At 35.1% G+C, this 72,089-nt stretch overlaps 1 protein-coding gene across 1 annotated transcript; it reads left to right on the top strand.

Moving 5' to 3' along the window:
- The first annotated feature begins 26,726 nt into the window (after positions 1-26,726).
- Positions 26,727-63,607, top strand: LOC131144634 (probable ADP-ribosylation factor GTPase-activating protein AGD14). The gene is made up of 12 exons (XM_058093381.1): positions 26,727-27,315; positions 27,657-27,718; positions 41,325-41,412; positions 41,495-41,556; positions 41,641-41,737; positions 41,894-42,343; positions 52,656-53,357; positions 53,543-53,671; positions 54,606-54,689; positions 59,128-59,257; positions 59,338-59,383; positions 63,291-63,607. Exons 1-12 carry the CDS (start codon positions 27,220-27,222, stop codon positions 63,343-63,345), a joined length of 2,001 nt encoding a protein of 666 aa, XP_057949364.1. The 5' UTR covers positions 26,727-27,219; the 3' UTR covers positions 63,346-63,607.
- Positions 63,608-72,089: the final 8,482 nt, after the last annotated feature.

The raw sequence follows: 72,089 nt of genomic DNA, 5'->3' as shown, positions 1-72,089 counted from the left end.
ATGAACTCAAAAAGGAAATTGAGGATAAAGAAAAGATTATCTATGATTTTACCAAAGGAAAAGAAAACTTTGAAAAGATGATCGGACAACAACGACTTCATGGAAACAAAGAAGGAATAGGCTACAATGGTAAAACAAATAAAAAGAATAAAAAGCTATATATGGGATATTTTGTTAAGGAAGCCAAGTTTTATGCCAGTACCTCATCAAATAACAAATATGAACACATCACTTGTTATATGTGTAAAACTAAAGGATATGTGATGTTCAATTGCCCATTAAAAAGAAAATATGTTAAAATCCAAGGAGAATGGAAAGCAAATAATGGAACTAATAAAAAAATAAAGAAAGTTAAAAGAATTTGGGTACCAAAAACTAACATATAGTGTCCCTCATTGTAGGTTTGCCTTAGGACAACAATGACAACGGACAAATGGTACTTGGACAGCGGATGCTCAAGGCATATGACCGGTGACAAGACCAAGTTTTCTACTCTTAAACAAAAGGATGGGGGATACGTAACCTTCGGCGACAATGCCAAAGGTAAAATTATTGGTATTGGAAAAATTAGTAAAGAATCTTCACTTACTATAGTTAATGTGTTATTAGTGGAATGACTAAAACATAACCTTTTAAGTATTAGTCAATTAAGTGATAAAGGTTTTGAAGTAATTTTCATGAAGGAAAAATGTGTTATTCAAAATCTCAAAAACAAAGAAATCCTGTTTATGGCTTATAGAATAAATAATGTATATTGTATAAATCTTGAGAAAATAACAAATCAAAACATTACTTGTTTAACAGCTATGAATAAAGTAAGTTAGTTATGGCATAGGAAACTAGGTTATGCTAGCATGGATTTACTATCAAAATTATCTAAGAAAGATCTTGTAAAAGGACTATCAAATACTAAATTCATAAAAGACAAGTGTGATGCATGTTAAAAGGGAAAACAAGTAAAAACTAGTTTTAAAAAGAAAAAATACATATCTACTAAAAGACCTCTAGAACTCTTACATCTAGACTTATTTGGTCCAACTAGAACCTTAAGCTTAGACGGCAAGCAATATGCTTTTGTTATAGTAGAAGATTATTCAAGATACACTTGGGTAATATTTCTAGCAAACAAAGATGAAGCATGTAACCATTTAATAAACTTATGTAAGAAATTACAAAATGAGAAAGGTTACAATACAACAAGTTTTAGAAGTGACCAAGGAAGAGAGTTTAAAAATAAGGAAATTGAAAATTTTTGTAATGAATATGGAATAACTCATAATTTTTCAGCACCGAGAACTCCACAACAAAATGGAGTTGTCGAATGAAAAAACAGAACTTTATAAGAAATGGCAAGAACAATACTAAATGAAAATAATTTGCCTAAATACTTTTGGGCAGAAGCTGTAAATACAGCATACTATATTGTAAATAGGGTTTCAATAAGATCAAAAATAGATAAAACACCTTATGAACTTTGGAAAGTTAGAAAACCTAATATTTCCTATTTTCATGTTTTTGGTTGTAAGTGCTTTATATTAAATACTAAAGATAATTTAGGAAAATTTAATGCAAAATCAGATGAAGGTATCTTCTTAGGTTATTCTACAAGTAGTAAAGCTTATAGAATTTTCAACAAAAGAACTTCTACGATCATGGAATCAATTCATATAACTTTTGATGAAACAAATAGTTTAAACATCAAAGACATGAATGATGAAAAAGAAGTTATACTTCAAAAAGAAAAAGATATTGATATAAAGGAAGAAAAGGATAATGTTGCCTCAAATGAAAACTTTACAGAAAATTTGAATCTTCCTAAAGAATGGAAATATAACAAAAATCATCCAAAAGAGCAAATACTTGGTGAAACATCAAAAGGGATAACAACGAGGGCCTCACCAAAGAATATTTGTAATCATTATGCATTTTTGTCCCAAGATGAACTTAAAAATATTGAAGATGATTCTTGGATTATAGCTATGCAAGAGGAATTAAATCAGTTTGAAAGAAGTCAAGTATGGGAACTTATACCAAAACCTAAAAATAAATCAATAATAGGAACTAAATGGGTGTTTAGAAACAAGAAGGATGAAAATGGAATTGTTATAAGAAATAAAGCTAGGCTTGTGGCTCAAGGGTATAATCAAGAAGAAGGAATTGATTATGATGAAACATTTGCACCAGTGGCTAGGATGGAAGCTATTAGGATGTTTTTAGCTTATGCAGCTCATAAGGATTTTAAGCTATATCAAATGGATGTAAAAAGTGCTTTTTTAAATGGATACATAAATGAAGAAGTATATGTCGAACAACCTCCAGGTTTTGAAAAAAGTTTTAAAAGTCCAAATCATGTATTCAAATTGACAAAAGCTCTCTATGGTTTGAAACAAGCTCCACGAGCTTGGTATGAAAGGTTAAGAAAATTTTTACTTAAAAATGAATTTATAAGAGGAAAAGTTGATAGTACTTTATTCATCAAATCCAAAAACAATGATATGCTAATAGTTCAAATATATGTAGATGATATTATATTTGGAGCAACAAATGAAGATTTATGTCAAGACTTTGCTTTATGTATGCAAAAAGAATTTGAAATGAGTATGATGGGAGAGTTAAATTATTTTTTAGGACTACAAATAAAGCAAGCTAAAAATGGAACTTTCATAACTCAAACTAAGTACATCAAGGATATGCTTAAAAAGTTTGATATGGAACAAAGTAAACCAATAGGAACTCCTATGAGTACAACTACAAGTCTTGATAGAGATGAAAAAGGAAAGAAAGTAGACATTACCAACTATAGAGGAATTATTGGTAGCCTACTATATTTAACTGCTAGTAGACCGGATATTATGTTTAGTGTATATATGTGTGCTAGATTTCAATCAGACCCCAAGGAATCACACTTAACAGTTGTAAAAAGAATTCTTCTGTACTTGGTAGGATCACTCGATAAAGGGTTATGGTATCCAAAGGACAGATTTTAATATGATCAGTTATTCTGATGCTGATTATGCTGGATGTAAGATTGATAGAAAAAGTACAAGTGGCACATGTCATTTTTTAGGACAATCATTGGTGTCATGGTTTTCAAAAAAGCAAAATTCTATAGCTTTATCTACCGCTGAAGCTGAATATGTAGCCGCAGGAAGTTGTTGTGCACAAATCCTATATATGAAACAACAATTAAAGGATTTTAATTTAGAATATAAAACAATCCCGATAAAGTGTGATAATACAAGTTCTATAAATATATCTAAGAACCCAATTTCACACTCAAGAACTAAGCATATAGACATAAGACATCATTTTTTGAGAGACCATGTTCAAAAGGAAGATATAATTCTTGAATTTATAAGTATAAGTGATCAATGGGCTGATATTTTTACAAAACCTTTATGTGAAGAAAGATTCATACATATAAGGAGGGAACTTGGGTTAATTCACTGCAGAGAAGTGTTTTAAAAAGTAAAATTTCAGAATTTCTATACACTTCAGACGACTGATGATTCATACCTCAGACGTCTGAACGCAGTAGAAGAAGAGTTCAGATGACTGAACCATGGGCTTTAGACGACTGAACTTATACTGATTTTTAAACTTTCAGATTCTTCAGACTTCAGTCATCTGAACTTAATCTCAGTCATCTGAAGTCGTGGGATTTATATATTTTCAAGTGGACTAAACCCTAACTTCAGCTTTCTGAAGTTCTTTGCTTCATTCATCCGAACTCCAAACTCTTCATTTTTCCCTTACTTTCACTTCACTTCATCATTCCAACCCTACTCAGATTCCTCACAGATATCTCGAGTGTCTGCAAATCTGTATCTCCATGCCTCGAACCAAGCAGACTGCGAACAAAGGTTCTTCTTCAAGCAGAGAAATCCAAAATATTGATAAGTGGTTAGTTGCTCCTAGAGCTTGAATCCATTATAAAAATTCCTTGAGTTCTATAGAACCTATCTTAGGTAAAATTCTAGATGTATCATTTTTTGTCACTGAATTTCCTGATATTCTAAAATTGTTTCATGCTATTGGATGGTATGACTTTATCATTCAACAACCTAAGGGTTGTTTTCCTCATTTAGTTAAAATCTTCTATGCAAATATGCAATATGAGCATGGGATTTCTACTTCCGAAGTTAAAGGAAAGAAAATTTTGTTGAATTCTGAAATATTATCTCCTATTTTCAAAATTGCTCCAAGAGATTTTAATTGTCCTGTGTTTACTCAGTCTTGGATCCTAGAACAAGGCTTCACCCCTGCAAAATTTCTTCCTATGATTATGGAGCATGAGCCTGTTTATTTTGCACATCCTCCACTTTACAAGCAATTGAATTTAAAAGGTCAAATTCTTCATAAGATCATTTCCACTAATATCTTACCAAAGCAAGGTTCTTTTGATCACCTCTCTTATATCGAATGCTTTGTTCTTTGGTGTCTTCTTAAAGGTAAGAAATTAGATTTGGCTAGTTTGATTGTCCGTTGGATGTGGACTAAGTTGGAATCAAATCGCGTTATACTTCCTTATGGAGGACTTCTTACACTCCTTTTTACTCAACTTAATGTTACCACTGGTTCTGAGTTTTTCATAAAAAGTACTCGATATGATTTCTTTAATGAGACTTCTCTTAAACAAATGGGATATGATAAGGGTAGTACCGGCTGGTATTTGAAAGCTGCTAAATCTACAAAAGCCCCAACTGCATCTGCAGTAGCTTCAGCCTCAGCTTCTGCTCCAGTCTCAACAGCAGCTCAATCCTCTTCCACACACGACCTTGGTTCATCTTCAGAAGCACCTTCTTGGTTTTTATCCTTTCAACAAGACTTTTCTAGTTTCTCTTCTGAAGTACGAACTGGTCTTCAGAATATCAAGGCAAAGGTCACATCACTTGATAAACGAGTGACCCTTATAGAGCACTATCAAGCCAAATCTTCTAAAGGCAGTGATCCCATGGACATCAGCTCTGCTCATCAGAGTGCTGAAGATGATGATAATGATGCAAATGATGATAGTGATGATGATGATGATGCAAATGACGATGATGAAGGACATTCTGAAAATCAAGATGATGAATTTCAGACATCTGAAGAATTACTTCAGTCAACCGAAGAATAAGTTCAGCTGACTGAGGAATTTCCAGAACAAGCAGAGAGTTGCAGCAGTGAGTTCAGTCGACTGAACTTGTGACTTCAGTCAACTGAACCTACGACATCAGACATCTGAACCCTGACTTCAGATGTCTGACCTCGTATCCTGTTCTATTTATTTATTTATTTATTTTTTAAAGTATAAGAAACTTCAGTCGACTGAACCTGTGACTTCAGACAATTGAACTTGCAACTTCAGTCAACTGAACCCTGACTTCAGTTGACTGACCCTGTATCCAGTTCAAATTTTTAAGGGTTTAAGGAACTTCAGTTGACTGACCACAATAGTTCAGTCAACTGAACACTGTTCAATGGGCAAAAGTTTAAATTTTTTATTTTTAAATTATAGCCGTTAGAAACCAAAATTTTCTAAACAAATTAGGAAACTTTTTATGGAAACTCTTATGACAAGGGAACCTCTTGAAAGTCTATAAATATATGGTTCTTGTGAATTAAAATGATCATCCAAGTATTGAAAACTCTCTCAAAGCTCTCTTGTTCTAATATCTCTTACTCAATCTCTTGCAAAGCTGAACGTATTGTTGTTCTGATATTTTGTTCAACAAATCTTGAAGAATTACTGATTTCTCATCTGGAGAAAAGGATTTTGGTGAATTCTTTGAAAAGCTTCAAAAGTTTATTTCATTGTTGATATTTTATCTTTTGGAGTACATAGTTCTTATCTGTACTAATCTGCTTTTTGAGTGAGCTTCTGTTGTACATCAGGTTTTGATATTTCTCTTGTAGATTTTGAGCGTTTCCAGGCTGTTGGAACATTGACCAAACAAGGACATATTGTTTGGAAAAGGTGGGCTCTAGCCTTGACCAAAGGAGTGATTGTAAACAGGCTTTGTTCCACCCGGTAACGGAACTACTATAGTGGAAACCTTTGGTATTTTGCCAAGGGCGAGGACGTAGGCTGTGTTGAAGCCGAACCTCGTAAAAATTTTGTGTCTTTCTCTCTATTTTATATTTTATATACGTTATTTTCTGTGTTGTATGATTTCAAAGTGCAGGTAATAAGTTTCAAAGAGAAAGAAATAAAGATCCTTGGTATTTTAGAAAGTACGTTTTTGATTAACCGTTTGCAGAAAAGGGAGTACGTTGGTTAATCTGCGGAAATCTTAATCAAGAAAGATACATACCTGAAGTTAATTTAAAGCAGGTGATACATATTCACAGGGAAATCAACAAAATAAATATTATCCTTGATTAAGTGATTGCATTATTTAAGCTTTATTGATTATCTTGTTTGTTTAAATTACAAGTATTCTAAGGTGTGTCTATATATTATCTGTTGTACTCTATATAGTATCTAAAGAAAAAGATTAAAAAGTATTAAAATTTAAAAAGATTCCAATTCACCCCCCCTTCTTGGGAAGCTATTCCTAATTTCAATGTGATACCCCGTGGAAGAAAGGCTTAAAAGGATTAGATGTTACTACCCATATCAACAAGGTGCACCTTTCTTTTCAAGAGTCTTCCCATAAGAACTCCATAGTTAAGAGTGTTTGGCTTGGATTAATCTTGGGATGGGTGACCTCTTAGGAACTTTTCTCAAGAAGCGTGTGAGTGAGGACAAAACACACTAAAAAGGATACGTGTTGGTCTTTGGGGTCATTCATTAATCCAATAAGGCCTGCCCCCTGTTGTTTGGTCCAGGTGGAGGAGGAAAGACACAGTGGTCCCTAGCAGACCCAGGTTGGGGCATTACAAAATGATATTAGAGCAATTACCCACACGGAAGTGTGATGAGATTCACATCGTCTGAGTTTGGAAATGTGGGTTCACAACGAGGACGTTGCATTCTACAAGTGGGGGAGAATATGATACCCCGTGGAAGAAAGACTTAAAAGGATTAGATGTTATTACCCATATCAATAAGGTGCACCTTTCTTTTTGGGAGTCTTCCCATAAGAACTCACAATTAAGTGTGCTTGGTTTCGAGTAATCTTAGGATGGGTGATCTCCTGGAAAGTTTTCTCAAGAAGTATGTGAGTGAGACAAAATACACTAAAAATGACACATGTTGGTCTGTGGGGTCAGTTATTCATCCGATAAGGCCCGCCCCCTATTGTCTGGTCCAGGTGGAGGAGAAGAGACGCAGTGCTGCCTGGCAAACCCAAGTTGAGGCGTTACACATTCGTTAACTGTTCATCACTGTTTTCATAGCTCTTTCTTCTACGAAACGTTGTTCTTCTTGCAGCTTTACCTAGTAATTTTTGTTGATGATTCAGCCCAATATGCGGGAACTTTTTGGATTCCTTTAACCTGGGGATTCATTCTGTTGGCCAGTCATACATTGTAACTTTCCTGAATCTTCATGACCTGATTGCCCGAGTCTACTAGATATACATGTCTCTATGCTATCATAAACTCTTTGACTTGCTTTTGGGTCCCATTTCGTTCATACGCAAATTCAGTGTCTGCCGAACCACGAGTCATGGGTACAAATTGGGATGTTCCTGTTTGTCTTCTGAACTTAAGAGGTGCATAAGCTATCCCTTACCCATGGGCCTAATAATGGCACCCACGAGAAATCTCCACACATGTATATCATGCTGGAGTAGCCCATCAATGGTGTTTGCCATACAAGTCCCCTATTGACCAAGTTACATAGTCTTGCATCCCATTCGAACTTGTTAGGTTGCTCTTCCCACTGGATTTCTTCAAATTTAGCCAAGGGGATTTGAAGTGCTGATAATATAATAGGAAATGACTCCTGGCCACAAGGCAAGTGGCTCACGATCCAAACATAAAGCAACAGTACGTAGCTCCTTAATCTTTCTCGCCTCTGGATCCTACAGACATTGAGAGATCGAAATGTCTCTGCTAGAATACTAGGTACTAGGTTAAATCCATTTTGCACTTGTGCCACGAAGGAAACTGTGGCTTTTTCAATGACTCCTAGCTCCTTAGGAAACACAACTAGGCTATAAATAATAAGGGCTAGTATATGTAAATAGGCCTTTTCCCTTTCCTCTTTTTCCATCAACTCCTTTAAACATTTCTAGGTGATTTTTTTTGTTTTCTTCCCCATCCTTCGAAGTTGTTTTCTGAATCTTGACCTTGATAACCTTGTACAATTCCTTCACAAAGGATGCCCTAGAATCATACACATATGTCTTGTAAGGTGTTTGCAACTTCACTAGATGTAGTAGTGACGTATATTCTTCAATGGTTGGGGCCATGTCCACTTTGTCCATGGTAAAACAACAATATGGGGTTTTCCTAAATTCCACCAGTACTTCAATTATGTGGAGATTCACTGATACATGTAGCACGAAACCGATGTGCCTATATAATTGGAAGAACTTTAAGCAATTTGGGTGACCATCTCTTCCAAAATGACTTTCAACTCATCTAAGGAATTTGATCGAGTGTTCATGTTGACCTGAGCTAGTAATTCAATCATAGATTCCATGCTCTGGCTATCTCCCCAATGACTATTGATTCTTGGAGTATAACTGTACCACAGATTCCTTTTCCTTGTAGACTACTGTATCCTCCATGAATGAATCATGTCTTTTCTGGAATCTTGGTAAAGTAATATGTATGCCTATGTTAATGCAACATGTCAGACATAACATCATACATTTCAAAGAAGTTTGCACAAAGTTTAAATCACATGGAAAAGGATGAGGCTTCTGTCCCAACCCAAGGGAGATCCATTTATTTACAAGGTTCTTCAAGGCTCTATCATGGGGAAAGAGATCCTACAGACAAGTACATGTGATTAAGCTCTAATCACTTATTGACAACAGGTTCTCAGCATGCCCCCTATCTTCACCTAAAAGGTTTGAATAAAGTTCAAACTGAGCGGGGTCGTTTACCGGTCCCCATGAACCCTACCACATGGGGAAAAATGGTATTACACTCCTTTCTAATCCAAATGAGTGAAGCCTAGGTAGAAGGCTAGTGAAAATGTGTGTGAATATATATGTTTGGCCTATTCCCACTATTGTCACTAACCTTTTTTCTTGGTGTAGTTGGAACACCTGATTGCTACTCAATTAAGAATAGTATCGGTCTGCGTATACCAAGATTGGGATCGGGAGTTCGATTATGCGAGGGGAAGGTACTAGCACCCCTTATGCACCCGCTCTACAGACAGTACCTAATTAACTAAGAATTATCCTAAATTATATTTTTAATAACCTTTTATTTTACTCCTCTTAAATAAATAAAATTACCTAAGTATATATAATTAAGCAAGCATACAAATATGCACATTTTATAGGGTATATTTAAAACAGGGTGTTATTTAGGAATTATCTAATAAGACCTCTCGAAGTGGAGATCTCATTAGAAACCCTCCCTCAAAGTTAACATAGGTGAGACTTGAAAAGCCCATTGCCTTTTTAAAATCATAGGGACACACTCCTTTTAGAAATTTAGAAAATATTTTAAGAAATAGCTCCCAAAATTCTTTTAAAATTTTTTTTGAGGATTTTTTCAAGTGTTTCTAATATTTTCAAAATTTTTGGAAGGTTTTGAAGCTTTTTTTTTTTTTTTTCCATTTTCCCAAGCAAAAAATGAGCTAAAATATTTTCCTAACCTTAAAATCCGTTTCCAAAATTTTTTATAATTTTCCCTGATTTTTTAATGATTTTTCTACTATTTTTACCCATTTTTAAAATCAAATAAATAATTTAATAACAAAATAATTAAGAAAATGAGGTAACCGGTTTAGACTAGTTCAATCAGTTCAGGATGAAGGGGGCGGGGTCAACGAAACAGGCCACGTGTCGTTATTGGGTGAAGACACATGGTCTGTCCTAATTATTAATATCATTATTTATGCAATAGGAGTGGTGACATCACAACGACATCACCTGGCCACGTGTTGGCGCATGGGTGGAGGGGAGTTGGAGTACTTGGATCAGTGTTGTGGTACAATCCGAACCGTCCTGAAGAAACACAAATCGAATGACTGTGAATTGGCCATGCTTCATCAACATATGCGGCTGATGTTTTACCGTGTGTCACCCATCAGTGGTGACGCGTGGCCTTTGAGGCAGATTATATTTTTTTGTTTTTCATCCTTTTTTCCCATTCTCTCCTATCTCTCCCTTCGATGTCCTCTCTCCTTCTCTGTCCTCTCTTTTTGCGAAGACACCTGAAAACCCTAGTTCTTCCTTATTTTCTCTTTACAGTTATGAACCCCCTGAAACCCTAACTGTGATACCCCATGGATGAAAGACTTAAAAATGATTAGATGTTACTACCCATATCAACAAGATGCACCTTTCTTTTCGGGAAGGCATAAGGCCCCCCTGTTGTCTGGTCTAGGTGGAGGAGGAGAGACGCAATGCTCCCTGACAGACCCAGGTTAAGGTGTTACAAATGGTATCAGAGCCAACACCCAGCTGGAAGTGTGATGAGATTCACATCGCCTGGGTTTGGAAATGTGTGGGTTCGCAACGAGAACGTTGCGTTCTATAAGTGGGGGAGAATGTGATACCCCATGGATGAAAGACTTAAAAAGGATTAGATGGTACTATCTATATCAACAAGGTGCACCTTTCTTTTCGGGAGCTTTCCCATAAGAACTCCATAGTTAAGCGTGCTTGACTTGGAGCAATCTTGGAATGGGTGATCACTTGGGAAAGTTTTCTCAGGAAGTGTGTAAATGAGGACAAAACACACTGAAAAGGACACGTGTTGATCTGTGGGGCCAGCCATTAGTCCGATAAGGCCCGCCCCCCTGTTGTCTGGTTCAGGTGGAGGAGGAGAGATGCAGTGCTCCATGGCAGACCCAGGTTGGGGCGTTACAAATGGTATCAGAGCCAACACCCAGCCGAAAGTGTGATGAGATTCACATCGCCTGCGTTTGGAAATGTGGGTTCGCAACAAGGACATTGCGTTCTATAAATGGGGGAGAATGTGATACCCCATGGATGAAAGACTTAAAAGGATTACATGTTACTACCCATATCAACAAGGTGCACCTTTCTTTTCGGGAGCTTTCCCATAAGAACTCCATGGTTAAGCGTGCTTGGCTTGGAGCAATATTGGGATGGATGACTTCCTGGGAAGTTTTCTCAGGAGGTGTGTGAGTGAGGACAAAACACATTGAAAAGGACACGTGTTGATCTGTGGGGTCAGTCATTAGTCTGATAAGGCCCGTCCCTGTTGTCTGGTCCACGTGGAGAAGGAGAGACGCAGTGCTCCCTCGCAGATTCAGGTTGGGGCGCTACACTAGCTCTCACTTTCTCTCTACTGTTGCAAACCCTTGGAAACCCTATGCTCCTCTACTTCTCTCTCGCAACCTGTGATGATACTTGAAAACCTAAGCTCTCACTCTCCAAATCTATCTCAGTAAACCCTAGTTCAGCCTCTGCGAAGTCCTATGAGGCCTGACTCACTCGAAAAAAGAGTAGCTCGAAAGTTATCCCAAGTATAGGAGTTACATCATGTAATACTCAGCCCAAGGGCTAGATCGTCTCCTCAAGGAATGCGTTTTAATCTCAAACTCGTGTAATTCCAAAAGAAATTAAGAAAATAAAAATTTATTGAATATAATTCAGATTCAGTTTTCTCAGATTTTTGAGATTTTGTGATGAAATTAAAACAATATGAAATTTAATTTATGAACCTAACACACACTAAAGAAATAGGAAACAAGCACATTAAAATAGGTGATAGCAAAATTAACTGCGAAAAAATAATCCTACATCTAACCATTTAGATGGGGAATAAAACCTACATTTGAAATTTCAGACAAAAGCCTAAAAGCAAAAACTTTATTACGCAAGTGAAACATTCAACCATAAATTTATTAATTAACCACTAACTTAAATTTAAACTTAACACAATCAAGAAACCAAAATTATTTCCAACAATGATATTGAGAACTGACTTCAAAAATAACCCAAATAGAATTTAAGATTCAATAATGAAAAAAAGAATAATAAAAATTCTAATCGAAACTTTAAACAAAACTAAAAGTATTAATAATCCCAAATTTAAATTAAAGAAAAATAAAAGCTTGACAATGAAAATAAATCTAACATTAAACTAAGAAAAGAGAGAAGAAGAGAGATATAAGAAAGAAAGAAAAAGAGAGAGAGAGAGAGAGAGAGAGAGAGAGAGAGAGAGAGAGAGAGAGAGAGAGAGAGAGAGAGATAGCCGAAAATCTAAAAGAGGCCGAGAGTCTTCTACTGTCTTGCGCACCGCCGCCTCCCGCTGCTCCTATTTCCTCCATAAACCCTTCTCCCCCATAAAATATCCTATTTCCCCTCTAATATTTTTCCCTAGCCATGTCTCCTCTTGAGATAGGCGCATGGGCCATTTTTTGGTGGCCCAAGACTCCTTTTTTTCCTTAAGCATTGTACACGGCCCAGCGCAGTAACTTTACTTTCAAGCCCAATTTTGACCTAGTAAACGTTTGAATTAGAAAAAGACTATTTCACAATGAATTGTAGATATATTAGTAATATTGCCAACGCCACTTGAATCACACCAATCCGGTGTCATATGAAAGAGTTATTATTAAAATACAAAAATACATTCAGGTTGTCTCCTATCAAATTTCAGACTTGGATTGTTGCCCACTTTTCATTGCATGACATGGATTCATGTGCATGAAGCCCCACATAGTATTCTCACATGACACCCGGTTCTCTTTTATGTCTCCTTTAATTTAAAAAATTATCACGTTGCATAGCACGGATTCTTCAATTTTTACACACGCACACGGCTTCAAACAACTGCGTGCATGACTTGTCATTTGCAGGCATGTGGCTCACAGTCCGGTCTTTGATATTTGGCTTCATACACATGAACTTGATTTGAACTCTAGCTCATGTACACGCACGTAAATTTTTAATCTCGACTTTAATGTCCAAAAATTATCTTGCAATAATAAGTTACCAAAAATTCGTAAATTATCAAATAATGATCAAAATATTGTAATTCGAGCTCAATGTTAAATTATTGAACATAATTAAGCATTTAATTAAAAATATAATCTTTAATGCATGATTTTAAACACCCTAATTACGCAATTTAGACTTATAATCAAGGCCTTCTAATCTCAATGAGTGGTTCGATTTGAAGACTCAAGAGGGATCCGACCAGGGTTTGGTGAAAAAGGTTATGCTTAGAGCTAACCCTAACATGCAAATGAGTATCCCCTCCCCTTTTTTCTATTTTGCTTATTTAACTATGTTTGTGTGATTCGAGTGCCGTTGTTGTAACGACCTGCTAATTCTCTATATTTTTTTTTACAATAATAATAAATACTATGAAATTCCACTGCTCTGATACCTTATAATTAAATAAAATCATCAACCTAAGTAGCGAGAAGCTGAATCCATATATCCATAACCATATATATACAATACCAGAGTGCCAAAACATTCCCAAAATATACATATACAACTAAACTAGGACTACACAAAATATTTCCTTCCCCAAAAATACTCACCCTACTGACAAGGCGGCACCATAGCCCCCTCTATCTGCGAGCCTGATCTGCTCGCCTATCTGGATCACCTGAAAAAAAATATATATTAATTTACTAGGATGAGACGATGCTCAGTAAGATGAAATATGTTATTACTAGTGTGTGGCAAATGAGTTACATTTTTGTAAAAATCTGATTTAAAAATATCATGAATAACTGAATCTGAGAATACAAGTATAAATAACATATAACACAGCTTCTATCTATGTTGCTTAACATATTTGTCATTATAAGTTTTGTATTCATAATACTTCTAGAATACATAGGTACATGACAGGGTTGTGCGGCCCGTAGGCAGGACCTATCCTGGCTGGTCGACCAGGGTAAGTCAACTGAACTCTGACAGTTAGATCGGCCCCCTTAACCCTTATCTGAAGGGAAGACTGTCCACAACATAGGCACGATCAACTTCTAAATACCACATACTATCTGAGTATGGTTACACTCTGAACTGAATATAGCTACGGTATCATGCTCTATAAATTGATCCTTAATGGTCCATCAGGGTCTGATACTATATAATACGTTTCTATATACAATCTATCTATTTTTTCCATGATTCTGTATTAACTATATTAACCATGACGCTGTAATAAACTGTTTCTATATCAACTGTATTTCTGAAATAAACTGTAAATCTATATGTCAAGGTACTGTAAAACTATATAATCATGGTATTATGAAAACTATAAAAACATTTCCCTGTCTGTATATTTTGAAAACATGATCCTAAAATTACTATAAAACATGTTTCTGTATACATACTGTAAAACATGATTTTATACTATATCCATATTCTCATGCCATGCAATAACTAAAACATATTAAGCATAATTTATAAATTGTATAAATTCCTACTCTGAATAATAATCTACTAAAAACATATAATTTATATTGAATTCGTACTAAGTTTTTCTAGCATAGCATATTTCCCTTACCTGATTCCTGCTAAAGTCCCCTACTGTGACTGGTCCTACACCCGCAGGGTTCCCCACTCAACACCTTGAAAACAACATCTCTCAGAATAAAATATCATTATTTCTTCGACTAGTACATTTTCTACAACTGCTAGAAAGTCAAACATTGAATAAAAGGTCTTACCTTGAATTTGGGATGAAATCCAAGTTGACTCCGCCAACGATCAACTCTAGCAGATTTGAAAAGAAACTTCCTAGGAGTGATGTGGCAGCTTCGGATTGTCAATCCGATGAAGAACGGAGCCGAATTCCTAGAGAGTAGGGGAGAGGGATGAAAATCTAGAGAGAGAAAAGGGTTGTGTGTGATTTTTCTCCTGAAAATTCGTTTTTAAGAGTACTTATAGCCCCAGATTCGTCGATAAGACACGTCATCTCGTCGACGAGTCCTTGAAGAATTTTGTCGATGAACCTGAACTCCTCGTCGACGAAATTCAGACTGCAAAAAAACCCCTCTCTCGGTATCTTCTCGTTGACGAGACGTGACTTCGTCTACGAGATCCTCATGTACCCTTGTCAACGAATCCCCTATGTTCGTCGACGAGGCCCTGATTAATTTTCTTGGGTTATTACATTCTCCCCTCATTATAAAAATTTCATCCTCAAAATTTACTATTCATATTATTCTTCATCCTTTAAAATAAACGATCTACTTATTTTATTACTTGCCCTCACTTATGGTGGAGGAATACCGTGGTTACATGGGTAGTTATGGGAGATTACAACTATAAAAGAAAAATCCCCCAAAACCAAAATACTACCTATCATATACTCTACATTACAAGTACACTGTACTAAACAAAATAAAATTATTATTACTTTAACTTAGACATCACTGCTATAACTTACTAAACAAATGGGGGTATTTCTGTCTGATTTCATCTTCAAGCTCCCAAGAAGCTTCTTCTATCACATTATTCCTCCACAGGACTTTTACTAGTGGTATCTTTTTACTGCATAATTTCTGTTCTTTTCTATCTAAAATCTGTACTGGAAATTCTTCATATGCTAAAACATGAGTTCCAATTCTATGTAGCTGATAATATGGGAAGGATCTGGGACGTATTTCCTTAACATAGAAACATGAAATACGTCATGAGTCCTGAATAGAGATGGTGGTAAAGCTAGCCGATAGGCATTTGACCCAATCTTCTCGAGTATCTCAAATGGGCCAATAAACTTAGGGCTCAACTTACCCTTCTTCTCAAACCTCATGATTCCCTTCGGTGATGCATTTTCAGAAATATATGGTCTCCCACTTCAAATTTCAATTCCCGGCGGCAAGTATCCGAGTAGCTTTTTTGCCGACTCTGTGCTGCACTGATTTTATCTCAAATAAGTCTTTATCGTATGCCTACTGTACTATTTTTGGCCCCAAAACTTGTCTCTCACCTAGCTCACTCCAGTATAAAGGAGAATGACATCTCTTACCATAAAACGCTTCATAAGGTGCCATGCCTATGCTAGCCTGATAGCTGTTGTTGTAGACAAACTCCACCAGTGGCAAATACTGGGTCCAGCTACCCCCAAAATTCTATACACACGCTCGCAGCATATCCTTAAGTACCTGGATTGTGCTCTCTGTCTGACCGTCTGTCTGAGGATAGAAAGCGGTGCTGAATGCTAAATGAGTCCCCAAAGCCTCCTGCAAACTCTTCCAAAATCGTGATGTAAAGCGTGGATCACTATCCATGGTCTGAGACTCTAGATACCGACACACCATGGGGTCGAACAATCTCCTGAATGTAAATCTCTTCTAATTTGTTCATAGGGTAGCTAACTTTAATGGGCAGAAAATGGGCTGTTTTTGTCAGCCTATCAACAACTACCCAAGTGACATTTTGACCATGCAGCACTAGTGGTAGCCTAGTAACAAAATCCATGGATATGTGGTCTCACTTCCACTTGGGAATGAAAAGTGGTTGCAACTGTCCTGCCGGCCTCTGGTGCTCAACCGTAACCTGCTAGCTAGGGGTGAGCAAACAGTTGATTCGGTGGAATTTGGTTAATTAACCGAATTAATCAAAAATTTCGGTTAACCATTTCCATTAAACAAACCGACTGAATAAGAGATATTAACCAAATCTCACCTGAACGAATTAACTGTTTGGGTAATTTGGTTAACCAAATTTATTTAAAATCAATTATTAAAACAGAATTTTTTTTTAAAGCAATGTCTCAAGCGACCGCATATATTTTTCTATAATATGAGTACACCATATCCATAAATGAAAACAACAGTTGTCTTTCAGAAGATTACATATCAAGCATATGAATTACGAATAAGACATTTACATCAAGGAATAGCAGGCTTTCTATCATACGCCTCCTTTGCTTCTAATAATTTAGGGCAATATCGGTTTGAGAACTTCTACTTGTTCAGCAAATGTCCTATGCACGTCTATGTGATTGATCATTTGGCTCCAACATTTTCAAAACCTATTTTCAAGAAGGCTACCCTATCCACATCCTCAATGCAACAAGCATCCAACATATCAAGTGCATTCAGCACCCGTATACCTTCAGCTACCATTGGTGAAGACACTTGATAGAACATTTGGTGCAGCAATTATAATTGAATCGAGTGGCCAACTTGTCACTAATTGCCCCCAACAGATATTATCTTGCAGCATAACATGCTTAGATTTCTTTACCTTAGAAGTCTTCATTGGCAGATCCATATGCACATAGTCAAATAATGACTGGTGTTTGGGCAATTTTATTCTAAGCCATTGATCCTTCACATGGAACTGGTGTTTGCCAAGCACATTAGCCAACATTTTCCAATTTGATCCATTCATGGTGATTTTTTATAATTTCAAATCCTTCATGAGTCCCTACACAACTATCATCCCTTTTAAACAAAATATAGGCTCAATATATGCTTAGACAAGGCCTCCAATGTAAGGCAACCACTATTCCTTCCAAAATGAATTGATTTTAGGATGAGACTTACAATGCATAACCATGTCTAGACCTCCTTCGCCCAAGCAATGTTCCTCTATATACCTTAAAAAGCCTTTGAATATAATTATAATTTTTTTTTTACCAATTCTGCAGCTCATTTAAATCGATTAAATCCCAAAATCCATTTTCATTATTTTTCCTCCATTCTCTCAGCAATTGAGGCTTCGAAGTGAAATACTTCTATTCAATTGTCGAGAAAAGATTTTGCGATGAATTCCACAGATTCAAAGCAAGAAATACTGCCGTTTGAAGTGAGAGAAAACATGAATTGAGGCTTCAAAGTGAAATACCTCTATTTGGCTACCGGGAAAGGATTTCCCTATGGATTCCAAGAATTAAAAGCAAGAACTACTGCTACTTGAAGTCAGACACAAAACACCACAATGTGTAACGAAAAGCAAATCGAAGATGAAGAGAAAATATAACAGTGTAGTTTGGGAAGCTGGACTTGTACAAATGGTACTAAAAGCTTTGGAAGAAACAATGGGGACGCAGAAGAAGGGAAAAAAGTGAGCGGGGCACTTACAGATCGAAAGGCAGGGAAGCAAAGAAGTTACATTCTTCTACGATGAAGTAGAGAGGGGAAAAAAACCCTAGGGGCTTCCGCGCCTATGACTATCATTAGCTCGTTGAAGAGATTGTAGGGGAGAACGAATATGATTATTAAATCAATTAATCGGTTAATCGAATTTATTTTTATTGTTCACCGAACCGAAAATCGATTCACCAAAATTTGGTAAACCCCAATCGAATCGACTGAACCAGTTTTTTTACCCGAACCGAATCAACCAATTTTGGTCTGTTAAATCAGTTAATTTGAGTTTCCCCGAATTATGCTCACCCCTACTGCTGGCACGTCAAGCACTGCTCAACAAATTCCGCAATCTCTCTCTTCATGTCGCTTCACCAAAAAATACTCTCGCAGATCCCTATACATTTTTGTATTTCTAGGATGAACAGTGTATAGAGACCTGTGAGCCTCATCTAGAATTGTTCTCCTAATGCTATCATTCGCAAGCACTCACAATCTGGTGCGAAATCTCAAAGTCCTATCATCTGAAATACTGAATTCCTCTAATTGACCATCCTGTATTATGGCTATCACTTCTGCTAATTCTAGATCATCCCCTTGAGCAGCTTTAATCCTTTTATATAGTGTAGGCTGTACAACTAGACTGGCAATAAACACCTGAGGATCATCTTCCACTAACTCCACGCCAAGTCTTTCCAAGTCCATCTGAATTGGGTACTGAATTGCTACTGCTAACTGTGTTGTATCCTCTGATTTACGGCTCATTGCATCAGCCACCACATTTACTTTACCTGGGTGGTAACTGATGGTACAATCATAATCCTTGATGAGTTCTAACTATCTCCTTTTCCGCATATTCAGCAATTGTTTTATCAATTGTTTTGAGTAATCTGATGAAGTTTCTTGAACATTATGAATAATTTCTTCCGATTCAGAAGACAATTCGACTGATTCGGATTCAGACGAGCTGCTTATGATTAACGAAATCATTTTTCTTTTAAGTTCTTCTCCACAATTTAATTCCTTTATTTCTTGTTTAACTCTACAATTTTTCGCATAATGTTCTTTTTTACCACATTTATAACAGGTTATTTCTTTTTTATATTTTGTTTTTCCTTTTGAAGGTTTAGAAAAACTTGAATAATTTTTCTTCTTCTTTTTATAATATTTTTTAGATGATCTCTTATGAAACTTTTTATGATGCTTATGTCCTTTTGATGGAGTTTGAATTTTTTCATACCCGTACTGAGTACAAAAATCACCTAACTCACCTTCGTTCCTTTTAAATTCATTTTTCACTTGAGATTGGATCTTAAGTTCATTGCAAAGTCTTAATCCTTCATGATTAATGACATTAATAATTTGACCATACGTAATCCTTTCATAATTTGTTCTTAAGGTATCTTTGAGTCTATCTCGAACTCTTTGAGCAAATAATTTTGGTAAACCTCCAATAAATTTTTCTTTCTAAAAACCACTTTTTCCATCTAGCCGACTCATAACCTTTGCAAGAAAAATATCTTTGTACCATGAGAAATCTGATAGTTTTGGATAAGTTAGATTGACTAATATGACACTATTTTTTTCAATCATTTCGTTTGGTTCTCCCACGAAGGCTTTTAATATTGTTCATAGTAATGCTGAAACAGCATTACTAACTTGAGTTTGTTGCCCATTTTCTTCTTTAATTTTTACTACATCATAAATTCCCGTCCTTTCTTCTCGAGTGAGATAATTATCCCACCAACTTCTCAATGATCCATTAAATCCTTGAACTAATAATCCTACTACCTTGGGTTCTTGCATTCTCTCGTTATTAAGTTTATAGGCAATGGTTGTCAAAGTCATCTGTTGAATTAATTCAACAACTTGATAATCAGTGAAACCATCAAGATTCCACTCATGTAAAGAGGTTCCACTAAAGCTTCTATCGTCTTTCATAGGTTCATCTTCAAATAATAGGCTTTGAAATGTTGGTCTTTTATAATAAGTTCTTGCCCTTTTGCTCTTCCAAGAGTTATTGTTTATCTTATTGATTTCATAATTTTCTTCTCTAAAACTCTTCTCTAAATTATGATTAACTTCTTCTTTGGTTAAGATATTTAAATTACACTTCTTAAACATTTCTTCAATCTTTCCCATAATTTTCTCTTCTTTAGATTCAAATTTAAAATTAATATCAGGCATTGAGGAAGGTTTGAATAAAGGTTCTTGTTTGATAACTTTACTTGATTCCCCTTTTTCATAAATACTATAAGTTTTAACTTCTAATTTTCCTTCTAAAAGAACTTCTATTTTTGTTGTTTGATTTGCAAGTGATTGTAGCATTTGATTGGCATAATTATTTTGACTTACTAATTGATCAAATTTATTATTAGTATCTTTAACTTCTTTAAAGGGTGATGCAATAACTTCTATTCCCTTATATGGAATTTTGAAAGAATCTTTTGGCGGATGTGTTGAAGATACGTAATTATTATCTAATAATTTCCACTTATTATTATGAACAACATTAATTATTTGTTTGTATTTTATATATTTGAAAAATAAAATATTTATTTGAGTCTTTTGCATTTCTTCTAACCATTCTTCTCTTATTTTTTCCCTTTCTTCCTTATTATATTTTTTAAAAAATTTATATCGATTCTTTTTATTGAGTTTATGCTTATAATCTTCTCTTAAAACTTCTATGTTTGACTCAAACTTTTCACTTATAGTTAATAAATTTTTTCTTTGACTTTCTTCTTTTAAAGCTTCTCGTTGTTCTTCATCTAAAGCTTGGGACATTGTTGGCGAATCTAATTCTTCAGAATAATAACCTTGAGGAACTTCTGGTTCAAAATTAATTCCTTTAAGTTTGTAATACCTATTAGGTTCAGTAGAAACACTTGAAATACTTTTTCTACCTAATTCTTCAATTATATTTGATCTTGAAGATTGACCTACACTTTTGCTTCTTGTTAATAGAGATTGAAAATTTATTTTGACATTACCAATTTGATCTTGAATGATGCTTGTAGCAATTGTCTTTTGAACATTTCGAACTTTCATTAATATTTTCATTAAGATTATTGAATTCTCATTCTTCCCTAGTTTGAATCCCATGTCAAAGAAGTTTCTTTGACTGAGATACCAACGAGGTTCTTTTATTATTAGCTTGAAGTAAAAGAGTTTCATCTTTTGGGTTTTCCTTTATTGCATTTGGAAAAACTGTCGAAGTTGTTACTTTGTAGTAAATTCTGTAAATCATTTCTAAATTTGATGATCTTGAATCCATATTATAATTTTTTGTTTGAATATCTAATGTTAATAGTTTGTAAATAGATTCATCATGTAAAATTGCTCTTATGTTTAGATAACATTCAAAGTAAATTGGTCCTTCAGTAATATTTGACTCTTAACATTTTCAATAGGGAATCATTGAACTCATAATGTTTGGCGTCTCTAAGTAAGACACAGACTGGTTTATTAAGACCGACTCTTGTGTGAGAGGAAATAGTCCTACTTAGACCATTCTAATATGAATCCTAGTATATTTTGATCTAAAGGCTTCTAAATCTTTTATATTCAAAAGTCTCTTTTGCTATCTAGCCTCATTTGTTACTAATGATACAGATTTTTTAACAATTTTTACTAAGTACTTTTCATTAATTTCTATTGAACCCTTTTGTTTAATTATTTGAGCTTCTGATCTGGTCATTTTCCTGATTTCTTTTGGATCTTGTTTAGGTAAATCTTTACCATTCCAATTGGCTAATATTTTTTCAATCTTTCCTAATGAAATTTGAATTTCTTTCTTATCTGATCTTTTGCTTGATGAAGATTTTTTTTTGTTCCATTTTTACTTCTTTTAAAAACTTTCATGTTTTCTTGATATATTGAACCAACCTATCCATAATCTTTTCTAACTTTTTCCTATTCTTGCAGGTTTTAATCTTTCTAATCGGGACCACCCTACACGCTCTTAGGTGGAAAGGTTGATTGAACAATTCACCAATGGGAATCGAAGGAGCATGATTAACATTATCAAATAGGGGAGAAAGAAGGGGGGAATCATGTTGTCTATCTACACAACAAAAATTTAGTCTTCTTTTGTCATTGAAAAAGAGTAAGCGCAAATAATTTTATACTCATTCATAATGAATTAGTTTATATTTATAAGATTTCAATGTCTAACCAATTCCACTAATCAAGTTTAAAATATAATAAATTGCAATGTAACTAACTATAATAAATAGCTTCATTGCCTTGGGTTTGTTTTAAGTGGTAAAGAGTTGGAATTGGAATTTGAGAGATTGTAATTCAAATCTTACGAGTAGAAACTTAGTTGATCAAATTATTTAATAGTAAAAATATGTTTGGGCAAACTCATTTTTAAAAGTTCCATATTTGTTGCAAATATTGTCATAATTATCCATAAATGCATAAAAAAAAAAAAAAAAGAAGAAGCTATAAATGAAAAATTTAACAAAAGCGTATAAACACCAAGTTGATTAAATTAGCCAAAGGCTAATTTCAACAAATGGTAATACTTAATATGGCAACTATGAAATTAAAAAAAAAAAAAGAAAATTAAAAGAGCAAATACAAAAAATAAAATATATATTATTACAACAATAGAACAAATCGATCACATTATATAATGATTATTATTTGTTTCTTATATTGATTATGTTCAATTATTTTTTCTTTAAAACATTTTAGTTCCTTGAAATATATAAAAGACATAAAAGAGTTGCAAGGTTCTATAGATTCTAAAAGGTTGACTTATGCTTGTCATTGAAATAGTTTATCCAATTGCTTTGAAAAGAAATATTGTGAAGATGATGATGCCTGTGAGAATAATTAAATAGGAATTGGGAAATATTTTAAAGGGAAAATATATAAATAGCATATTGGAACAAAATGGGAACGGAAAGAAAATAAATAAATGATTTATAGAAATTAATCAAAATTGAAGATTAACAAAAAAAAAATTATGAATTTGGAATCACTTTCTTCAAAATCGCTCATATCAAACCAAAATATTAATGAAAAACTATACAATGATTAAAATATAAAGAATTTTAAAATTGGGAAGTTGAAGTAATCCTTAAAGATCTAAGTGGGGAGACATGGAATTCCTCTAACAAGAACTAGAAAAAAATTACGAAAGATATGGCACCCAAATGCATAATCATATTTAGAATATTTGAATGGTCCCTCAACATAAGATTTGGAACCTAACAATTATAAGAAATTATATTAGGACTTGGACCCAATAGTCATGTGGGACATATATGTTGGGATCCATGCTAGAACATATCTCTCAATTTTGCTGGTTCAAGTACTAATGTGTCATTTTCTAATTATTTAGTTCCAAATCGTACATGAAGAGACAATTCTTTACAAGTCTTTCTCTAGAATGCCCCGATTATAAGTTTGCCAAAGGCCTGATATAGAAAAGTTTTTAATGAATCAAAATTTATTCATCAACCTCTTTTAAAAGATGCTATCATGTTCCTACATTTGTTATATGAGATAAATCAAAGATATGAAATACCTTGCAAAAAAAAAAAAAAGAACATAAAAGAAAATATTTTATACCATATCAAATTTAGAATACTTTAGTTCTAAGTTTTTTATGCACACACACCATGATAAATATATATTATAATATAGTTTACAATTTGTCATGTCAAATCATCAAATATAAAAGACTTTAACTTTTGGTTCAACTATGCACTAGTTTAAGAATGTACTACTTTATATGCACATCATACATTCATCAATGCATATAAAAATAAGTGTTCTTATCCTCAAGTAGATGAAGGAGTATATAAGGTTTGTAGTGCTTATATTAATTAATAGACATTATAACCATGTACTTGTATAAAACATCTCAATTTCTTATGCAATCGATTAACTATTATCAATTTATTTATAGGATCCTAAAAAGTTAGTTGTTGATAGATGCCAATAATATATTTATAACACAAAAGAATTCACCATGATAATGAACGAAATTATCTTAACCATTTGGTGGCAGATAACTTAATTAGCAAGGATGATCCAAAACAACTATCTTTTTCACGTGCAACATTGCAAATAATGATAGGAAAACACTATAAGATTACCTAAATATTTTCTTTTTAGCTTCTCAATGGCCTCCAATAACTAAAATTCAAGAAAATAATCTCCTAAAACTTTAGTACATAATTAAAGTGCAAAAGAATATTTTAGAAATCAAATACAAATAGCGTTTTTAAATTTCAATTTCCTTATAACATGCAAGGATACATATCAATACAACACCATTTTTTTTTATAGCTTATCATGTTCCAAATTTAAATATACAAGGGTGAATTCAAGGTGATTATAATCATGTTAATTTAGCTTCCAATTGTTATGCACAATTTAAACTAAAAGCATAAATAAATTATTAGTGAAAAATAAGTCTGACCAACGAACTATGGTGGGTATGAATAGTTTTTAAAAGCTACGACACATGCTAAATCTTGAGTGAAAACATCAACAACATATTATTAGCCTAAACCTTTATATCCATCCTAATAGATTCCAATTTAACATAATGACAATTAACAAGAGTTGAGGAGATGATGATGATGTTAAAACATAAAATTACATCAATTTAGGTACAATTTTTTAAACAAGAACAACAACTCATACACAAATGATGTACATGCATAAGATAACTATGCTATTTACATAAAAATTAAAATTAAAAAGTAGAGATATCATCTTTTTCCAAAATGGAGATGACTTTTCAACGTATTTCTAATGTGGTTATATGAATAATTTAGTCAAGATATTAACAAAGCCTTGATCATAAAAGGGAGTATCATACTGTTATAGTAATAATTTAGTCAAGACATTAACAAAGCCCAGACATGAAAGGGAGCATCATACTGTTGCTTATAGTAGCCCTATCGCACTACCACCAAAATTGCATTTGTTGCCACCTTTTACCATAATGATTCTAACTCAAAATCAATCCTTACTACCTTGATGAAAGGAGGATCTAAAATATAAAAGTGGAAACCTAAGAAGTAAGATGAAAAAAAAAAAAAAAAAACCTAGAACGAACACCTTTGCTATGCACACGATATATGTGAAGCCACCCCCAAAAGCGACATCATAACTCTAGATTTATATCTGTGTTGAGGGAAGGAATGAAGCCAACATACGAAGGAAGATGAATTGCTTATTACGATTGCAAACATTTGAGCATTGGTTGATTAAAGAGGGTGGTCAGTGTATTCCAATTGGACGATGATGACTATCTAAGGAACCCTATGTACACCCAATATTGTTGCTTCATTGATGTAGTCTATATTAAGGAGAGGAAATTGGTCAAGTTCCATTGGGCGGGGGGGGGGGGGGAGGGAGGAAATAAAGGAAGATAATGTTGATATATTGATGTTCAAGTTGCTCAAGGACATTATAGGAATTACAATTTCGATGGAAGAGTTTGTAAGGATATTTTCATTAATATGAAAATTGTCATAAAAGGATGATGAAAAAAAAATTGTCTTACATTTAAGGAGTAGTAGAATGCTCATAAAATACACACATATAGAATGAATGGGGTTGAGATTTTTTTTCATCATTTGTGTCTGTCACTACATTTTATGGAGTCCTATAATTTTTATAGTGGACATTTTAGTTATGAGAGAGAAAAAAAAGAGAGACGTAGCTTAGAAATAAGAGAAAAATTAAAGGGATGTGATGGGTGGATCATTTAGGAAGAGAATTATTGCGTGCCTGTTTTTTGAAAATGAAAGATTGGATAGGAGACGAAAGGCTTATGGATAAAGATAAAATTAAAAGTAAATTACTAAAATGATAATAAGGTCATTATCGAATGAGGGATATATATAGATGTCATTAAAAGCAATACTTAAAAAAATTATAATGGTACTATCAAAATTATAATAGCTGTCTCACAAAAAGTATCATAAAAGTAGTAGCTCTTCCTTTGGCCTTAGCCTTTCTGAGGAGGTTAAGAAGCCTCCCTGGACCTATCCTAACATACATTTATGGGACACCAAACATCAACTAGGAATGCTTAATCAAGCCTAACTCATGAGAAAAAAAATACACTCTCCTCGCAACAAGCAAAGAATTGCATCGGTTAAAAAAGAAAAAGAAAAAAAGAAGTCTAATAAATATTAAAAAATTCATTATTATTTTTTTTTGAAAGTATGGACAACTTTGGGATACTATAGTCAAACGCACCCTCCTGATCCCCCTCTTATCCCTAGGGTTCTCATAAGTCTCTCCCCTCCTTTAGAAAATTGGGAGAAATCATGTCAGGCAGAATTGAACTGTCGAATTAAAGCACAGATTCTAAATAATACTTTATCACCTCTATTTATTATTGTTTACATTATATAACCAACTTATATTTCATAAAAAAGGATCAAAATTTTAAGCACAAAAGCCATATAAATGGCCTAATATGATGCTATCAACAATGAAAGGTGAGTTAATGCATGCTCTCAAATATATTTGAATGCATTTACCATAGTTGGAATGGTTAGGGTGGGTGATGGGGGCGTCCCAACGGTGCGATTGCGGCTTGAAAAAAATCATTTTTCTATATTTGAAAGGGAAACGGTCACGCACACTCGGATTCCACTGAGGAGGAGCCTACCTTTCCGTTTGCCAGCTCACTCCCTACTATGGGCCGTTATGACTACCGACGAAATGCCCCTCTACGAATTCTCTGTTTTGCCCTTTCATTCGCTCGCTGGCTCCTCTTCACCCTCGACCGTACGTTTTAGCTGTTATTTTTTCTTGTTGCTTTTCTTTTCTTTTCTTTTTAGAAGAACAAAACTTTAAATCTGCTTACTAGTTTTAATTTAAAACTCGCATGGGATATAACGGACTGAAGGGGCGAAACGTAGCGTCGTCCAAACGAGCTGATTGATACATCTTCTTTCTTCTTCTCTGCAATTCAAACCCTAGGAATCCGTACTCAGCTCCAAATCTCGAGCTTTGTATCGCAAGTTTTGTCCAAGAAAACCCTAAATTGTAGCTCCGTTTTTAGATTTTTCTTTTGCAAAGAAAGCCTAGGGTTTGATCCTCTCAAGTGGCGGGTTTGAGGTTGGATTTGTTCAGGAATGGGGAGCAGAAAAGAAGAAGAGCGAAACGAGAAAATCATAAGAGGTCTCATGAAGCTTCCTCCGAACCGAAGATGCATCAACTGTAACAGTTTGGTATGTTAATTCCTTTAAATTTCTCTTTGGTTTCATGAGGTTTTCTTTTTCAATTTGATTTGCTTCGTGATCTTAGTTTCCTACTTCTTCTTAAATCCGTGGACTGGGATTTTGAGTTACCCCGTTTGGTTGCTGAGAAAACGCAGTAAAGAAAGGCGAAATTTAAAATCTTGCAACCTTTTTAAATTCAACAAAACTTCATTTCTTCCCTTTAAAAGTATCACGGCAAACCAACGGATTGTCATTCAATTATGTTCTCCGTCCCCCTTTTATGTTCTGGATGGATAATCTTTGTCTGGTTTATGATTAATAATTATTCAATTTCCACCTCTTTTTTGCAGGGTCCTCAATATGTTTGTACAAACTTTTGGACTTTCGTTTGTATAACTTGCAGTGGGATTCAGTGAGTGGATTTCTGGCTGTTGTTTACTAATTTATAATTTTAGGGTTTAATTTGTCTCAATTAGATTTTCTGGTTGAACTTTTACACATTATGAAGAGGCTCCATGCTACTATTCTCAATACTTTTCTAAAATTGGATCTTTTCAATTGAACTTTGGATGAACTGATGAATGTTGGGTGCATGTGCATCTGGGAGTGTGCGTCCTTTACTCCTAATGCATTTCTACAGTAAAGAGCTGTTTCTGCCCTTACAATTTTAATCTAATGCAGTTTAATTGCCTACCTGGTTCTGAGTCCAAATATATGTCCTGTTCTATAACTGATTAGCTGTTGTGGAGTTGCTTCTATTGACGTCAAAATTTAGTGTGGGAATTTTTGAGACAAGTTGTTATCTTAATCTGCCTAGGGAATGCATATGTGGGTTTATTGTTTTGTTTGGTTATATTAAACTTCATGCATTTGTTGTGCTATTAATATATTTAAAATTTTGGTTTCATTTATCATTGCTGCTGCCGCCGCCGCCGCCGCCGCCGCCACTATAAATGATAATAATAGTAATTTTTAAATTTTTATTTTGATAAATGAAGAAATTATTATTGTTGTTATTATCCTAGATCAAGAGTTCATAGACAGTTCAGTCTGGTTTAAGCAGAAAATTGTAGTTGTTTCAAATGCAAGCAGAATTCACTAGATGAAATTCAGGAGAAGCAGAAAATTGAAGGAGTTAGGTAGATAAAATGAAGAGTTCAGGTGTTGTCTGCATTATTATAACTAAGCAATTAGAATTGTAAAGGGATGAATTTTTTAAAAATGAATTTCACTGTTCTAGATTTAATATTAATTTGCTGTATATTTATTTTTTTTCTTTTTTCCCATGGATGGATTTTAATATATGCATTTAATTGTTCTACGTTTTATATTAATTTGCTCTACATTTATTTTCTTTTTTTCCACATAACTTTATAGAAGTAGGATATTGCCTTGGGTCATGTAGAATGGAATAAAAAGGACTGATATGGCCAACCCAACCTGGTTAAGACTTGGTTGACGTTATTGTTGTTTTAATGCCTTTTAAACAATTTTAGTGCATATTTGATGTTACTCTCCTTGGGTTAGAGTTTCTAAAAATAAAATTATTTAGTTTATGCAGCTTTTTTATTTTTATTTTATTTTCAAACCTCTAGATCTTCGAACAAGATAAAATATTTTTGAGTTGTTTAAATGCATGTTTGTTCATTTTATGAAAGTAAAAAATACTGTGACTTTTGTCTCCAACATAGTAAATTTTTTTTTTTGATAACGAAACAAATTTATTAATGAGAAGAAATAATTGCAATGAGAGGGGGAATAAAAAGACCACCAAAATAGAAGGCCAAGAAAAGGACAAAAATTACATTAGACCTGCCTTCCAATCCTTGGATATCGAAGAGCGGGATACCTCCAAAAGCCTCAAAAGAATGTGCCTGGAAAGAAGCATAAAAAATCTTTCTCAAAGCAAGTTTGGAGAAGTCTTTTGGTCTTTGAAAATTCTACCATTCTTTTTTGAGCCAAAGCATCCACAGAATTGACATCACTGCACTGTCCCAGAAGATCATGTCTCTTTCATTCTTCTCAAAACCCCAAAACTTCACCAGCAAAAAATCATGAATTGTTCCTGGAGCTTTCCACTCACCAAAAACAAGAAAACTAGTTATTCCACATATAACTAGGATGTTGTTTCTTGCCTCATTTGTGCACTCATGCACAACTCTGTTATTCAAATTTTGGTCAAATTTGTTTCACGAAATGAACAACTCATCTTGCGTGATTTCATTCACTGAACATATTTTTTTGGAAAATGAATGAACATATTTTTTTTAGAAAATTTGTTTCATTTTTCAGTTTCATGCTTTAATGTCCGCAGTCATTATCATGCTTTAGCTATTTTCTTAGTTGTGTGATAACCTTCCTCTTTGGCCTCTACTCCCTAGAGTATTTGATTTTTTTCTTGATCTGTGGAAACTTGTTGAGGCTAGTTCATCTGCAACTTGAACCAATTGACTCAGTGACCAGTGTAGTTGATTTCTATGTGACTGGTGATGCCATTTCACCTTCTGTTTACATAGTTAAGTGTTTGCTATGGATATGACTCATCTTACATGGAAGTAAGCTATATAAGTGAAACCATGCTTTCATGGTCGCTAGACATGATGAGATTTGGTGATGGAAGCGATAAAAGGATCATGGAATATCATGACTAAGGGCTATACTTTTTTTGTTGTTGTCGATGTTTCTTGTTTTGGGCGCAGCACATCATCGGGGCAGAGATGTAGTTTTTTAAGGGCAGCTCTGTGATTTTATTATTTTAAAGTTATTTTTGTGGGTGGGGGTACTTCAGTGAGTCTAGTTGTTCAATTATATGCTTGGATGTTGAGACATGGGTTGGTTTTAGAAGCTCCTTGCTTTCCAAGTTGAGTCCTTGTATGGTTGCTGAATATGAAGTCTACAAAAGGGTTGCATTTTTTTTTTAATTTTTTTGATAGTTGAATGGCTAAATATTTACTAACATAGTTGTGGGTGGATTTGTGGATTTCTCACAAAGGAATTTTGTGCGCTTCTTCTTCTTCTTCTTCTTCTTCTTCTTTTTCTTCTTTCTAATACCATTCACTTGCAGATATTATATTAGATATCAAGGAAAATCAATCTTGGCTTCAAAAGGGACGCCTCTTTTGATGAATAAATGGAAATATTACCTTGCCAATTTCTGGCAATGTCATTTTTATGTGGTTTCAACTAGGATGGATCTATATAAACCAATTCTCCAATAATTTCTTCGACTTTATAAGATACCTTTCAAATGTGTGACTTAGTCCTTAAGTAGTATGGAATCAAATGCTAAAAAACTTAATTTGGAATCATGGTTTTAAATAGCTAGTGGTCATGGGTAACATAGTGGAATGGTCGTGGATGTAATAGGAAGCAAGAGTAGTAGGTGTTACACCGTGGGAAGCAATTGTGTAAATAAGCATATATTCTTGAAGCATGCACAACCATGCCTATATTAAAACTAAGCATATAATCTTGTAAATTATGGTTTTTAATGTATTTTGGATAGCTTTATTCTACCTACAAAGGCTATTTAGTTGTGAAAATAACTTTTATGTTAATTTTAGCATGTTGTTTGTAAAACTATAAATTATTTTTCACTTTGACTACCTTATGACCAAAATATCAAGAACTATAATTAAAACAGAAAAGTAATTAATTAAGAACATGGCACATAGATTAAAACAGATTAAGTGTAAATTAAATAAGTGTACTATTTTTGTTCAAACAACAACAACAACAACAAAAAAAAAAAAAATCAAGCCTTAAGTTCCACTAGGTGGGGTCGGCTATATGAATCATTTTCCACCAATTTATGCGATCATGAACCATTTCTTTTGACAGATTCAGGGCTATTAAATCTTTACTCATTATCTCCTCCCAAGTTATTTTAGGTACCCCTTTTATTGCCCCCCATAGTAACTAACTCATTCTTCCTTACTGACGCACTATGTGACCTATGTGGCAAGTGTTCATACCATCTGAGTCGTCCCTCCTTTATCTAATCTTCTATAGGAGCTACACCTAACTTACCGCGAATGTGTTCATTTCTTAATTTATCTTTCAGTGTTATACCACTCATCCATCTAAGCATTATCATCTCAGCAACTTTTTCTTTTTGGATATTTTGTTTTTTCGTCGCCCAACATTCTAATCCATATAACATAGTTGGTCTTATAGCCATCCTATAAAACTTCCCTTTTAATTTTAAAGTTATTGTATGATCACAAAGCACACTTGAAACACTTTTCCATTTTACCCAACCTGTTTTAACTCTATGCATTACATCATCTTCAATTTCTCCTTCAGTTTGCATAATAGATCCAAGGTATTGAAATCTACAAGTGCAATTCATTTCTTCATCATCAAGTTTAACTTTGTCTCCAATATTCCTCCTACTATTACTGAATTTACATTTCGTATATTCTGCCTTATTTCTACTTATCCTAAAGCCTCTAGATTCCAAGGCTTCTCTCCATAATTCTAACTCAAGTCTCTACTCCGCCCCTAGTTTCATCAATTAATACAATACCATTTGCAAACAACGTACACCATGGAACCTCATTTTGAACACTCAAAGTTAGTTGTTGGTCCATCACTAAAGCAAAAAGATAAGGGGTCAAAGTAGATCCTTGATGTACATCTATGGTGATTGGAAATTCTCTAGTTTCTCCATCTACAGTCCTTACACTAGTCATTACTCCATTGTACATATCCTTAATGACATCAGTATGCCTACTACATGCACCTTTTTTTTCTAAAACCCACCATAGAACTTCCCTAGGTATATCGATAAATACTATATGCGAGTCCCTCTTCTTTTCCTTAAAATTTTCCATTAATCTTCTTAAAATAGATACAGCTTTTGTGGTTGATCTCCCATGTATAAAACCAAATTGATTTTCGGAGACCTTTGTTTCTATCCTTAATCTTTGTTCAACTACTCTTTCCCATAGTTTCATTATATGACTCATAAGTTTAATTCCACGATAGTTATTACAATTTTAAATATCTTTTTTTTTTTATATATGTATTAAAATGCTTTTCCTCCATTCATCTAACATTTTCTTAATTTTTTTAATTGTATTAAATAAATTAGTTAACCATATAATTCCGTTATCACCTAAGCATTTCCAAACTCCAATTGGGATGTTATCCGGTTCTATAGTTTTCCCATTTTTCATCTTTTTTAGTACAAACTTAACTTCGTTAACTCTAATTTTGCGAATAAATCTCATATTTCTAGTCTCTTCCTCAGTTGTCAAATCTAAGTTTTAAGCCTTCTATTTGGTTTTTATTAAACAATTTTCTAAAGTAACTTCGCCATCTCGCTTTTTATACATTTTACATTCCCTATGTCCTTACTCTCTCTCCCTTTCTCTAGCTTTAACAAGTTTAAATATATCTCTTTCCCCTTCTTTTGTATCAAATCTATCGTACAAACTATTAAATGATCTGTATTTAGCTTCACTAACGGCTTTTTTTGCATCTTCTCTCGCCTCCTTATACTTTTCAAAGTTATCCATGTTTCTACATTTTTGCCATGTTTTATACCAAATTCTGTCTTTACGGCCTTTTGGACATCTTTACCACTAACTTTCTTTGCTATTCAAGAATCTTCCCCTTGATTCACCTAAAATCTCTTTTGCTATCTTTTTAATAGAGTTAACTAATCTACTCCAAAGAGTATTTGTATCTATCCCATCCTCTATAGTCCAATCCCCTTCTTTGATCAATTTATCTTTAAATTTTATTATATTTTCTCCCTTTAGGTTCTACCACGTAGTTCTCTTACACTGGTTTATTTGATCCTTTTTCTTCCATTTTTTAATACATATATCTAACACTAAGACTCTATGTTGTGTGGTAGGCTTTCACCTAGAATAACTTTACAATCATTGCATGATAAACGATCTACCCTCCTAGTTAAAAAAAATCTATTTGGCTTCTATTGTGTCCACTTTTAAAGGTTATAAGTGTTTTTCTCTCTTCTTAAAGCAAGTATTCATTATACTAAAATCATATGACATAGCGTAGTCTAAGATCATCTTCGCAGACTCATTTTTGTCTCCATATCCATATCCTCTATGTATCATTTCATAACTTTTATTATCCCTTCCAACATGTCCATTCAGATTTCCTCCTTTAAATATTTTCTCTGTCCTTGGTATGCCTTGTATAATATTATCCATATCTTCCCAAAATTGTCTCTTAAGATTTTTTGCTAAGCCTACTTGAGGAGCATAAGGACTAATGATATTTATTATCTCTTGGCCTAATACCATCTTGTTTTTATAATTCTATCCCCTATTTTGTTTACATCAACAACTTTATTCTCTAAGCTTTTGTCTACAATATTTCCTACTTCATTCTTATGTTTTTCTTTTCTAGTGTACCAAAGTTTAAATCTTGATTTATCAATTTCTATATCTCTCTCCCCCACCCTAAATCTTGATTTATCAATTTCTATAGCTCTCTCCCCCACCCGCTGAGTTTCTTGAAGGCAAATTATATTAATTCTTCTTCTATTCATTGTGTCAACAATTTCCATGCTTTTACCCGTAAGTGTCCCTATATTTTAAGTTGCTAATCTAATCCTAGTTTCCTGAACTAACTTCTTTACCTGCCCACGTCTAGAATGATGCAAGAACCCTCGCATATTTGACACCATACCCGGGCACCAACATGGTGTACTATTTATGTTCAAATAAATAAAAAAATATTTATCATTTACTACTTATTGAGTATACTATCATTTAATTATTTAAGTATAAATAATAAATATTTGGACACAAATGACTTTTCACCATAGAAAGAATCAAAGAAATAAAAAAAAAAAAATACAAAGTTTCACCAAGTTTCTAGAAGGTTGATGTGACAAAGCCTTTTATTTATCTTCAACACTATGAGACCCACATGACGACTCCAGCAAGCCTTGCTCTTCGGCGACCCACATGACTCCAACTCTCTCTCTCTCTTCGTCCATTGGCATCAAGTGATGATTGCTTCCACGATGAAGTAACAATTCATAGTTATCAAACCCATCTTGATTGATTTGTCTTCCTTCAAGTCGGTCCATCTATTTCATTGGACCATTGCTCTATTTTCCTTGTGATTGAAAATGGAGGCTTGATTCATATCAGATATCATGGAGACTGTTAGCATGGCCACTTGCTACGACTCTTAACAAAACTGTAATGATCGTTTCGATCATTCTGATGATGAAGCAGCCATTACAACTATGATTTTCACCCCCACCGCTAAAGTGGCATGAACCAGTATTGGAGGGCCAAATTTCCGTTATGTAATGGATGTTATGCTACGTAGGACCACTATTTAAAACCATGTTTAGAATAGATAATGCTATTAAAAAATTCAATACCAAAGTTTCAATTATTTCTCTAATTGGATTGCTAAAGTAGTGCTCTGTAACATATTGGCTTGGGCTGATATTGATTGATTTTGGTGCATGCTCATCGCCTCTTCTAACCCTAATGACTATTCCATTTTCTACATCATTGAGACCATAAAAACCCTAATCATCGTCCCATCCTAACTTCCTCCAGCTTCCAAATGTAATCACTATTCCATCTTTCAACCCCATTAAAAGCCCTAAAATCCTAGAATATTTTGTGCCTGCCAACCATAAAAGTTACCTAAAATCCTAGTCTATTCCAACTTTTGTGCGATCAAAACCCAATTAAATCTATTCCTAGTTGGCTTCTTAACCATAGTACTACTTTCTATCATAATTACAAACCTTAAAAACCATTATTTTCCCTAATCCAAGCACTCCTAAGCCTGTTGGCAGATTTTGTTTAATCTGTCCTGTGTCATTTGGTCATGGACTGCTCATCAAATAGCTCATGTGTGAGATAGGACATGGAGCAATACATTGCAACCAGAAGAAGGGAAAGGAAACAGAATATGGGGCACACAATGCACAAATTGTCTGGAAAAGTGTTGACAAAATCCACCAATCTGGTTATAGAAGTTTCAAATTGATTTTACGTGGAGGCAAATATTATTCATGAATTTATAGTTCGTTTTGCCTTTTTCATTCTTCTATTGTTCTTGTTCTATGTTTGAAAACAATTGAAATCTATGGGAATTAATTGAATAATGTGAAAATGAAAAATTTAACCTTTGTACAATTGGGCTATTTATGGCTGACTAAAACAAAACCTCTTCTTCCCCCTCATGAGAGATTGGGAGGGGGAGGAAGAATGTGTGATGTTTGAAGTCAATGCAGGTTTGTGGAGGACAAAGGTCAATGAAAATATAGACTTTTGTGTTTGAAGGTACGCAACTAATAAAAATGGAAATGATTTGACAGGTTAAAAGGCCTCAATGTGGGAGAAATTCTCTTCATTTGGTAGCTTGTGGATGACTGTGGACAAGTAAGGATTGGGTAGCTAGATATTTGAGTCTGAGTTCTGGTTGCCATATTTTGGTTTGAGCAAAAGGAGACGATAATCAATAACTTGAGATATTGCAAGGTGATGAGCCAATTCAGGGGGATCTATTGTTCCAACTTCTAACTGACCATTGACATTGGTTTTTTGGGTTGGACCTCATGAGCGATTGGGAGGGGGAGGAAGAATGTGTGATGTTTGAAGTCAATGCAGGTTTGTGGAGGACAAAGGTCAATGAAAATATAGACTTTTGTGTTTGAAGGTACGCAACTAATAAAAATGGAAATGATTTGGCAGGTTAAAAGGCCTCAATGTGGGAGAAATTCTCTTCGTTTGGTAGCTTGTGGATGACTGTGGACAAGTAAGGATTGGGTAGCTAGATATTTGAGTCTGAGTTCTGGTTGCCATATTTTGGTTTGAGCAAAAGGAGACGATAATCAATAACTTGAGATATTGCAAGGTGATGAGCCAATTCAGGGGGGTCTATTGTTCCAACTTCTAACCGACCATTGACATTGGTTTTTTGGGTTGGACCTCATGAGAGATTGGGAGGGGGAGGAAGAATGTGTGATGTTTGAAGTCAATGCAGGTTTGTAGAGGACAAAGGTCAATGAAAATATAGACTTTTGTGTTTGAAGGTGCGCAACTAATAAAAATGGAAATGATTTGGCAGGTTAAAAGGCCTCAATGTGGGAGAAATTCTCTTCGTTTGGTAGCTTGTGGATGACTGTGGACAAGTAAGGATTGGGTAGCTAGATATTTGAGTCTGAATTCTGGTTGCCATATTTTGGTTTGAGCAAAAGGAGACAATAATCAATGACTTGAGATATTGCAAGGTGATAAGCCAATTCAGGGGGATCTATTGTTCCAACTTCTAACTGACCATTGACATTGGTTTTTTGGGTTGCCCGGTATGTGCAAAGAAATGTCTTTTTTACTCAAGCTGTTTGTTGCTCTTGGAAATGGAGGAACATGGGATACTAGAGCTGAGTAGCCATTCTCTCACTAATAGTGTGTTGTAATGGACCAGGCAATGTATGTTATTGATTCTCGAGAAGATGGAGAATTGATGGATAATGTAATTCAGCTAGGTGAGGTGTATCTGGGGTGGTTTGTAAGCTTGACATAAGAAGGCTTTCTATCATGTTAATTGGAAATTCCTCTACATTCTCGAAAGGATGGCTTTTGGCGATCTTTGGTATAGGTGGATCTTACAATGCATTTTCTACCCCAACTTTTTAAGTGGTCATCAATGCGCTGGCCAATCTGACTTGTTTCGCTCATCTAGAGAGGTCTTATCAGTGTGATCCTCCCTCCCTTTTTTATTTTTAATTTTTGGTTATGGAAGGGTTGACACTTTTGTTAAAAAAAAAAAGCTTTGAAAGGAGGCCTTCTCAAGAGTCCTAGTATTGGAACAAACATGAGGGAAATGAAAGTTTCCCATCTCTCCTTTTTGCTGCCAGTACACTCATTTTTGTGAAGAGAATCCTTAGCAAACCCTCAATTTTAGATGCTTTCTTCTTGGGTTTGAAGCAGTCTCAAGAAGGTGAATTTGTGAAAAAGTGAACTCATTCTTGTTGAGGCCAGCACTTAGGGGCTTTCCTTGTGGGCTTTTGAGCTGTAAGTTGGGAGTATTTCCAAGAAATTGGCTAGCTGAAAGAGAATTATTTGTCTATGGATGGGAGACTCACCCTCATTAAGAGCACCTTAACAAATCTCTTGGTTTATTATATGTCCCTCTTCTTAATCCCCTTAGTCACTACAAAGTTAGAGGGAATTCAAAAAAGATTCCTTTGGGGGAGTTTGGGGAGGATTTTAAGTGTCATCTTGTCAATGGGGGGACCTATCAGATATGTAGGCTTAGGAATCAAATATCTGTCTACATTTAACAAAGCCCTCCTTGGAAATTGGCTCCAATTCATGAAAGAGAAAGATATCGCCTTTGGTTGTCAGCATAGTGGCTGGATGATTTGGATTATTAAAGCTGGGAGAGGAGTACCTGCTATTATATGATCAGATGTTATTATATGAAACTCACTCTATGGGCGGAAATGTGCAGCAACTTTTCTTGGAACTGGAAGCCCGTCTGGAAAACTGTGGCCACAAGAAAAAGTTGCTTTCTTTGCATGGGAAGCAATTCTCCCAAAAATTCTCACTGTGGATAACCTACAGAAACGGGGTTTGCCTCTTGTTAACAGGTATTTTTTTGTGGTTTGGGAAGTGCTGGATCTATTAATCATATCCTCTTACACTGCCAGAATCCTTTGGGACTAGGCTGTTTCTTTGACCAGACAGCAGTGGGTTGCTGCCAAAACAGTGAAAGAAGAGCTACGGGCCTTGAAAGGCATGTGTTCCAGCAAGCAGAGGAAGAAAGCTTTGTCTCTCGTTCCCCTTGCCATCTCTTGGTTTGTTTGGAGGGAGAGAAATTATAGCGCTTTTCAAGGGTTGGCCACACCCATATATATTACTAAAGACTGATGGACTACTACTGTGACCAGATGGCATAGTGGTTTGATTTTTATTGAGACTCTTGTAACTCTTGATTTTTTTGACAACGTGCAATGCAGGTGATTTTTAAGTTTGTTTGTACTTTGGCGGCATCCCCTTGATGCCCTTCAATGATTTTTTTTTCTTTGCTGATTTAAAAAAAATCAACCTTTCATCCGCTCTCTGGGTGTCCCTGTCTCATAGTTGACCCAGAAAATATGAGAATATTTTTTTTTTTGAGTTGATCACCTATTTAGCTCTGGCTCTTCTATAAAAATTGTCTTTAATGTGCATACAGTATTTTATTCTGCTCTTCAAAGCTTCATACATGGTATCTGGCCCTAGGAATTAAATATTTTACGTTTTTGACTGTTACTATATTTTGATAAACCTAGTCCAATGGAACCCTTTTTTTAGAAGCAGTGAGGTATTTTGAAATTGACATGAGACTTGGTACCTAATTCTAATAATTATCATTCTTGTTGGGAATTTCAATTTAAAAAAAAAAATGAATTTGGAAATAGAATATGTTTTTGGTTCTATTTTATATTTATATTTCGATTTAGTTTATATTTAGAAATGAAAAAAAAAAGACTAAATAAAACAAAGAACAAAGGGGTTAAGTGATATAGGTCGATTTTTTTAGTCTATCTAGTAAGGGGAGATCATATAAAAAAGATGACCAATTCTTTCATTTCCTTGGGTCACTGTCCATCTGCTGGGAGTTTCGGTACCGATTTTAGCAACAAATCCAATAAATCTAAGTGTGGCACTTAATGTATTCATCTTTTTTTGGAAAGGGAGTGAGTGCGAGTTGTTTATTTCAAGAATAGTCTGGATTCATCCAGTCAGCTGCACTTTTTTCTTTATAACTAGGAAGGAAAACTGCAAAATCTCACGAATTACTTCTGAATAAGTTAAGAAATCATATGTATGAGCCATAGCATTTTGTGATTCATTGGTCAATTTACTTTGATTCTCTATCAACCAATAATGTGGGCCCGTTAAAACATATAACATGGTTAAAGCTAAGCCGTTTGAAGTCCAAGTGCAGCATGGTACTCTTTCTACACTAATGGTATTTTTTATGCCACTATATAAATGGTTTCAAAATGAATAGTTTTAAATTGTTTTCCATATAGAACAACCATGTTGAGTAGATGATTTGAACTATTTATTGGAAAAACGGGCATTTCACCCTTCTTTAATTTTATCTTATCCAATAAAGCTGAGAATAATTTTTTGGATTTGAATTACAAAAAAAGAAACAACTTTGCTGACAATTACATTTTTTGGTAAGAAGAGTCCTCTAAATGTTCTAGGATTATGATCAGTTTCAATATTTTTTTTTTGAACATGAACAGAGAAGAGAGGATGGACTCATTACATTAAAAGGAAAAAAAAATATGGGAATTCCCCAGAAGTAATTGAGTGAGAGAGTCAAATTTTGGTAATAGCAATAAAAATAATAATGAATAGAAAGGAATTACTGGTTTGGAGCGTGTACCAACAACCATTCTACGGTAGAAGAGAAGGTTCCATTGGTACAATTATTTATCTCAGGTATCTCGTACCTTTTTTCTTTTTTTCTTTTTAAAAAAAGGAAGTGTGGGGAGAAATGAAAGAACGATATTGGAACATCCATTTGGAAAAGATGATGGAAGCAGGAGTTCATTTTGGTCATGGTACTAGGAAATGGAATCCTAGAATGGTGCCTTAAATCTCCGGAGAGCGCAAAGGTATTCATATTAAAAATCTTACTAGAACTGCTCGTTTTTTTATTAGAAGCTTGTGATTTAGTTTTTGATGCAGCGAGTGGAGGAAAATAATTCTTTTAGGCTTATGCTCAACTCTACGTAAAGATCTGCCCAATTTCGATTAATACCACTTCTATTTTCTGTACTACAATTTTTTTTTTCCAATTCATTTCTTTCATTCATGCCTTTTGCCAAATATTTGACATATTTGTTATATTATTCGATTGATTAAGAATTTGAAATCACCCCTATAATATTATAATTAGATTAGATTAGAAATATAAATTTAGAAATATAAATAGGAATTGTTTATGATACAAGTAGTAATCATAGATATATTACCAATTGGGGTTTTTTTTTTAAAAAAAAAAACTAAATGGAGCCAGTTTCTTCATTTTATTGGTCCAACTAAGCCAACCATAAATGTTTTTAATTGAAATTAATAATATTAATTTGGATATCCCCCAAAATGGATCTAATTGTACTTACGCTCCCAATTTTTTTTGGTGATTTTATCAATAAAAGAAAAAAAGAATTAAGTACTCTATTTCACTTTGATATGGAAATGTAACAATTGGTTTATTGTCTTTATCATATTGGCCTTTGTTAGATTACCACTTTACCTAAAAGCTTAAGCTATTAGGTTGTGGGCCAACAATGTATATCAAGCTTTAACACTCCCCCGCACGTGCAGCCCGGCAGCACGTGAAGGGATAAACACACAATAAATAACACCCATGATAGGGAAAACAATAATTTTTTTTAAACACCATAGAATAAACCTGGGCAACAAGACTAGAATCCAGGACCTCCTAGTAACCAGCTCTGATACCATGTTAGATAACCACTTTACCTAAAAGCTTAAGCTATTAGGTTGTGGGCCAACAATGTATATCAAGCTTTAACAGCCTTTATCATATTTTTTCCATAGAATAGATTAGAAAAGTTCAGAAAGATAAAGGAAGACAGAATGAAAACTCATAAATAAAAATAAAGTGCATACAGTATCTTCTTCTGTTATTCAAAGCTTCATAGTATCTGGCCCTAGGAATTAAATATGTTACATTTTTTACTGTCACTATGTTTTGATAAACAAAATTTTCAGTACATCTTGCTGGCAATTTCATATCATGTAAGAGAAAAATTATATTCTGTTAACTTGCTTGTTGTACATTGACATGTGGCTGAATTCTATATTTTGTGAATTTACTTTTTATGCACACATGATTAGAAACATGGTGGAAATTTATTTTGTTGTTGCCGATCGATGTTGTTCATGCCATGCTATGTAGACTTGGTACTTTGAAATATTTGTTCTTTTTTAATAAGAAATAAATGTGTTCTTATCTTTTGTGTTGTACAGTCGTGAATTTACTCACCGTGTGAAGTCTGTATCCATGGCCAAGTTTACTTCTCAAGAAGTTGAAGCTCTTCAGAAAGGTGGCAATCAGGTAGAAGTATTGGTGAATTTCTTTTTCTCTTGGCAGAAAGAGTTCCTTATCATCAAGTTTATGATGCGTCTACCTTTTTCAGCGTGCAAGGGAAATGTTTTTGAATGATTGGGACTCACAAAGGCGAAGATTGCCTGATAGCAGGTGCCAACAAAGCCACAGCTCAAGGTGCTAGACAATTTGCACATTGCAAAGATGTTATTACTAACCATGTCATGTTTCTTGCAGCAATGTCGATAAAGTGCGGGAGTTCATAAAGAGTGTATATGTGGATAGGAGATATGCTGGAGGGAAGATCCATGACAAGCCTCCAAGAGATATGCAGGCAATCCATTCCTAATTCATATCTTTATTTATTGTGAAGTGGATCAAAATTTTCTTTCTGAGCCGATCTTAGCATTGTCCTTAGATTTTCATTTCAAATTGTCTCATTTCAATCAAGAATACGAGCTGACACATGGTATATTAATGAACATGACAGAGTCTTAGAAACCATGAAGATCAGACTCGAAGAGCCAGTTCATACCACTCTTATTCTCAAAGTCCACCTTATGACTATCAATATGAAGATCGACGATATGGAAAACAAGCTGCTATGCTTACACGGAAGCCTGGTTCAGATCGAGGTCTCTATGAAGGGAAAATATCTAGTTTTATTTACAGCCCTGGTCGATTCAGTGAGCAAATGTACGAGGACAGGTTTGCAAATGAGGGCTCTGTTTCTAGAGTTTCAGATTATTCTGTGTCTAGTGGAGGGGATCCAGTCAGATCTGATACCCAGTCACCGAATTTCCAGAAGGACACTGGATTAAGCAGCCCTCCTATTCACCCTCATGGGGATGCCTTAACTGAAGATATACAGCGTCAATCATCAAATGTATTCTCAGAAGCAAATACCAAGAGAGATGCGGATGGGATTCCACGCCCACAGGTAATTTCACTTGCTTTTTTTTATTAGAAAAATATAGCATTTACTCGATTATCAACTTAAGCATATTTGTGATGGTTTCTTATATGATTGATGGATGTTATGAACCAATTTGTCAGGCCTAAGAACTGGAAATAATATGGGTTGTATTCTATTCACTGTTATGATGTCATCTTAAAATTAAAATTTAATCAAAATAGTTCTTTAAAAAAAAATGCATTGCTTTTTATTTTTTTCAAAGAAGCTATTATCCAATGTGGGCTCTGATGGTCGGATTTTCAGGGCTGTTTGAACTTGAGTCTGACCTTTACTCTGTTTGCATGAAGTGATTTAATGAGCTGAAGCTATGACAGCGTGTGACTTACCAAGTAAATTTTTAATTAACAAGTGAATAAATTGCTTGTGTTATTTCTTGTTAATACCGTAAACGTCCTAGGCTACTAAAGGTTCAAGCAAAATTTGCCTACATGTACGGATAAAAAAATATATAAAATCTACCTACATGTTTCTTTTCCCTAACATATTAATGCAATGATTCATTATTGTATTTTCAATTTTCAAGGCATGGACAGTGGACTTCACTGTATTTAATGTATATGATACTGGTATGATTGATGTGTATTTTTTCGGGGGAAGACATCCAATATTATGTAATTTACCTATTCTTGGAATCCAGACAATGATTGATTGTTCAAAATTTTGTGCATCTGCAACAGTGTGTGTACCCAGAATTTTCCTGCAGTCGGAAGCAACTTAGGGCCCGTTTGATTAAGTTTCCAGATTCATTTTTCTGTGTCCACAAAACAAGGGATACAAGAAATAAAAAGAAAATGTGTTTGTTCAGTCATTTTTACGAAACTGTTTTCCGGATTGTATATGATGATTTATATGAATCTGGATAAAAGTTAAAACTTTCAACCCTTTCTTATCCCATTTCACAATCTCCCCTACCACCACCACCACCATGCACCGCTTCCCATCACTGTTAACTGCCATTGACCGCTGCTCACTACCAGCCACCTCCGCTTGCCACCAAACTCACCACCTCCCATCACCCCCACTCACTGTTGCCAATTCCACGCCCTGCTGCCATTCACCACCTGCAGCTGTCTTCATCGTTCACGACTACCCACCCCTGAAACTGCCAAACTCATTTCCTATTTTCATTTTTAGAAAACTAAACTTGAATTTAATTATCCAAACACATTTTTGAATACAAAATAATCAAAATAAAATTTACTGTTTTCATTTTCAAAAACAAGGATTTGTATACAAGATTGTGGATCCTTAACCAAGTGGGGCCTTATATATTCTTGCACAAAAAGGAAGAGAAATATAAAAATATGTAAAACATAGTTTTCCAAAAGTGAACTTTTGAAAGTTTGAACTTGAAACCTCCAACATGGAAGTTCCATATGCATTGAACAAATGAGGCCCCCCTTGGGGAACAATTTGACATTTGCCACTTTGACCGATAATCTCCACTTTGGTTAATACTGTTAATATAATTTATTATATTATAATTTTAGTGAGGGACACAATCATATTTTAACTTTGATATTTATATACTTACTATATATTGTATTGTTTTTTCAAAAAATTACAGTGGGCGCTCTTTCCCTCCCTCATCAAAACTTGGCTCTGTCCAGTTGCAACTCCGCACGTGTCTGTAGTGATGTAATCGTTGATGATGTCTTAACTGTTAGTTTTTTTTGTAACTACTTGGTCATTTGGACGGATCATGATGGGAGAATTTTTAAAGCCACACATTCCCTTTGGATCAATCATGGTGCAGTCTTCTTTTTTAGCTTTGCTTTTGAGGTTTAATGAAAGGTTTGGAGGTGGGGAGAGAGGGGGTTAGGGTCTTGCACCTTCAGTTTGCTGATGATACTATCTTTTTTCTAGAGGACCATATACCATCCTTTAAGAATATTTTGGGTTTCCTTCAGGTTTTTGAGAATTTTTCTGGGCTTAAAATTGATATGGAAAAGAGCGGTTTTGTGGCTCTCAATATGTCTGTTGAGAGTGTCACTGTGTTAGGGAGCTATCTGCGGAGGTAGGGTGTAGTGTTTTGGATTGGCAGCTATCCTATCTTGGGGCTCCTTTGGGGGCTAACCCTTGATTTGCTAGCTTTTGGATCCTGTTGTTGAAAGGGTGTTCAAGAGACTGGATGGGTGGAAAGACACTCTTTTTTCTCTTGGTGGTAGAATTACGCTTATCCAGGCCTCTCTTTCTAGTATTCCTTTATATTTTCTTTTGATTTCCAAGATTTTGGCGGGGGCTGCTATTAAGATTGAGGAGATAATGAGGGATTTCTTGTGGTTGGGAGTAGGGGGTTTTAGGGATCATTTGGTAAGTTGGGGAGTGGCCTGTAGGTCTAAACAGGAGGGTGGTTTGGGTATTGGAAATTTGATGTCTGAAAACACAACTCTTTTGGCTAAATGGCTTGGCGGTTTTCGAATTCCACAAGAGAATTCTTCCCCGTGGCATTTGGTTTTAAAAGAAAGTATGGATTAGATGAGAATGGGTGGGATACTAGTTTGAGATTTAGATGTACTTTAGAGAGTTTATGGAAAGCTTTCTTTGAAAGTTATCCCCTTTCATTTCCCCATATTAAATTCCTAGTGGGAAGAGGTAATAATATTGGTTTTTTAGAAAGATCCTTGGTTAGGGAATGTAGTTTTGTCTACCTCTTTTCCACGCCTTTTTCGTCTAAGCTCAGGGTAGAATGGTTGTATTTTTTCTTTTGTTGTTGGTCCATGTGGTACTTTGCCTTCTTGGAATTTCCACTTTTGTAGATCATTAAATGATAGGGATATGGTAGAGCTATCCTCTTTGCTAATCTTGTTGAATAATTTTCGTTTTTCTTTAGAGGATAGGTGGTCTTGGTCTATGGATCCTTCGGGGGTTTATTCACAAATCTTTTTGTGTAGGTCTAATGTATCTTTTCCTCTCTATGGTTCCATTTGGAAGGCCAAAGTCCCCTTTGAAATTAAGGCTTTTATCTGGTTGGTTGCGCTTGTTAGAATTAATACCAATAGCCTGCCACAGGTTAGAAGACATTTGAAGGCTATATCTCCAGACATGTGTTCTTTGCTTTAATTGTTCAGAATCATCATCACATTTGTTCATTCATTGTGACTCTGCTTGGAGTGTTTGGAATAAGTTACTTGGTATTTTAGGCTAATGTTGGGTGAGTTCCAAGACGGTGGAGGACTTTTTGGCTGTGTTTTTGCTGGATTTTGGTAGGAAAAAGGAAAGGGCAGCGCTTTAGAAATGTGTTTTTGTTTTGGCCGTCTTTTGGGGGTTGTGGATGGAGCGTAATGTGTGCATTTTTCTAAGGAAGAAATCGTCTCAGTTGCTGGTTTGGGAATACATTATTTGGCTTCTCTTTGGTGTGTGGGACAAGGGAATTTTAAGTGGGTTAGCTTTTCTGATATTCAGCACGATTGGCGTTATGTGTTGGAGTGTTCGTTCGTGCTGGTTTTTCTGTCTCTTGTTTTTTAGTCTTTAGGTTTTTTCTTTGTGTTTTTTTAAATCTGGATTTTCCAGACTTTGTTAAGGAGGTGTCTTATTCTCCTAGCTGTATATTCTTATTCTATTAATGAAATTCTTCTTTTATTATAAAAAAAATGCGGAGTCTAGTGCACGACGCATATGCAAGGTCCATGGAAGGGGCGAATCATGATGGGTATAGTACACAGCCTTACCTTACATTTTTATGTATGGAATTTTTGTATTATGATAGGAACTTGAAATTTTTAGTGTATGGCTTTGATTTGCTTTCTGTGTTGGTTAAGAAGGATCTGGCTTCTTTGGCTAAGCAGTGAATAATTTAAAAGAAAAAAGTGTCATTAAATATCAATGAACAATAAATATCTAATTGTCATAATCTACATCTATGCTATATAAACATGGAGTGGCGTGAATCATTTGTGAGGAAAAAAAGTATCATTATTTTTAAAATTAAAAATAAGATAACATTCTTAAAAGTAATTAAGTTAAAACCAAAATTACATAAGTTTACATTTAAAGTACTTATTTTGGATAGGTTGAGACTTGAAAAAATTTGTGCATGGCCTTGTTTTCTCATGCTAGTTGAGAACTAGTCCTTGCTTGTCTGCCTCTCTATCCTTTTGGTGATTGCTTGACAGGATGATTTTCAAATGTAATGGTGAGGATGTAATGGAGGACACCAGTGGATGACATGGAGAATTGTTTTAATTGGTGTGGATTGTGTGACCACCAAAGTCTCTACTTCCCTAAATCAAAACTTATTAGTTTGGCAAAGGAATATTGTCAAATCGTTGAGAGGGACAAAAGTTATCTTGAAGAACTACCTGATACCATTTAGTTTGAAATGAGATATATTTTAAGAGAAAAATATGCCTCACATTCTTATAGGGAGCAATTTGTGGACCAATTCTGTAATTTTAGTTAACTTTTTTCTAGTGTCATTGAATATTACCTTAGACTTGAAGATCTCATGTATCAATGTGTGCTTAGTGAGGAACCTAGAGTGGTGATTTTGTTAATATATTTAAAAAAGAAGAAAAAAAGATTTGAGAGATGAAATCAGAAGAAGATTATTTTGCCAAAAAGTTAAATGTCTCTCCACTCTATTTGAGGCTTATTACCACATGGCTTTGGAAGCTGAGAGATTTATCCATTTACTTATCCATATTCCCACTATTAGGCTTGATCAATTTCCAAGTGGTCAAGAGTCATAAGACTCTTAATCCCATCCAAGATGATCAAGAAAAGAACTCAAATTGTTGAAATAAATAGTCAAATGTTAGTAGTACTCATGCAAATTGGTGCATAGTTGAATCTCACAACTATGTAAATGATTTGCATATTGTTAGTTCACAGTTTTTTATTCTTCAGTGGACATGAGTCATGAATCTTCTTATGAAAATAGAGCCTTAGACTTGTCTTTGGTGACCCTAAATGCTGTTGGTTCTTTTAGGCGAGAGATGGATCTGTCACCAAACTTGGCATTGAGACTTGCCAAGAACTTCAAAATGAGTTGCTTACTACTAGGACACACATATTTGTCAATTACCTTACTCTTCGGCCTTAATTTTCATTTCTAACCCAAAGAATAAGCAACAATTACTTCCTCCAGAGTTTGTTGAAAAATCTTTAATCATGGAACCTACTGTTGAAAAACCCGTTCAGATTATTTCTCCTCCATCCAATAAATGTGCATCCATCACTACGCCAGATATGTTCGTCAATGACCCCACTCTTCGACCTCAATTTCCATTTCTAATTAAGGAATTATCAACAATTACTTGCTCTAGAGTTTGTTGAAAAATCTTTAGTCATGGAAACTAATTATTGAAAATCCCCTTGAGATGATTCCTCTTCCATCCTGTAAAGTGCATCCATCACTGGCATCTCCTCCATCTACATCTTCAGCCAAAAAAATAAAAAAAATGAAAAAATTGAGGGAAACATTTCTCACCAGTCTAGAGTATCAACTGAACGCATATTTGGTTGGGCTGCCAATAGATTTGGATACTAAATTGGTTTCTTGTTTAGAGGACTTGTTATTTAATCGGATGACAGTGGAGCCTTCTGTGCTACTTGCAGTTGGAGGATCTTTAAGATACTCTTCTGTGGTGATTGATGATGCAATGCATTTTGTGCCACCTCTTGATTTCCCTATACAACAGCAACACCAACAAAACCAAGCCTTAAATCCCGCTAGGTGGGGTCGGCTATATGAATCCTTTTCTGCCAATTTATGCGATCATGGACCATTTCTTTTAACAGATTCAGGGATATTAAATCCTTACTCACTATCTCTTCCTAAGTTATTTTAGGTCTACCCCTACCCTTTCAACTGCCTCCCACAGTAACCAACACCTCTCCCTTTTTGTTCTTCATCATCATCATCTTCTTCTCTGCTTCTTTTCTGTCTTCCTTAATTCTCACCAAGATTTTGTTGCTGTCCTACATCAGGATGTCCATCAGAAAACAGTCTAGATTGGACGAAAATCCTATGATCTGAGACTAGAGAAGCTTGGTGCAGCAATTTTGTGTTTTTGTTGGTTTTGAAATTTTTGAGTAAAAAAATGGTTTAGGGTTTCATACTTTCAAAACTTGCTGCTCATTGGGTTGGTGAGTAGTGCCTTCCATTGATTTTTTGTTTTTGGGTGGGGGCCACCCGGGGGGGGGGGGTTGTTTCCATCATTGTCAGAAGAGATTTGGAATTATTGATATTGGGTGGTGCTTTGGTCTACTAGAAGCAATGTGATAAGGTGGAGTTTTAAGGGAAATGATCATTCTTTCTTCACTCCTGAGGTTTGAAGGTGCTAAAGCCAGCTGTTGAACAGAAAAATTGTAGGATTCTTAATGCCAGACATTCGGAGTTCAATTAGATGAAAAATAGATCTTGATGAAATGGGGTGGTAAAAGGTGTAGCTTAGGCACCACTCACAAAAAATGGAGATTTTTGTCTTTATTGTGGTAATTCATTGATTGTTGGGCTCAGCAGGCTCTTCTAAAGGCCTGGCACACACTCTGGTACAAGCTGTGGGGTTGCCCATTTAAGGAAAGGGGGATTATTTATGGACAGACCTAGCATAAAGGACTGGAAGCAGAGCGGTTTTTGTGTGTTGCCAACAGGGATGCAGCACCGCTGGAGAAAAGGAAATTTTGTGGCTTAGCTGTATCTTCTTCTCATGCTAAGGATTCCTCAAGGCTCGTTGGGGTGTTTCTAGTGAGGACTGAAAGCCCAGCAATCCTTGGGAAGCCAGCAATCTTTCAAGGCTGACAGATCTGAACAGGTCTCTGCTTTGGCTAAAAAGCCTGAGTCACAATCTGGGAATCATTCGTGTGGCAGGGGTGTCCAGAAATCATCTGACCCTTTTTGCAACGAAAATGGTTTAAAAGAGGTTTTTTAATTTAGTTTTTGTAAGTTTTATTTCCTTGTTTGTTTTTACTTTTCAGGACCTCTTTGTGTCTTTTTTTTCTCCTAGTTTGTAATTTCATTTCTTTTGTGGTCTGGAAAAAAGAAAGATCTTGTTTCTGTTATAGAGATTCAAGTAATTTTAGGCAAAAATTCCAGCGGTTTAGCATTATTCTTTGGACTTCAACAAGTATGTAATTGTCATAATTTCTGATCATTCTCAACCAGTTAATTACTTGAATTAAGTTGCTTGTTTGGTTAAAAAGAACAGAATGAAAGCAACAATTCACAAATATTAAATAGAGAAGTTACATCCAAAATAAATTTAGAATAAGCATACCTTTCTGCGTCATCTTATTTTTTTAGGGATTGTTTGGAACTACTTACAGAAAAGTACTCTTCTGGAAAAAGGTACTTCTTTAGATGTAGTCTGTAATTAATTATTAAGTACTTTTTCAGATAAGTACTTTTTCCAAAAAAATACTTCCTTCAGAAAACATTTATTTTCTTTTAAAAAAAGTAGTTTGAAAAAGTTATTTTTGAAACAAGTACTTATTAAAATGCATACCAAACACTACTTATTGACATGAGTACTTACATAAATACTTACCTGAAAAAGTACTTAATTTTTAAGACGTTGCCAATGGGGGTGTAATAAGAAAGGAAATTGTATGAAGAAAGGAGAAGAATTACAAACACAAAAGAGGACAAGAAATCCTCAACGAAAAATTAAGTAGTTGAATAAAAAAAAGGGAAATCAGAAGCTAAGGAGACAATTGGTATCATTGTCAAAAATTATGAAAGCAAGAAACAAAAATGTAAACTAATAATCAGAAACAAAAACTAAAAACAGAAGACCTTTTTGTTTGGTTAATATTTCTAAAACTAAAACAAATTAAAAACTTGGTTGAACAAATGCTCATTTTGTCTTTGAATCGAAGAACAATTAAAAAATATAATTAAAATAAAATACAAACAGGCCCTAATTAAGAGAACCCTTCTTCAACCCCTTAAATTACAGAACACTGCAGATTAGCTAATTCCTATTGCCCCCGTTTTGTCTTCCTTCTACCGCATCCAACTGAACTTTATTTCCTCCAGGATCAGACAGCCACAGGCTCATCTTTATCCAGCAATTTCTGAGATTCTAAGTGCTTCCATTTATGCCTTCCACTGGAGTAGGCAAAATCCCATCCTTATGCTACTGTTTTTTGCCCATTCCATCATCCGCAAAGATAGGGATACCCTCCGGACATTGCATTGGCAATGGAGGTATGTATGATAAATCCTCGAGTAAATCAGACAAATCAGGACCACAGCCATATTTTCCCCAAAAATTTGTCCTGGAGCAAACCACCATCGTGATCAATCTGACTAGTGCCAACACTATTGCTCTCCGAGACATCACCCCAAATTTCCTTCTTTCCCTTTGCTAACCCTCCCATCTATATCCCCCTTCTGACCACTCAATGATTCCATGATACACAGACTTCCTTCAGCATTTCTTCTTAAGATTTTTTCGGTTTTCCCATCAGAATACCATCACTGGGAGATAAACTTTATTACTAGTAATATTGTCATATGTGCTTTCCTTCCCAGTACCCTTATCCCCCACATAATTTCCTCTGCTCTGAAAATCCTCATCTAATCCCCCTCCCACTGAGTATGACTTCAGCCATTCTCCCACTTTCAGTAGGATCATTACTATTCTCAGCTTTTTTCTCACCTGTAATGTGTAACTTATCATTAACCCTAGTATGCAAAAGATGGAGTGCTTGTATTCTTCTTCACCAACTGGGAAACAGGCCTATTGGGGCTTGCAAGAATGAATGCTTCCAAAAATAATCCCTGACCCCTGATTTGTATCCTCCTTCTTAGTGTAATCCTATTCACATGCTCAGGACTCCTCTTTAGTAACCTAGAATATTGGGCCTGATTAAGATGCCCATCTATTTCTAAATCTTACTGGCTCATTCATTTAAAGCCCCCAGAATGCGCCTCTGTTTTATTACCTGCCAGGTTAATCCTCCCTTCAGATTCCTGAGTCCCACCACGAAATGGGTTCTCAAATGGACCCTTTCTTTTATTTAGTCCATTGAGCATGGGCATGGGTGTGGGCGTGGTTATGGGCCTGATCAGAACTTGTGGTATTTAGGAGTTGTCCTGCTGACAACTCAAAGCATTTGGAGCTTGGGCCTGTTCACTTGCCCAGCGCATGCCAAATTCTTTACTGTAATATCTGGTCCAAGTCTAACACAATCATGAAGGATCCCAGCCCACTCCACTCGATATCCGATGCATTCCCATCTTCAAATGAAAACATAGTCGCCTCGGCCATCCTTGCTGTCTAGTCCCCATATGGAGATGCTGTTTCACTGGTGATGATCAAAAAGGCTGTTTCTGTTTCAGTTGTTGCTGCATCTGCTGCTATGAGTCCTATGACTGCAATACACAACCCGCCCCTTTGCATCTTCTAACCTTAGAAAATTGTTTAATATTACAATAAACTTGTGTTTTTGAAAGATAAATGCTGAAATAAAATCAATGGCCTAAACGTACCCTTTCGATAACAAATGTCAAATTATTCATGTGCAGACACTCTGAGAAAAAGGACTTGTTATAAATCATCGGGGTGCTTTGAAATTTGATGCTGATTGTTTTATCTGTTGAATAGTTCGTGAAAAAGCTTGCTGTCCTTTGTGCAATGTAAATGCTTATCTGCATGTAGTGGAATATTATTGCTTTGTTTTAGAGTTATCTTTTCCCATGGGCAGAGTTACATCGTGAATTCACTTAAATGCTTATCCTGCATGTAGTGGAATATTATTGCCTTGTTTTAGAGTTATCTTTTCCCTTGGCCAGAGGTACATCATGAATTCAATAAAAGTGTGGTTGGGCGCTTCTCTTTTTTCATTAAATAAATCTGAAGGAGATGCTGAGTTTCTTCCTGTCAGTGAATATGAGCTTCGCTAGATCTTTTTTCAACTTAGAGATATGAAGTTTGAACAAATTGAAATTTTATTTGAGAAAATATTAAGAATAATATTTGCCTGTTTCATTGTGAAGCTTCTTGGATGATTTTCTGTTTCCTCCTTTTGTAAAATTCAGGGAGTTGTGATAGACGAGACTATTGTAATAATAAGTTGGAAATATAATGACAAAAAAGTGTTGAAATTCAGTGTCAGAGATGTCGGTGTCGACCGTAGGGCAATAAAATTATTATTGTCATTTCTTGAGCAGTCTGTCTACTGCTGTTTGTAATAAATTAATAATTTAGTTAAGTGGCTACATGTCCTTGCTGAAACCACTTGTGTATTATCTACCATATTGCATGTATGTTTTGATCTTGCTGTGCTCACCCGTTTCCATCATCTGACATCAAATTTCTTTATTCAGAGAACTGTATCTTTAGGCAGCGCTGGATCAGCTGAAGGCAACTCAGTGTCTCTCAAGTCGGTAAATTCTGGTGGTGTAGTGGATGTTGGCTCAGAACCCGAATGGTTGGCTGGAACCTACCAGGATTTTAAGTCTACTTTTCAATCTGTACCACAATCATCTTTTTGTCGAAATTCTGGTGGCTTAGACCTTTTCAAGGCACCAGTTGCAACTGAAACTGTTGCATCATCCGCTTCATCTAACATTGATCTGTTTCCGTCATCAGTGACATCATCAGCTCCATCTGTAGATTTGTTTCAATCATCTCAATTGTCTTCAGCTACACCTATGCATTTACACCCCTCTCTCCAAACCTCTGGGCCTCCACCTCCAAACTTATTTCCTGAGATTGGTCAGAAGCAGTCTGCAATAACTTTGGCTAAAAACTCACCAGAGTCCTCTGTCCCAAAAAATGAAGGGTGGGCAACATTTGATACATCTCAATCAACGGCTTCTGTTCTGGGAAATGAAAATCAAACCTCTGCAAGAGCTCCTTCTAGTGAAGTAAGTTCTTTTGGAAAATTTGACCAAAATTTATCCTCAAATCCGAGCATTCAGTGGCCACCATTTCAAAGTTCTGGTGCTTGTGGGCCGCCTCTGGCGATGTATAATCCTTGGCCGGAGGGCATGCATAATCAAGGCTCCACTGGCGCAAGCATGGAGGTAAATATTATAATCTATGTAATTATTGATCTTTCCAGGGTTTTGAGTAAATTATGAAAAGTTACACTTGGTACATGGTTGGTTTCAATAAAACCCTACCAGCTTCTTTCATGGGAATTTTGTTTTATATTTTATTACTTTCTTAAGCTAGCATGTTATAATTTTGCACTTGTATGTCTGAGCAGCCTTGGAATGCTTTTGAAGATTCTATTAGCCAACTCCCTCTGGAGAGCGTTCCACACAGTGATCCACAACTTCTGGCATCCAAACCTTCTTTTTCAGCTGATCGCTACTCAAGCCTAAAAGTTTCACAGGTTGTTACCTTCATCTATCAAACAACTTTTATAGCTTGTTGCTTTCACAAATTCTTCTCTTTCAAGTTTTAGATTTGCATGATTCCCTGAAGGATGGGATTCAAAGAACTGTAATTGATGGTGGACCACCTGCTTGTAGAGTACCAACACTCATCGCAGGACCACCATATACTCCCTCAGTGCTGCCTTTTATGGTTTGTACTTTTTGTTCTGCATGTTTGCTATACTGGTTAATTTGTTGTGAAATTTTGTAAATAATATTGATTCAATTTGTTCATTTTTTAAAATATTTTATAATGGATGTAGCCAAACATCATATTTAGGCACAACATGAGAAAAAATATTAAATAAATTATGACTAATTAACATGTAACTTGAGCAATGTTATTTGGACTAATTCATTGCTAAGTAGAAACAAAATTTCAATTTTTTTTAAAAGTTAACTAGTTCAGAAAGAATGGATTGAAATGTTACCTTTTTTAGATAATTACTATTTTTTTTCCAGCAGAGTTAGTTATTGTATTACTTAACATCCGAATTTTAAATACTTGCCTTGTAAGATCATTGTCACAGGTATGTATTGTTTTATGTCCTCTGGTTACACTAGGTTGTTACATTTAATGGTCTGTTTTTTGGTTTATTTGAAAATCATGTGTAACTGTGTAGTCCCTATAATGTGATGGTTACACTAGTTTGTTATATTTAATGGTCTGTTTTTTGGTTTATTTGAAAATCATGTGCAACTGTAGTCCCTATAATGTGATGGATTTATGAACTATGAAATTATGGGTATTTTGAAGATTTTAAAGCTATTTTGTGAAGCATAAATACATAATGTTTCACTCTTTAACACATTCATACATCTGTATATAATATATATTTCTATCTAATTGTTTGGTTTTATCTTTGTTTATTTGTGTCTAATTTATTGTAGGTAGGAACTCTGGCACATGCAAGTGATCGCAAATCTACCAATCCATTTGATATTCCATATGAATCCGAGGAGCCAAATACGATGGTATGTTGTGGAAGTTCTTCTTGTTCATGAATTTTGGTTTGATGTTTGAGTAAATTCATATTTCTCTTGAGGTATTTTGTTATCTTATTGCAATATCCAAAGTTGTGATTTGAAACCTGGTGTTTGGTGTGCTTGGGCTAAAATGGGTCGGAGGGCATAGGTCTTGCATAGAGAGAAAGAGAGTGATGACACATTGTAACATTTCTTTTGGTGAGACGTCAGACCACGACTTGAAAAAAGAGTGTTGAGATATCATCTAGAGCATAAATGGCCTGCTATGTTCATTATGCATATTCAGTGCATGCACATACATACTTCAATGGCCTTTATGTCAGTTATGATGTCATTGATTAAAATAAAAATAGAATGGGTGTAGGCTCCAAAGCTTAGTAATCAAGGTTTTCTTGGGGATGCTGACAAAGCCTTGAAAGTTTTCAAAATTTATGGTAGGTTGGTGATGGAGGACTGCTTGAGGATAGTTTTGGGCTACCGTTTTTCATTTAAAATTTAAAAATTAAGAATTTTCTGTTAGTTTGGGGATGTTTGTTTATTTCAGCAATTTTTAAATATTTCTGGGTTATTTTATGATTTTTGATTGTTTTGGGGTAATTTTACAATAGATTTATCTTTAGGGTTTCTTAGTTGCTTATAACTATAGGCTTATGATGTAAGAACGAGCAGCTTTTGATTATTAACGACTTTCACGTTAATCTCTCTCTCACAGCACCCTTGCTTTTCAGTCCATTCTTGTTAAATTCCAGGGTGACAACATAATTTGCTGCAGGGTAAGTGGCACTTCTATCGTGCCAGGCTTGTGGTCAGTGTTTCTCACGACAGCATCTCCCTCTTTTTGGTGTCAAGAATTGGGCTCTGACTTGCTGGAGCAGAAGAGATAAACGGCTGTGGCTTGGGCTTCCATCTGTCTCTGGCAACTCCTCTATAACAAAGACAACACTAGAACCCTCACTTTCCCTGATGCAATCTTGCAAGCCTCACATCTATTCTTTTTCTCTCTCCCCAAACAATTTGTTCCTCCTCCTTCCTTTTCCTTCTTCCCTTCGTTTCTTTGTTCTGTTCTATTTTCTGTTCTGTTCTCCTCTTTCTGTCTCTCCCTGTTCTTTTTCTAAGCCCCTGTTGGACCCTGCAATAGTTTCTCGTCTTATTCTTCTTCCTTCTTCTCTTTTCTCTTTCGATCACTCAATTCTCCTTCTGATTCTGTTATTACTGTCAGAGCCCACAGCCACAAAATCCTCATCATTTCCATCTACCCACCTCAGAAATCAAAACCCTAATCCCCTTTCGCCTTGAAAGGCTCAGAAAATCTGTTGAAAGATTGTTACTGCTGCAAAGAACAGAAAGGAGATAGGGAGAAAAAAAATTGTTTCTGCCAGTTCTGAACTTCAGACAAGGTTCTGGAAACCAAAGGGGAAAAAAAGGGTTCTGTTGCTGCTATTTCAAATTTGAAATAAGTCTTTCATTGTTACCACAACCGTCCTTCCATAATATCTTCTTTTTAGAACTAATCAGTGTTTCTGAAGCTTCATTGTTGGGGGGGAAAAAGGGAATTTCATGCCTCTTCAAAACCATTGCAAGAATTTCTTCTTGTCAGAGCCAACAACCACCGACAGCATCTCCTTTGCATCATCGAAATCTGCCCTGCATAGACCCTTCTTTCAGTCATCAATTCATCTTGCATTATTGGCTACCCGTCCTGAAATCCTTCCCACTTTCACAGCTCTTTCAGTGTTGTTGCTTCTTCCATCATTGCAATTTTCAGTTGCAGGTTGCCAAAAGCCTTTGTCCCCACCTGTTTTTATCCTTCTATTTACAATCTTGGTACTTATTTTGCAAATTCTCAATTCCTATTTTCTTTAAACCTAGCCTGGTTTCCAGAAACCCATTTACACGCACACCATCCAACCAACTGCCATACTCATAGCTATTTTGATCATCAGGAAGAGAATTTGACTGCTTTTAGAGATATATCTGTATCTGGAGTCAGAAACTGAATATACGACAGCGATATTTTTCATTTAGTTAAGGTTTTGGATACGCTTTTCTGTATACAGAAATACACAAGATTCATGTTTGGTAAAGTATTTTTGTGTTAGATTTTCTAGGATACTGAAGAGAAATTGGATGTGATCGTGATAAGTTGGAGATTTTCTGTGAGATTTTCAGAATACTGAGAAGGAATTGATTCTGCCAGCATCAGTTCTAGATTTTCTGATCTAAGCATCTGTTTCAGATTTGCTGCAAGATTTTGGAATATTAGTGTGAGTAATTGACTGCCACTGCAGGATTGGATGCTGGTATTATAATCCAACTTCAAATGTTTGATATATATTTTTGGGGGAAAATTCAACGCCATCGGTATTAATTTGGGAAATTTGACATGGGATTCTATTCTTCTTGAGGTTATTGCTTGTTTCAATGGAGAATTTTCCAAGATAGAATTCATCCATTGGCTGTTATATCTTGATATTTATTTTGAATGCATCTAGACACCGGCAACAAGGACTAGATTTGCATCTTATAAGCTTGTGGGCTAGCGGGCAAGTGGAGGAATATTAGACAATACTACTGAAGGGAAGAAGGTATACTCAAATCTTCGTTTAGTTTAGAATGAAAAGTTTGTTAACATCAAATTTTTCCACCTGCTATCATGAGATCGTCTTCCATATTCTTATTTTGGACAACAGGAGCTTCCAATCTCAAAACAATCATCAAGAATGAAACAGATGTTGTGGACTACACGTGATGACCGGAAAGAGGAAGTTTCTAGTGAAGCTGAATTTATTGTTGTCATGGGCTATCGATGTGGAAATGGAAGCTCATTGATTGTGTGGATAGTAGTGCACATGATGCCATCCTTGAAGAGCAAGCAAATGCAGTGGAACAAAATATTTTAGCTGTAGAAGGTCACGAGGAGCAGGCAGTAAAATTCAATGATAAAATCAGGTTTCAATACAAGGCCTGAGCATTTCAGAGGGTGAAGCTGTTGAATCTGGTGATAAGTTTGTGACGCAAAAGGCCTAAGCCTTGAATCATCTTCCAAAGTGCGATAATTCTCCATCTATCGAATTTATTGGGATTGGGACTCTTGAGGGGTTTTCAATTATTTGTTGTTGATATTTGCATGTCAATTGAAAATGGAAAATGTGAAATTACAAGTTTGAATAACTCATAATTCCCCATTCTTGTTGTGCCATGACAAAATTCGAGGTCATGTTTTCATTAACAAAGGGAGTTTGATGGAAGATCTCTTGGGGATAGTTCTAGGTGATCATATTTCATTTGAAGATTCAAAAATTAGGATACTTATATTAGTTTGGGGATGCTTGTTTATTTTCAGTAATTTAGGGTCAATTTATAATTTTTGATTGTTTTGGGGTTATTTTGTAATTTTTAATGTTTATCTTTGGGTTTCTTATGAGAATGAGTAGCTTTTGATGATTACCTCACAGCAACTTCTTTCTCCTTATCTCCTTTACATCTATTCCCTCTCTCCCACATGTTTTCTTCTTCCTCCTCCCTCCTCCTTCCTTTCTCCTCTCGTTCTGTCCAATTTTCTAATCTGTTCTTCACTTTCTGTCTCTCTCTCTCCCTCTTCTGTTGGTTAATCCCCTATTCTGCCCTGTAATAGTTCTCTTCTTATCCTTCTTCTTCTCTTCTATCTATTTATCACACTCAGTTCTCTCGATGATTCCGTTGGTACTGTCCTGCATCAATTGGCCTTTGCAGTATTTTTGTCTGAGGTTTCAACTAGATATTGATCACTGAAAGCTGGGGTGAATTATGGGTGTTTCTTACTAGTTACTTCCACAGCATTTGCAGTTCATCTGAGATTAATTTGAAGGTTTCACTTCATAGTTTGAGGGTTCTTAAAGACACAGTCAGAGTTTGCCTGATAAATGAGCAAAAAATGAAAAAGGAAAAAGGTATCTTCGAGTGTGTATGTACATATATTGCTTGATGCATGCACTTGCACATGTCTATGTAACATATGTATTTGTACATATGTATTCATTTATGTTGGTTTGTTAAATGGGGGAAGGGGAGGATGACTCCAAAGTCTGAACTTGGATGAGCAAAGTAGGGATCAAATCCATTTGCCTCTCGGCTGCTCATGTAATTATTTTTACTTATTAAATTGCATGCTTGGAGAATCAGGAAATAATATTTGACAAATTGATCATGCCTTCACTCTGGCCTATAAACATATTGAGTTGACCTTGAAGTAAAATATTGTACCTGAACTTGTGCCCTGAACTTGTGTTTCTGTTTGTATCATGATGAAGCAAAGGAAGAGCAACACTATCTCTGCAAGTTTGTTTCTGTTAAAAAAAAATAGATTTCTAATTTTTCTTGCTGGGAGGATTGTAGACGTGCATATTTAATGAATCCTAATTTTCGATTGGTTTATTTTCCACTGCAGTTTTTGGATATGAGCCCTCTGCATTCTGCACTTCCAAATGGGCAGTTGCAAACTTCCTTCCTTGGTGGTGCAAGTCAGCCATGGTTTTCTCAAAATGCAGTGGCAACTTTTATCCCAGCTGCACCTCAAGGCAAGCTTTTATCAGCTTGCTCCCAGTATAAGTTCATATTCTTTCTACCTTTCAATTAATCTGATTTTTCTGTGGTTTAGGTGGCATGGCATACATGGCTGGGCAAGCACCAGGCTCTCAGTTACCGTAAGTTGTTTTCTTGTTGTCATTGTTCTCTTTTGGGCGCTTTTAGAATCATATTCAGTATTGCTACTTCTGATTGCTTTAGTTGTCATTTGACAAGTAGTTTTATTTATTTATTTATTTTGCTAGGCAACAAGGAATAATGTTATATGCATAGTTTTGGACCTTTAATTTGGTTCTAATTGGATGTTGCCTTGATGCAGACCAAATGATGATTTGAGTACTTAGACGGTTAGTTGGTCGATTAGGATGATTAATCTCATTGGTAGAACTTGTCTGTACAGGCAATCACTGAACTCGTAGCCAAAATGTTGTACCTCACATTTTGGTATCTGAGGGATACAGTATTTTCACCTGGTGAAAAATGGTCTTGTTTTGATGTGGATTAACCCCGATGCAGTGTGCCTTATGCCTAATGTTTCGTGGCTGGTCTACTGCAGAACTTGAAATGTTTGTTCTAGTGAAAGATAATTTTCAAGAATCAAATGTTATGGAAAAATTTAAGCCTTTTATTATTATTTTTGGTTTGAGCAACTTCAAAATATCTGAATTGTTAAGTGTGTATACACCATTGAACCAAGAGTCATGGAGCCTTGATCAAATTTTCTTCTTTTCATAGTTAATTATAAATTGAACTCCTAACCTTGGTTTGGGAGCTGAGGGCTGGTCACGCCATCCCCCTGGTTTTCTGCTGTTTTGTTTTTTTAAATATACTTTTTGGGTCGTTTTTTGTGGTGGGGGGGTATATATATATATATATATAAGTTGAACTCCTTAGTTTCACTGAACTGCCTGAGGGACAGCTGGATAAAAGTGCTCAATGCCCACTATTTTATGTCAAGGATTGCCCACTATTTTATGTCAAGGAGAGTTGGGCTCAAAGGGAGTGCAATACTGAAACCATGCTGGAATAAGAAAGGTGGGAGGTGGAAGACTGCTATCATTCTCCTGCATGGAGGAGTTTTCATTAGCTGAGCTGAGCTGAGCTGAGGTGAGCCAGTTGTCCTAAGATTGAACCAAGGGGCCAATATGGCATGGGCCAATAATTCGCAATCTAGAAATGGATACAACAGAATTTTTTAAAAATAAAAGAAGGTAGTGAAATGAAAAACAAAGTTTGTAAGCAAAAGGAGTTATATATATATATAAAACTCCTTTTGCTTACAAACTTTGTTATATATTTTAATTTTCGTTTTTTTATTTGAAGTATTTTTATTATCTTATATTGTAAAATTTTGTGACATTTTTATTTTTTTGAGAATGTAACATTTAAGATTACAGGTGTAACACTGTTTCTTACACTACGAGCAAAACAAGGCTATAAAAGGTTCTGTTTATTAGTTTGGGGGAGAATTGAATGGGAAATTGATTTGCGTTGGATGTTCATCCTGCACCAGCTGGTGTTAGAGCAGACTTTATCCGCCACAGCAACTGTTAGTGTTTGACAGGTTTTCTGCAAGTTTTGACTCAAACTTGTAGGGTTTGTAATTTAAATTTATTAGTATTTCCAATTTTAGTGTAAATTACTTTTGCTGCTGCTGCCACCTCCATCTCCACCTCCACTATTGCCTGATTTGCCCCTAACCACTGTTCCTTTCTTCCTACTCCTGCCTTCCCTTATGAAGTTACAGGAATTATAACAAAAAGAGCCCCAAAACCTCCAATGTTGCTGCCTATTTTTTGGTTCTTTACTTCCATCTAGTTCTTGTGCTAGTTTACCACAACAATTGATACCAGATCCCTCAGATCAACCTAGAACCAAAGTCTTGCAGCCATCTGGACATTGTGGCTACTGCATGTGCTACCTAAAAACCATCAAGCCACTGAAACAACTAGTAAACCATTTTTGCAGTGTCAGAGCTGAAAGACCACCAACACCAAATTCTCCCCCCTCCAATTGTCCAAAATCAAGAGTGGCACCACCCTCAAAATGTAATCTTTGATTGATGTAGCCTCACCACTGTTTTACCTCTCTGTGAAAGTTCTTTGCCAATCAGAAGCAAGCCCTAGATTCTTTAGATTTCCTTGTATTCCATTGTAGATGCTATTGCCTAGAACCAGTCACTGACAGCAGTTAATTTGTTGCTGCTCTACGTCCTTGCATTGTTCCTGACAAAGAATCATCCTTGCTGCCAGACCTAGGTTATTGGAGGTTGGAAGAAGAAAACACTCCTTGTTTGATTTTGGTTGAAAGCGAGTATATAAAATTAACTGGAAAGCACTATTAGGTGTGTTTCTAGCACCTCCAAATACGGACCAGTTCAAACCTGGTCACAAAGCAGGGATGGAAAAAATGGCGATCAACTTAACCTCTTTGCTGGAAAGGTTTGACTCTTGGATGATCGAAATTGAATCAAATTTGCTATTTCATCTGTCAATCCTGATTGGGATGTAGGTTAAAAGATTGTCAATTAGAAGATACGACTTCTTTTGAGCCCTTGAAAGAGATATTGGTTGAGGAAACTATTATTGAATTGAAGAACCACATGTTGAAGAAATTGGAGCTTGAAATTTCAACATTTAAATTCATTATTTCTGTTAAATTGATCAGCTGTGCCTCCAGTAACTCCTCTATTTCAAGTCCATGTGCGAGTTTGGCTCTTGATCCTTCATGTATTAAATTTCGAGGGCAAATTCTTCTCAATTTAGGGAGAATGATGCAACATATGCTAGCAAGAGGAATTGTATTTTTTGTAATTTTCATTGTATTTTCACTTTCTTTACTAAGGGTATTTTTTTTTGGTTGGAATCATATATTTTAGATTTTGCGATATTTTTATTTAGGAAAATAGTATTTAAATTTTATTTAGATTTCTAAAATTATTTGCTCTGTTTTCCTAACCGGCCTTTGAATGGTATTGATGATCACCTTTGAAGGGAATTGATGTGTTTGACAATTGTCTTGCACCAGCTATAGTTTTTAACTATTACTATTATTGTTTTTATTTTGGGGGATGGTGCCGTGGTGGGTGTTTGTCCATCTAAACAGATGGCCTAAGTTAAAATGTTTTTCTGTAAATGTTTATAAGCAGATGACAATAATATCTTGACATTTCTGTTAAATGTTTATAAGCAAACTACAACAGTATCCTGACTGTTGATACTTTGAATCATTATAATCGGGAATAATTTGTAGAGAAAGGAATATGGTCCTCATTGTTGATTTTGTTATAGCTGCTCCTATTTTATCCATGTCTTTCCCATACCCTTTATCTCTGAACCATATGTATTATTGATGCAACTTATCTATATATTGAATGTTGCTTGCATCTCATGAGATGCTGTGTTCGATTGCTTTCGGATGCTTTTGGATGGTGAGATTTGTAGGCATTATTGGAACACTGAGCATAGCTCATTATAGAGGGAGTGGAACTCTAATCACATGATGTAAAGGTTTCTAGATGCAAAAGGTTTCTAGATGAATGGAAATTAATTTAGAAGCATTTCATCTTTTAGAAGTTGAGAAAAATGGAGTTGAATTCATATTTTTGTGTGTGTGTGTGGAAAAGCAATGACAAACTCTCTTCTTAAAATTTTATTGTGGTATTGGGGTTTGTATGTTAAAACTGTCTGCAGAGATGGATTAATCAACTTTAGAGGGAAGAGAGGGTTGGTAAACAATATTAGGTGCAAGATACCCTTTCTTGAACAAGGTTTTATCTTTTTAAGGAGCTATATATTTTTGAATTTCTGCTAGTGACTAGATATTCATTTCTTGAACTTTGGTACCTTTTTTTTTTTATATTCTGATCTTTCTTTGGGAACTATAGATACTTATTTCTGTGGAGCTTAGGGACTCTGTATTCTTATCATTCATTTTATATTGCATACTTAATTTTATTTTATGAGTTATATGTATTACATATATTGCCGTTATGTAAGTTCTGCTAACTCAATTCTGAATTGGCAGGAGTGTGCCAACACAGGGCCCTGTTGCTTCTATTGGAGGAAATCCTTTTGCATGAGATTCTGCTAGTGAAGATAGTGTTCTATCAGAGCGTCTTTCGGGTGACTAGTTGTCACTTCAGTTTCTTTCATAATCCTTTTTATTTTATTTTATTTTTTTTATAGTTCATATAGCCTAGTTCTTGCTTTCTGCCAAATTTAGGCTTTTCGTTTGTATCTAAATTACATGTAGTTATGCATGGTTGAATTAGCTGCTGAAATTGGATTTGTCATGTTCTCTTCTCTGGGTTAAATGAAAGATGTGGTTTGTGGAGTTATTCAGCTTGAAGTCTTTTAAATTCAAGGTTGTTTTGGGTGGTCTGCTCTTTTTTTTCAGCGTTGCTCTCTCTCTCTCTCTCTCTCTAAAATGGATCAACCATCAACCATGTCGAGTCTATATTTACTGTGCGTTAGTCTAAACTTTTGGACGGAGAGCCAACGGGAAAAGCGGGGTCCAAATTCCATCTACTTCTACGGCTGAAAGATTTTCTTTTAAGCTTAAGGAGTGGAGGGCATTTAGTGTAGGAGAAAAATCATTCTATGCTCCATAATGGCTGGAATTCTATTTAATAGGGTAGGCCCATTGGTTTCCTTAAAATTAGAGGGGAATATTAAAAGTTATATTTTATATAACCCATAATCGATGGGGCATATAATTCCCTCTTTAAAGTTTTTAACCTCCAAGGTAAGACATGTGAGATTGCATTGGGCGACGGTAGACATTATGAATGCAATTGCATGTACTTTATCTTGATTCTGACATGAGCAATGGAGAAGGCCCCTAGAGACCATTGGGTGTCTTTCAAATTTCCATTTTGATTGGTTGCATGTGATTGCAAATGACCTGTCGTGAAAATTGAGGCATCAAGCTCAGATCTTCGCTAACCTGCAGCCAAAGAAATAGTTGTAGTCATCCTTCTTTACCTTCTCATGGCTTCTTATACTGATCTTATGAAGACGTTAAATGCTCCATCAATTATAGGTTACTTTTCATTACAACCCCTTGGTTTCTCACTTTTATTTCTCGGGGGATACGACAGTCCCTTTTTTATTTTTTCTTGGTAACCAAATGTTTAGGGTTGGGAAAATTTAGCCCTCTTCAAAATGTTGCTCACTCCAGGAAACTTCTAGGTTTATATATATTTATATATACTCCAAATGGGCTAATTTGGTCGTTTCCAAAGTTTGATTGGAGGAGTATGTTTCTTGCAATTTGTCAAGGTTGCCATCTTGGGATGAGGCATTTAAAGGCTATTTGTTGAGGTTACCATCTTAGTGCTTGCATTTAAGGTAACCCTTTCGGCCTAGTCCTCATGATCTAATAGGATGGCCCCTTATGGCTTATGTCACCATAAGACAACCCTTTAGGGGTTAGTCTTCCCAAACAATGTTGGACGTTCTTAGGCCTTGTAGCACTTAAAATTTCAAAGTTGTTCACTGAGATTGGTCTAGTAATACACAATGTAGGAATCCACATTCCTTATAGTGAAACTATACCTAGACAACAGGCTAGAGGGACAATTGATGTATGGAAACATGTGGCACACATATAAACCCCTCTATGAACAACGAACTGGCCCACAAAAGGTGATTACTCTAGGAACTACGAAAGTTATATCGATGAACTCACTACAAAGAAGGGAGAGTTTGCATCAAAAGTTGAAATTCATCCATAGTGATCATTTGATCAGCATGAAGGGAGAAGAGAACATTGGAGGTATTTAGTCAAATGTAATACCTTACATTGAAGTAAATCCAATGAATTGTCTTCTCAATGCAACATAGACAATACCTTCATTATTTGGCAATGAAAACTTGGAGTTGCAGAAGCCAGCATGACAACTGTATGTGTCTTGACTCGTGATTCCAAATGAAAAAAAAAAAATATTCACACAATTTTCATAAGTCATCACATATTATGAAGCATGGTTGGAGACTGTACAAAAAGAAGACATCACATTTGAGTTCACTAAATTGATTTAAAGTAGGCCATCAATTGATGAAGGGGGCATCAGCTGGTTTTTTTTATGCATGGATGATGTGCTAAATACAAACCTTTCTTCGGTTTAGCCTATAACCAAAGAATAAGTCATTATTGTAAACAAAATTATCTTTCTAGTTTCCCTTATATTTATACCATTTACCATTCCTTGCATCATTCCTTAAATCTCGAGACATTGTTGATTATAATGAGAATACTTTATCTGGTCTAAATGAAAAGATAACAAATTAGAGACATATAGAAGCTTTTGGAAATGATTGAAGCATGGAGATCAAGCATGTGGAGGCCATGAAAAGGAGATTCAACACAAAAGATGGCATTTGGTATCTCATCGAAGTAGAAGTGATAGAGCTCAAGGATGAGTTCATTTGATTAAGTTGAAAAAGAGAGGTGGAAGACAATGAATAGCAGCACTAACAATGAAGCATCCACACTACCAAAGGCCCTTTGTAGCAAAGATAATTCTTTAGAGAAGTTTGATGTAAACAAAAGAATCTTAAGTCTTAAAGATTTGTTTCTTAAAAATGATGTAATGATCTTTTGACAAGAACTAAAATTTAAGTTTTCACTTCATTGTCTTCAATTTCAATTGTGACTTCATTATTATATATAGGAAATGGTCTTTGAAAAAAAAAAGAAAAAGAAAAAAAAAGAAAGAAAAGAAAAAAAAGAAGAGAGAGAGAGAGAGAGAGAGAGAGAGATGATTATTGTCGAAGGAAGGACTTTACAAGACACCATCTCAATAACATTTGAACTTTAGATGAACTTGATCCTTCAAAATGGGGTATGTTAACAACCTATCGAATGAAGTGGTAGGTTTAGTCTAAATAGTCACAAGGTTGAAAGTAAAGCACATATGTAATGCCTCGAACTTGAGAGTGAGGCCCGGGGTATTATGTGTTCCATTCACAGATCTCTGATACCATAAATATCATCCAAGCAGCAGAAAATAATTAAGCATCCTCAAATAAAATACCTGAGTACTCTACTATGCATCCAAAAAGATGTATCCATTCAACCATATTACATAACCAGGAATTTAAAACATAAAATTAAATACTTCAAGTTCTTACAACCACTCACACTATTCTAAACTATCCAACCTTGCTCTGGAGTTGGCTAAGCTTGATCACTAGAAGGTCCTGAAAAATGAGTTGTATAATGGGGTGAGACACTTCTCAGTAAGAAGGAATAAATTATTACCAGTGTGTGACTAACATGAGTTTTGGTGTATACAAAATATAATCGTTTGTTAATCACCTACAACTGTAAGGACACTCATGAACTGTACTTACACATATATCATCAATCATAACACAGAAAACTGCATACATGTATTGTACGTAATACCATAACACATCCACAACCACAATACATTTCCTCACACTCACAAAGGATAATACACAAATACTTCACTTCCCATGGTTCTCAGGGCATCCCTCCCCATCGTTCCCTCTACGCACTGAGCATCCCTCCCCATTGTTCTTAGCACGTACTTCACAACACACAGCTGTTACACTTTTACAATGACCTATTCATAGTAATCAGTAAAATGACCTCCTCATTTCACTGCCAATGTTTTACCCTCTTTATATAAATGACAATATAACGAACTCCTCATATCCCACCAATGTTATATTGCGATTTATATCAAGGGCAATATAATGAACTCTTCAGGCTTGCCAACGTTATATTGTGAAATATATGAATAACCACACAGAATAAATCACCCAAACATATAAGTTTATTTACCGCAGTAATCACAACCAATTTATTATGAAGAATTAATCTCATGCCACACAATTTAAATGTCATATCATACCCTAATAATTTGACCAGAGAACATATCATATAACACTCAGTATACTTTAATGAAACCCAGGGTATGATCACCTCTACCATTTTAATTTAACTCAAAATATGTAGTTTGCAAGAAAACAGAGATGATCTACCATACTCACCTTAGTTTTTCCAAAATACGTGTATAACCACCAAAACCATCGATTTCATATGTATATTACATTTAGAAAATACCATATGATGTTCATGTATCCACTTACTCAATTTTAAACGATTCCAATTCCAAATTAAACTAATATAATATAATCACCATACCCATAATCAACTTCAATTGGTTGGATTTTGAAATACAACTAGCATAATATTTCTAGAATCATAAACTCTAGTTTAATCGGTTCAAATTTAATTAAAAGCTGACATAATTTATTCCCTTTACGTGTTCATGAAAATATGCCTAAAATGATCGGGAATACGAAAACCTGGCTTCCTTAACTTGTTGTGGGAAGTGACTCGGCAACCCGAGAGAGGAGAGAAGAGACGATTGGAGAGCGAGAGCAGCTTTAGGTGAGCTTAGGGGAGAGAGAGAGAGAGTCACGTGAGGGATGAGAGAGAAAAAGAGAGTCGAAGCCCTAGCTTAGAGAGAGAGAGGAAATATATATATATATATATATTAAAAAAGAGCTCACTTCTTATTTATAAAGAAGCTGGCTTGTGGGAAACCGTCGACGATTTTCTTGAACTTGACAAAATCGTCGACGGTTTGACACTTAAAATACTCTTGGTTGTTGTAACCCTTGACGGTTTTCTGAGATGACCTCAAATCGTCAACGGTTTGGTGTTGAACCAAACCATCTCCATTCTTTTTCTCTTCCTTTTTATTTATTTTCCTTTTCTTTTATTTATTTTCCTTTATTTCCTGGGTTTGGGTCCCTACAACATAATTCACTTAAATACTTAGAATATCGGATGGAAGGTTGGCTCAATTAAAAATAGAGTAGTTAAAATGTTCTTTAAATCTCAAAGATATTAATTGGGGCAACTTAAAAGAATAGATGGTCATTTTCAAGAAGTTATTCTTTTGCACTCTAATACTTATTTATTTTAAGAAGAGTAGACAAGGTATCATTAGCAATCAAAAATGATTTTTCCATTATATCAAAAATTTTCCTTGACCTCAACTCCCAACAATCCTTCATTTTCCTAGCTTTATTGTCTAGAAATCCCAATTTTTTATGCTATTTACTAAGTGTTTAGTAGTATCAGCGACACAATAATACAAATGTAAAAGATGTTTTGTAAAAAGCAGATGAGAAGAATGTAAAGGTATAAACAATTTTTGATGGTTCCATAAATTCTATAGAGGTGCTTCGCCAAAGTAATAATTTAAGTCATAATGGAGCAATTTAATATCCTTCTTGGTGGAATTTGATAAAAAATGACATCTTTATCTTTTCCTAACATCTTAATTCAAAGATGTATGTTAGTAAAAAAGGGGCAACTTTCAATATTTATTTTTTAACTAAACAACTTTTAACTTAAATGAGGATGTAAAATTCAAAAAAAATAAATAAATAAAGACAAGCCCAATTTCCTCACTAGGTAGTCGATTGGCCTCTAAAGGCAGTCGACTACCCTTCCCTTCTTTTCTTCATTTTGGTGACACCCATAACCGGTTGATAGACCTTTGAAGGTAGTAGACCAGTCCAACCAATATTCAAATTTATTACTTGTTTGCATGCAACTGGCTAGGGATTTGGGTGGGCCAAGTGTCCCGTTGATGCAACATGTCAACCACCAACATTGGTAGTTGATGGATGGTGGTTATTGGTAGTTATTTTTGAATTTGAATTTTCAAAATTCAAATTTTAAATTAGTTTTCCCTCCCTTCCATTGAAGGTCTTTAAAATGACCTCTTAAGGATGATATTAAAATACATCTGGTAAGGTGAGGATTTCAAGGCATTTTCATGACTCAAAATGGGGCTTCTTATTGAAGGAAAGAAAGAAGAGATACCATACTTCTTTTCATTTGAAAGGGACTTTGGGGGTGTGATTTGAAGAGAGGGGTATTCCATTTTATCAATAGAAGTTCATTCTTCTAAGAGTTCATTGTAGAGCAATTTGAATAATGCTAACTGATCCTTAATTAGAGTTTTCACAGTTTCTCTATAAAAAAAAAAAAAAAAAAATTTCATTAAAGCAATTAGATTTGCATGAGTTTTCATAATAATAATAAAAAATCATCCATAGTTTTCACAAAATTTGTAAGTTATTGGAGCCATACATCTGTAATGTGGGGTTTGGATGTTTTTCAATGTTTTCTACACAAAGTCAAGGCAGGTTTGTGGTCCTTCTTCCAAAAATCCACACATTTCCAAACTGTTTTATGATTTTCCTTTAAAATAAATAAGATGTTCTAAAAAATTTAACTTTTTAATGAACCATTCATGATGTGTGCAAAATAAAATTATCCAAAAAAATGTGTTTTACCTTGAAATTGAAATTATTTTTTTGGGAAGTACAAATGGTTTGATTTCTCTTTTGAGGATATGTAGGCAGTTTACTTAATAAATCCGATCATACCATACCAAAAACATGAATTTCTTCTTTCTTTCCTTCTCATTTGTTTATGTATTATATGTTTTGTATATGCATATTGGGCATTCGAGTAGGACATTCATGAGGTTAGTTCTTTACACAAGTCTTATGAAAGCCTTCTCAGAGGGGTCAAGGGTAGAATGTTTTTTGAAATGAACAATACAAAAATAGGGAAAATACAAATGGCGATAAACTGGTCTCTACAAGTCGTCAATCGCTTGGTTTTTCAAATTTTAGCTTCTTATTTTTCCATGAATTCAAATAGCTTTCTAAGAAATTATTTAAAAAATGAGATGTAAACACACATATACGCACAAGGTAAGCATGATAACCATTCAAGAGAATAGATGTTTTAGGGTGCTAATGCTTTGGATTCCAATTAAAAAGAATTTAAAATATTATCCTCCCTATTAAAAAATGTACTCCTAAACTTAATCTCTTTAAAAAGGTTTTCCTTTATTTTACCTTTTTCAAAATTTAAAATAAAGTGGCGACTCCATTTTTTAAAATAAAAAGAAAAGTTAAAAGAATAAATAGTTTGGTTCTAAAAAAATCACCAAATGTTGGCAACCCAAATGGGTCCTCAAATTCTGACATCGATAGTCAAAATCTATTTTTGTTCCCCTCTCTTCTTCAAATTGAATTTTTACCTTTTTTTTCGGGTGCCATGAGTTGAGATGGGTCAATTGGCCTTCTTTCCTTTCCACTCATATTTAAAGTAGGACCCTAATGTAGAGGCAAAGGATTTTGTGTAATATTGGGTGTAGATGTTCTTTGCTTCAAATATTGGAATTTTAGAGCTCCTCCATCATTTAGATCCTGGATCTTATGCTTACCCCTCTCGTAGGATTTGGGAAAGTAGTTGCGAGGGCGATACTAGTAGTGGGGTAAAGGATCTGGCCTTCTTTGCTACACTACTGTAGCATTTTGGTTTGTACTTAGGAACTACTTGAGGTGATTTCTAAGATATGTTACTTGAAGGCTGAACTTGCATGATAGGATATTGGGCATGACTCACTCTAAGAACCTTAGAGAGTAACTCCCAAGTATAAGAGTGTCACCAAGTAGTATTAGGGAAATCCTTAAGTCTTTTTCATAAAGAACAGTATGTTTGAGTTCCAAATTTAACTATTATAAAAAATAAAGGAAGATTAACAATGAAACAAGATTTTTGGGCATAAGCCAAGATGGTTCGTTCTTCTTTTGTATGGGATTGATAAAATGTGTACTTAATGAAATCAAAGAATTTTAAATGCAATGTGCTTATAAACTCTAGTGAGAAGCGGAACAAAGTTACGTAACAAATTTAGGATTTATGCTCCGATGCCCTTGGCAATAATATTACTCTTGCCCCTAAATTAGAGAAAATTTAGAATGTGTGTTGGATGAATTATGGTTATCCTTGCTTAAGGAGTTAAACCATAATCATCAACATCATCTAATCCTCCTAATTCTAACAATAAATGACAAGATATAATGCTTATGCTCTAAGGGGCATTTTTTCAAACCCCTTATGTGCACATTGAAATTAAACTAAGTTCTAGTCTTCTTGAGTTGTAAAACAACCCATAAACACAAATCAAATTAGCAAATTACACAAAACAAATGCAACTAATTAACCCAACAATGACTCATTCAAGACACGAAAATAATTGGACAATTAAAAATAAAGATACAAATTAATCTAATGATAAGCTATTCAAGACAACAAAATAATATACAAAGAACTAATTAATCTAATGTTTTACCATTCAAAACATTAAAATGCACGACACCAAAATTAAGGAGCACTCAATCCAACAACAAAATATTCAAAACACTAAATTAAAATGAGCATTAAAAATAAAGAAACAAAAGAACCAATAATAAATCTTTCAAAACATTAACATAAAATAGACCATGAAAATAAAACAACCAATTACTCTAACAATAAAATAATCAAAAGAATAAGATAGATGGTCAATACAAATAAGAAAACAAGAACAAATAAAGAGAGGAGGGAGGGAGGGAGGGAGAGAGAGAAGAAGAAGAAGAAGAAGTCGAAACATAGCTTGCTGCCCTTACTTTTGGTCTGCGCACACAGTAGCTATTAAAGCTGCTGTGGCCCGTATTCCCCTCCTAAAACCCTATTCTTCTCCTCTTTGGCTACTCCCCAATATCCCTTTTGTTTTACTCTCTAACCCCCCAACCTATACGCACACAGCAGCTATTAATAAGGCTGCTGCCCTCCCTCATCTGTTCGGTTGCCAACTTGCAATATTCATGGCCTTCTTTCCTCTTCTCCTTGCATGGGCCTCGCGTGCTAACGGCCTTTCTTCTTGCATATGCTCACGGCCTTCTTCAATTTTAGATTGTGCATGGCCCA

This window comes from Malania oleifera, chromosome 12 (genome assembly GCF_029873635.1).
Source record: "Malania oleifera isolate guangnan ecotype guangnan chromosome 12, ASM2987363v1, whole genome shotgun sequence".
NCBI lineage: Eukaryota > Viridiplantae > Streptophyta > Magnoliopsida > Santalales > Ximeniaceae > Malania > Malania oleifera.
The sequence above is the reverse complement of the archived record's forward strand: the minus strand, read 5'-3'. Positions and strand labels throughout refer to the sequence as shown.

What these genes read in the sequence shown, in the direction of transcription:
- LOC131144634 (XM_058093381.1), top strand. Translation starts at nt 27,220, where the DNA reads ATGGGGAGCAGAAAAGAAGAAGAGCGAAACGAGAAAATCATAAGAGGT. An exon ending in ATAACTTGCAGTGGGATTCA is followed by an intron (nt 27,719 to 41,324) that starts GTGAGTGGATTT and finishes TGTGTTGTACAG; the next exon opens with TCGTGAATTTACTCACCGTG. An exon ending in AGCCTCCAAGAGATATGCAG is followed by an intron (nt 41,738 to 41,893) that starts GCAATCCATTCC and finishes TGAACATGACAG; the next exon opens with AGTCTTAGAAACCATGAAGA.